Source organism: Muntiacus reevesi, chromosome 2 (assembly GCF_963930625.1).
Source record: "Muntiacus reevesi chromosome 2, mMunRee1.1, whole genome shotgun sequence".
Taxonomy (NCBI): domain Eukaryota; kingdom Metazoa; phylum Chordata; class Mammalia; order Artiodactyla; family Cervidae; genus Muntiacus; species Muntiacus reevesi.
In genome coordinates, this window is record NC_089250.1 from 241,552,244 (window position 1) to 241,624,332 (window position 72,089).

Sequence of the window (72,089 nt, forward strand, 5' to 3'; positions counted from 1 at the left end):
TTTTTGGTGCATTTGCTAAATGCACCAATATTTTAGAGTAATCCCTGAGGTGAAAAAGCTTTCACTTTTAGACACATTGTGAATTAATGCTGAATACTATAGAAGTGTTGATACCACTCAGAGAAGAGGCACAGATAAGAGGTTTAAGTGGCCATTAAAAACAATAAGCTGCCTGGAATGAACTTTAGAACATTTCTTACCTTTTCTGATGACCTAGCATATTTTTGCTTTTCCTTGTACCAGTGATGATAAATCTAGAGAAAATCTTGAAAATGTATCTCTAAATTTCTGTACATATCTCATTTTGTAGGAAATAACTGTTTGGTGTTATATAGATAGATGGTGCCTGATAGATAGTGACAGTGAAAGTTTCTCAGTCGTGTCCAACTCTTTGTGATTCCATGGACTAGTCCATGGAATTCTCCAGGTCACAGTACTGGAGTGGGTAGCCTTTCCATTCTCCAGGGGATCTTCCCAACCCAGGGATCTAACATAGGTCTCCTGCATTGCAGGCAGATTCTTTACCAGCTGAGCTACCAGGGAAGCCCAAGAATACTGGAGTGGATAGCCTGTCCCTTCTCCAGCAGATCTTCCCAACGCAGGAATTGAGCCAGAGTCTCCTGCATTGCAGGTGGATTCTTTACCAACTGAGTTATCAGGGAAGCTTGCCTAATAAGATAGAATGTTTCTCTGAGACGAAGTACCAGTCTTAACTTAGAAAGGGAGATTTTATTTGTGTGTGTGTGAGATGATAAGGTGATGGTAAAATATTTCAAATCAGTCTTCAATGAACCAAATTTAAAGGAACTCTCTTTTTTTTTTTTTGATAGAGTTGTCTTAGGATGGGTAACCTCCAGACAGGATAGTACAGATCATTACCCAGGATTCTACAGGTTCAAAACAGAATTCAGCATATCAAAAAAAACAATGACACACCAAAATAGGTAAAAATCCAGAAATAATGGATCAGAGGCTTAAAATATAGAGAGAGAGCCAAGACTGTAGGTTCAGAAATATTTTAGGAAGCACTGTTGTTAACAGCACTGATCCACTGTGGATTTCTTCCTTTTGATGACTTGAACTGCTTACTTATTATGGGTTGGGTCTCCACAGTGCTTGAACCTATGTAAAAAGTGTCACTACAGTAAGAACACATCCTGAAAACCAAATTATCAATATAAATAAATCAGTGAAACATAATGAGCAATTTTCATCATCACTTTTAAATAACATTGACACAGAACAACAGATAATGGATGTGGTAGAAATAGAGCATGCTAAGATAAACTAAAAGCAAAAAGGAAGCACTGGAATTGTAAAGCGGAAATCAAGAAGGAAACAAGGTTAGGATACTGAAAGCATTTACCTAAGGGGTGTAACCAACACCTTGAAACCAGAGCGAGGATAGCATGAGCCAGAAGATAGATATCAGGTGAAGTGGTTCTCAAACCAGAATGGGGAAATCACACTTATAACCCATAGACTTCATAAAATATACTCCATACAGTTTTTCCCCCCCATTTGAAGTCTTAGCATTGGCATCTATTATAGTGGGAACCTGATAAAGACCTAGATTCTTTGTCTGAAATATGTGACTTTTCCCACTTTAAAAAGAACAAATGAATCTGAAATGCAGTACTTGGATGCAATCTCAAAAATGACAGAATGATCTCTGTTCATTTACAAGGCAAACCATTCAATATCACAGTAATCCAAGTCTGTGCCTCGAACAGTAATGCTGAAGAAGCTGAAGTTGAATGGTTCTGTGAAGAACCACAAGACTTTCTAGAAATAACAGCCAAACAAGATGTCCTTTTCATTACAGGGGACTGAAATGAAAAAGTAGGAAGTCAAGAAATACCTAGAGTAACAGGCAAATTTGGCCTTGGAGTACAAGATGAAGCAGGGCAAAAGCCAATAGAGTTTTGCCAAGAGAACGCGCTGGACATAGCAAACACCCTCTTCCCACAACACGAGAGAAGATTCTACACATGGACATCACCAGATGGTCAATACCAAAATCAGATTGATTGCATTCTTTGTAGCCAAAGATGGAGAAGCTCTATACAGTCAGCAAAAACAAGACTGGGAGCTGACTGTGGCTCAGATCATGAACTCCTTATTGCCAAATTCAGACTTAAACTGAAGAAGGTAGGGATAACCACTAGAGTATTCAGACATGACCTAAATCAAATCCCTTATGATTATACAGTGGAAGTGACAAATAGATTCAAGGGATTGGATCTGATAGACAGAGTGCCTGAAGAACTATGGATGGAGGTTTATGACATTGTACAGTAGGCAGTGATCAAGACCATCCCCAAGGAAAAAAATGCAAAAGGCAAAATGGTGTAGGAGGAGGCCTTACAAATAGCTGTGAAAAGAAGAGAAGTGAAAGGCAAAGGAGAAAAGGAAAGATATATCCATTTGAATGCAGAGTTCCAAAGAATAGCAAGGAGAGATAAGAAAGCCTTCCTCAGTGATCAATGCAAAGAAATAGAGGAAAACAATAGAATGGGGAAGACTAGAGATCTCTTCAAGTAAATTAGAGATACCAAGGGAATATTTCATGTAGAGATAAGCTAAATAAAGGACAGAAATGGTATGGATCTAACAGAAGCAGGGGATATTAAGAAGAGGTGCAAGAATACACAGAACTATGCAAAAAAAATCTTCATGAACCAGATAACCACATTGGTGTGATCACTCACCTAGAGCCAAACATACTGGAGTCTGAAGTCAAGTGGGCCTTGGGAAGCATCAGTATGAACAAAGCTAGTAGAGGTGATGGAATTCCAGTTGAGATATTTCAAATCCTAAAAGATGATTCTATGAAAGTGCTGCATTCAATATGCCAGCAAATTTGGAAAACTCAGCAGTGGCCACAGGATGGGAAAAGGTCAGTTTTCATTCCAATCCCAAAGAAAAGCAATGCCAAAGAATGTTCAGACTAACACACAATTGGTCTCATCTCATACGCTAACAAAGTAATGCTCAAAATTCTTCAAGCCAGGCTTCAACAGGACATGAACCATGAACATCCAAATGTTCAAGCTGGATTTAGGAAAGGCAGAGGAACCAGAAATCAAATTGCCAACATCTGCTAGATCATTGAAAAAAGAGAGTTCCAGAAAAACATCTACTTCTGTTTTATTGACTATGCCAAAGTCTGTGACTGTGTAGTTCACAACAAACTGTGGAAAAGTCTTCAATAGATGGCAACACCAGACCACCTGACCTGCCTCCTGAGAAATCTGTATGCAAGTCAAGAAGCAGCAGTTAGAACTGGACATGGAACAGCAAACTTGTTTCAAATTGGGAAAGGAGTATGTGAAGGCTCTATATTGTCACCCTGCTGACTTAACTTCTATGCAGAGTACATTATATGAAATGCCAGGCTGGATGAAGCACAAGCTGGATTCAGGATTGCCAGGAGAAATTTCAATAACTTCAGATATGCAGATGGAACCACCCTTATGGCATAAAGCAAAGAAGAATTAAAGAGTCTCTTGATAAAAGTGAAAGAGGAGAGTGAAAAAGTTGGCTTAAAGCTCAACATTCAGAAAACTAGGATCATGGCATTTGGCCCCATCACTTCATGGCAAAGAAATGGGGAAACAGTGGAAACAGTGACAGACTTTATTTTGGGGGGTGCTCCAAAATCACTGCTGATGGTGACTGCAGCCATGAAATTAAAAGATACTTACTCCTTGGAAGAAAAGTTATGACCAGCCTAGACAGCATATTAAAAAGCAAAGACATTACTTTGCCAACAAAGGTCCATTCAGTCAAAACTATAGTTTTTCCAGTAGTCATGTATGGATGTGAGAGTTGGATCATAAAGAAAACTGAGTACCAAAGAATTGATGGTTTTGAACTGTGGTGTTGGAGAAGATTCTTGAGAGTCCCTTCAACAGGAAGGAGATCTAGCCAGTCCATCCTAAAGGACATCAGTCCTGAATATTCATTGGAAGGACTCATGCTGAAGCTGAAACTCTGATACTTTGACCACCTGATATGAAGAACTGACTTGTTGGAAAAGACCTTGATTTTGGAAAGACTGAAGGCGAGAGGAGAAGAGGACAACAGAGGATGAGATGGTTGGATGGCATTACCAACTCCATGGACATGAATTTGAGTTAACTCCAGAAGTTGGTGAAGGACAGGGAGACGTGGCGTGCTGCAATCTATGGGGTCACAAAGAGTAGGATATGACTGAGCAACTGAACTGAACTGAACTCAATGTGGTTTTCATACTAGTTGTTCATGAAACTACCTTCTCACACACTTTACAATAATTTATCATTGCGTGTCTTATTTGTATTGATTTCCCAACAAAGATATCAACACATTCTATTTAAGCGTTTTCATGATCTCACAGTCTTTCTGTGTACTACCCATTTTCCATTAGATTAGTTTAATGATCTGAACTTAAGTTCTCTCAGAAAGCCCACCTTATAGGCTTATTTTGAATGTTAAATCAAACAGTGTATATCACATTTAGCCTAGTTCCTTGCTTGGTTTGAGCATTCAATTACACTCAAAACATGCTTTGCTCTCTTTTCTATTTTTAGACCAAGAACGTGGCAATTTGACCATGTATTAAACAAATTATTGTATTATATGAAATTATATCTGTGAACCAAATTGTGGAATTTGGAAACAAATATTCTTTTCTTTATGGAACTTAGATTCCAATTGAAGGGATTGATATTTGACACATCACTTAAACAATGCCTAGAATATGAGTAAAATACATAACAGGGATAGTAAGGTGGTGGGGGTTCAAATTGAAATAATTAAAGAATATCTTCCAAATTCTTTTTCATTCTGTTATTACAAGATATTGAATATAGTTCCTTTTGCTATATAGCAAATGCTTGTTGTTTATCTTTTATATATTATGGTGTATATTTGTTCATCAGAAACTTCTAATTTATCCCTTCCTCTCACTTCCTCTTTGATAGCCATGCTTATTTTCTATGTCTGTGAATCTGTTTCTCTTTTGTAAATAAGTTCATTTGTATACTTTTTTAGATTCCTCATATAAGTGATATACTGAAATATTTTTGTCTGATTTATTTCCCTTTATGTGATAATTTCTCAGTCCATCCATGTTGCTACAAATGGCAATATTGCATTATTTTCATGGCTAAATAATAGTCCATTGTGTGTATATGTATGTGTGTGTGTGTGTATATATATATATATATATATATATATATATATATATATATATATGCCAATCTTCTTTATCCATACATCTATCAATGGAGATCCATCTATTGATGGAAGCAACCTACACTGCTTCCGTATCTTGGCCATTGTAAATTGTACTACTGTGAACACTGGAGTGCACATATTATTTTTTTTCAAATTAGCTTTCATCTTTTCTGAACATATACCCAGGAATGGGATATCTGGATCATATGATAACTCTATTTTTATTTATTTAAGAAACCTCTACATTGTTTTCTATAGTGGCTGCACAATATACATTCCAACCAAGAGTGTAAAAGGGTTTTCTTTACTCCACACTCTCTACAGTATTTGTTATTTGTAGACTTGTTTACAGTGGCCATTCTGACCAGTGTGAGGTTATAACTTCATTGTTAGATTTGATCCATATTTCTCTAGTATCAATAATTAGTGTATTTAAGCATCTCTTCAAGTGACTGTTGGTCACCTGTATAGCTTCTCTGGAGAAATGTCTGTTTAGGTCTTCTTCACATTGTTTGATTGGGTGTTTTTTTTTTTTTTATATTAAGCTGTATGAACTGTTTGTATATTTGGAAATTGAGACCTTGTCAGTTGTATCATTTGCAGATATTTTCTCCTAGTACATAGGTTGTCTTTCCATTTTGAGTAACTAATATTTAGAGCTCCAAGTGAATCTGCAATATTCTGCATTTTTACCTCTCTCTTCCTAACTTATGGTAGAATTCTCAAATTTTTATTTATTTTGTTGCCGAGATGATAAGAAGATGGAGACACTTAGATTAGACTGCATAGATCTTTTTCCTCAAGGTTCTTGTTTTAGAAATGGTATAGCCAATTTACAGATATATAATTTTCTAATTATATTTCCAAAACTTTGCTTTATTTAGTGAGAAGATGGGCTAGGATTTGATTGTTAGTCTCAGGTAATGACTGCTTTAAATTTTATGAGACCATATAATAGAAACTGTAAGCTCCATGATAATTGATATGTGTCAAACTACTACATAGAGAAGAGGTTGAAATTTCTTGGGTCAAATATCTGTATTGGTATCTCTCCTCCTGAACTCATTCTGTGGCTTTCAAGGAACAAATCACAAGATTTTTCTAAGCCTGATTTCCTCATCTTTAAATTAACTTTAATGTCTGCCATAAAGTAAGGGCTTAAACTATAGTAAGTAATAAGCAAATTTATTGTTTTTAACTTAATAAGAAATCCAGAGGAAAAATGACTTTAATTGTGTTGGCAGGTTTCTTATTTTATTTTTCGGAGATTCTCTTGGCATTGCCTATTTCGGGGATTGACTTTGTCCACTAGCTAATATCAAGTTGGATGCAGTTATTTTATGCATTACCAACAAAAACAAGAAAAAAATAGAGAAAGGCAAGAGAATTGATACTTTTGGACTCTATATGTGTGAGAAAACCATTAGAAACAAGACAAGAAAACCATTATAAACAAGACAAGAAAACCATTATAAACATCTTTCTCCAAGACGTTTTCCACTCATACTTCCTCAACAAGAAATAATTCACATATTCATTTCAAAGCCAAACTCTGTGCAAGAAGAATGGTTGTACCATTTTCTGTCTACCATATCTATGTAGTAGAATGGATATTGGTGGGTAACATTATTCCTGGGAAAAGTAATCAGTTCTGTGGAGGGCAAGATTTAAGACAACTTACCCCATTGACAAGACGTCAGTTTGACAAAGTTGTTATTTTTACCACCATAAGGAATTGGAGCTTGAGACAGAAACCAAGTATAGATAAAGAATAAACGTATATTTATGGAGTTTTTGAGTCTAGGTCATTGAGGAACTTAACCCACTCCATGTGTTTAATGTAAATGTACTTAAAACACTGGTAGCAATTGTTTGCTTTTAATTCCTTAATTTTGTGAGGGATATAAGAGAGAAACTTTAAATTGTGTAATAGGGTAGATCCTGCTATTAGTTTCACTATAGAAATTATTCAGAACACATTCAATTATTTGAGATGTTTGCTTTTCTATCAATAAAGTACAATTAAACACACAAACACACACAGTTTTGACAAGATGATATATATCAATTGTTAGAGAAGGAGAGAGAGATCCATTGTGTCATTTCCATGAAGTACAGCCTGTTGCTAGGAATAGCATTTTAAAAATGAAAAGATGTACCTTAAAAACATTTTTTATAAATGAAAGCAGATATTTGTCCTCTGTTCTAATCTTGAACACCAAGTTGAATATTGTGACTCGAATATTTTTGGTTCTTCCTTCTTTATAGGATGTCAATATTCTTTTAAACTGTAATAGATATCTCCAATATGTACAGTCTTTTTATACTGTGTGTGTGTATATATATACACACACAGATATATATCTCATATATAGTATATATGATATATATATTTCAAAAGGAGATCTCAAAGAATTCTTTTTAATACATTTCCACAATATAGTCTTTGTAGATAATAACTGTTCTGATGGCAACATGGTGTCTTTTTTCTTCAAGAATTTTCAAATGAAATAAAAATACTCTTATTCATTGAAAAATATTTTACACAATTTTAAGTTATTTTAGATTTTTGTACTTGAGAAAATATTTTTGCATGAACAAGTACAAAGACAAAAAGTATTTTGTACATACTGAAAGGGAAAATTAAACAATTATCTATAAAATTAAATAATTTTTAAAAGGAGAATTTAAAATACTGTTATTTATTACCTGAAATAATGCCATCTAAGAATTTTGTCACAATTTTATTCACATATAACCACTATATAGCAATTATTATGGTTTCATAAAGGCACAAATGAATTAGAAAATATTATAAAATACAAAATGAATTTACATTTAGTATTCCACAAGTGAAATATGTTTTTCTATTGCTCTGCTACTGTAGTGATTTTTTTAAATGTTTATAATTTCAGACCTCAGAACGCAGAAATCGAAGTTAAAGAAGATTAAACCCTAGTGTTTAGCAAGCACTAGTCAAAGCTCTACTATGTTCCTACAGGTTGTTTGGCTCTGGTTACAAAGTAGATAGCAAAGATCGTGTGTGTGTGTGTGTCTGTGTGTGTGTGTGTGTGTGTGTGTGTGTGTGGACTTCCCAGGTAGGACTAGTGGTAAAGAACCTGCCTTGCTGATGCAGGAAACATAAGACACGTAGATTTGATTTCCTGGTTGGGAAGATCCTCTGGAGGATGGCATGACAACTCACTCCAGCATTTTCGCCTGGAGAATCGCATTGGCAGGGGAACCTGATGGGCTGCAATCCACAGATGTATATATGTGTATATATGTTACATATAGGCAAGATAGTCACAGGACAGATTTTGATGATGATATGTGATACAGAGGAAAGAAAACAATGTGGTGTTATAATGACTGATACTGTATCATTAGGGCAGATTTCACTGAGAAAGTGACAGTTCAGCTAAGACCCTCATGACAAGAAGGCTACAGCCAAAGTAAGGTCTGAGACTGCGGCAAGGTAGAAGGTAGTAGTCCCAGCAGAAGAGAGTCTAATTCAGTCTAAATCAACCCTGTTTAGTCATTTCAACAAGATATCCAACTTTGTTCTTTGTGGAGAGACTTATCAAAACCCCACAACATTCAGGCAAGTATTTCACATGTGTGAACATCATCTATCATGTATATTGTGGGGGAAAAGTAAGTTGATGGAATTGTTAGTTAGGACATTTATTCATTCAATATAAATTCATTATGGTTCATTGTGTTTTACAGTGTTTTACAATATTTTAATATTAGTTCCATCCTGGCGCTGAGTATGTAATACTAAGGCAAAATGAGACACAGTTACGTTATGGGAGAAACCAAGAATTGCTCAAATGAATGTTATATTACAAAAATAATAAATATTACCAGTAGAAGTCAGTCATGCTATGGATGTGAATAAAAAGTGATTTTTCAGAAAAAAACAGGGTTACTTGGAAGAGGTAGTGAGGACTGAACATAGATCTGAAGGAAAATGAGTTAAGTAGGTAATGAGAAATAGAAGAATTTTCCAGAGAGGGGACATTTTAAGGACTCTGACCTTTATCCTAACATCAAAATATTGATATCTTTTAAATAGACAAGAGGGCATGATTTATATTCATTGTGTGAAGCTCAGTCCAGCCTAGCTGGAAGGGTCAGAATAATAAGACGAAGCTAATTTGGAAAGATCTCCAAAAATTTTTTCTTAAAAATTGTGCATTATCATAGATGTACCAGATTAGTGGTGATATTAGGGAAGGTAGGAGGAAACTGACAGATTAAATACATATTTACAAGACTTGGTGGCAGAGAAAAGGGGAACAGCACTGTGTTTGCTCCTTTAAATTCACTCTCCTGTCTACCACTCTCCTCTTGTCCCAGGGGAGGCTGACCTGTATAGACCACATCAGTGGCTCCCTAGTCTTTGGATTTTGTGTTGGTCTAGCTAATAGTGAGAATCAACAGGCAAACAATGGATGTAGGTCAGTTAAGTAAGGACATTTCTTCCCCTGACTACCTCCCTGGAGGGTTGCCTTGGATGGCTCCATTCTCAAACAAAATCGCTGCTTCTTTTAAGTCAGCAGATCTACCAGGACTCTTTCCTTCTGCATTCTAGTGACTCTTTGGGGCAGAGGTGGTAGAGTCCCAGGATACTGTACTACTCCTTATTGTCCACCCTTTATGAAGACTCCCATAGTTAAAACATTTTGGAGTTATTCTAATGAATGTGCCATCTGTTTCCTGCTGGTACCCTGACTGATAGAGTGGGTGAGAGAGGTTAAATATCAGGAATGACTCAGGGTTCTGACTGCAAAAGAAGGCTGGTGCCATTCACTGAAATTAGAAATCCTTGAAGAGGATTAGTGTTAGAGAGAGAGACATGGTTGAATCAAGGAATCTGGAACATGTTGAGTTATGGGTTCCTTTTACACATCCAAATGATCTATGTGAAATAGATCATTGGCTATGTAAGACCAGAGCTAGGAAAGGAAATAGCCCATGAGTTTCTTTTAACCATCGATCATGTAAAAAGGGAGTCTTGGATGGCAGTAGTGGCAGAGTGCTGGAGGACTTGGGGATACAGAGGCCAGAAACACAGTCTCTGCCTTCAGAGAGGTGGTTATTCTTTCTTCTCAACTAAAGTTTAAGTGCCTTATGACACAGAAATATATTTGTTTCATCTTTCTGCTTATCATTCAACAGTGTATATTTGTTTAATTTGTATTACTTATGGCATAGAAGTATTCCCCTAACATCATGTCTAGCATAAACTAGATGCTGTGTAAGTGTCGTCTGAGCAAATGAATTTTGTATTATATGTGGATTTTAATTAACCACAATACAAGTGATCATGGAAAACACAGAGAAAGCATTCCAAATAACACCCAACAGACTTAGCAACAACTTTAAAAGTGCCTTTCATGTTCTGCTAGAGAACATTAGCTTGCTTTTCTGCCTACACTGCCATTTCAGTCAGAGCTATCTCATAAAGTCGCGGAGTCCTAGTCCAGGTTTTCAGTCCTCAGATGAAAGTTGTACACCTTTCAGTTTTAAACTCGGTAATTTTACATTAAGAAATTAAATAGCGGAGCCTTGAAAGTAACTTGCTCACAGATATGCAACGAGTTACTAGAATAGGCACCATTATGAATGTGAATCTCTGGACACCTAATCTAGGGCATTATTTTCAATTTGGATTTCTTCTTATTTTTTTTTTTTTTTCTTTTTTAGTTATATAACTAAATAATTGTGTATTCTTTTCAGAAAATGAAAAGACAGAAAAACATACCAAAACCCCCCTTAAACTCACTAATAAGTTTAACACATTATGCAAGACAGAATAATGGATCCCCCAAAGATATTCATTCTCTAGTCACAGGAACCTTTGTTTGTGTTACTTATATGGTAAAAGTGACTTTCCAGATGTGGTCAGGGTTAAGGACTGTGAGATGAAGAGACTGTCCTGGATTATCAGGGTGGACTTAATATAATAAAGAGGGTCCATTAAAGTGAGTGAAGGATGCAGAAGAGGAAGTGAGTCAGAGAGGGATGTGAAGATTATAAACTTCTGAATTTGAAGATGGCCTCCCTCTTCCATTGACCAGAGAATGCCTATGGCCTTTAGAAACTGAAAAAGGGAAGGAAACATGCTTCTTGGACCTTCAGGAGGACAGCAGACATGCCAACACCTTGATTTTAGCCTATTTCAGACTTCTGCTCCCCAGAACTGTAAGGTAATAAATCTGCTTTATTTTAAGCCAGTAAATGTGTGGTCATTTGTTATGACAGTAATAGAAAATCCTTGCAATTATCCAATGTTTTAATCTAATTACAGCAGTCCTTAAAAGTGGAGAACATTTCCTGGCTGCAGAAAACAGAGATCTGTTTTGAGAAGGACAAAAATAGCTACTGTTTAGCATCTTGGCATATAATTCTTTTTTTTTTTTAACAACAAAGACATTTTCAGAATTACAAACATGTGTTAATTATTCTTTTGTAAGAATTATTCATCGCTTTGTCTTTTATATAACTATTATTCCTCTTATTTGCCATTTTAGTTGTATTTCATTCTATTTCTAGATGTATACATATTTTAATTATTTATGCAGACACATGAATAACATTAAAATAATTTATTGACTTTCCAGAAAGTTTATAACAAAATATCCTTGTTATTTTAGAAAATAATTTATATTCTGCTCCATTCATATAACTTTTCATAATTTAGACTTTATTATATTATTTGTGGGCTTTTCTGGTGGCTCAGACAATCAAGTCTGCCTTTAATGCAGGAGATCAGAGTTTGATCCCTGAGTCAGGAAGATCCCCTGGAGAAGGGAATGGCAACCCACTACAGTATTCTTGCATGGAGAATTCCATGGGCAGAGGAACCTGGTGGGCTGCAGTCCATGGGATCACAGAGTCAGACACGACTGAGCAAGTAACAATTTGTAATTTCAGTGATTTATCATTAGCATATATTTTGATATTTAGCAATGTAATGTTTAGCCTTCTCCACTTTCTATTCAGATTTTTCCTGTTCTCATATCTTAATAAATGTATATACACACACAAATATTATGCAATAGTTATAAAATCTCCAAAGGATTTTTTAGGAATGAAAAAAATAGTGTAACTTAATTTAGAGAATTGTCATCTTAACAACACGACTTTTTCTTATTCATTAACAGAATATTTCTTCACTTATTTGTCTTCTTTTATATCCCTCTGTAATGCTTTATACTTTTATTCAGAAAAGATTTGCACGTTCTTTATTGAATTTTTCCAGGATACATTTTATTTTTTGATCTATTATGAATGGTAAATTTTATCTTCCAGTTATTGTGCTATGGAAATATAGAAAATGTAATGACTGTTAGCAGCTGCCAAGCTGAAATTCTTTATTCCCCACATATTCAACTGAGCATTGTGAGTTTTAATCATTATTCCAAATTTTTAAGTAAATATGTTCTTATACTTTGCTTACCTACATACAACTAAACATTTTCGAAATTGTTATTTCAGTGACAGAAGGAACAATAAATACCCCTGTCTTATGGTACTTATCAGATATTTATTGTATATACCTAACAAAATTATAGTCAGTGAACAGTAAAGATCTATAATATGACTGAATGCTTTTACCAGTAATTACCAAGGTTGCTTTGTATGTTTTGGTACTAAATATCATTTCTAAATTAAAGCAAAAGTACTTTGTGAATGCTAGACTAAATGTAGAGTCAGATACTGTCTTAAATACTATAATTTTGATTTACATCAACATTTTTGTCTGTTGATTCATTTATCAGTACTATATAGCATGAGGATCAATCAAGCTTAATGCTTGCAGAAATCATAGAAACTAAAGTTAAGCAATTATCTTATGTCTAAATCTGAAGTAGCACTGAGATTACTGCCACACCAATAGTAGTATTTCATATTAAAATGATAGCAGTCTCCTCTAGCTGGCTTATGTAACAGAGCAATATGAAAAGATAGAATTTTTGTGAAATTTTTTTTCTTAGTCAGCACGAGATCTTACAATGTGCTACTAATCTAATTGTTATCTTGTTACAAGATATTATATGGAAATGTATAATTCACACCTGCCCACATGTACATACATTGTTTCTTTCATAAGATTTTCACAGTTTTACGTATATGAGTTACATATTTAATTTCTAGCCATCTTCCCTCACTACTTTCATGAAACTCAGGTTTTAAATACTATTGTATATTACAGTCCTACATTTAGTATTATAATATACTACTTATCTACTAGCTGTGATACTTTCTATTTATTTATGCAAACACATTTTTATTGACCAATGTTGGGTTTGGGAACAACATGATGAGCAAAAGAAACTCTTCCCTTAAGGTGTTAGCAACCAAGCATCTTAACTTAAAATTATGTGCGGCTTGGCACCTTTAGGAAAGACAGGAGGAGGAAGCATATGTTTCAGACTTTTGGGGAATTATTTTTTTGTTGTTGTTGTTCTTGTAACTATTTTTATTTTTTTTCCATTTATTTTTATTAGTTGGAGGCTAATTACTTTACAATATTGTAGTGGTTTTTGCCATACATTGACATGAATCAGTCATGGATTTACATGTATTCCCCATCCCGATCCCCCCTCCCACCTCCCTCTCCACCCGATGGGGAATTCTTTACATTTTAAATATAAAGAATTTGTTTTTTATAGGCCCCACATTATTTGATAGAAAAAATACATGTATATGAGTAAAAATACAAACTAAATATGATTTCACTTTTATAACTCTGTAAGAATCTGTTAAGAATTTTAATGGATCAAGAAGTATATTTTGTTTTGCTTTAAGTCACTGAAATTACCATGACAAGCAAAACTGAACAATGCACATTTAGATAATCTCATTGATTTCCATCTTTCAATGACCATGAAGAGAAAATTCTTATTAATTCTTAATACAGGCTAACACTTTTTTTTAAAAACCTGTTGAACTGGCAGGTTCACCTTATTGGTGACCTTAAGAAAGACAAAAAGGAATTTGATTATAGTAGCAGCTGGTCATGGTTGTTACTACCCCAGATACAATTCCAGATTGTAACTCCACTACTGGGTTCGTTTCTACAGATCAGCGACTGGTTGAATAAGGAGAAGGAAAAACAAAACAAACAAACAAAACATAAATGACCTCATAGTCCTTAAGAAACCAGAAGTTTTCTAACATATATTCTTAGATTTAAATATTCATTCCCACCCGCATCATCCTTATTTTTATTCACACTTGTGACTGTATCAGAGTTTCCAACCAGTAGTCCTAGCAGGCTTTAACAGCCTCCTGGATGGTCCCAGAGTGCTGCCTACATCTGCCTACATCTATGTCAAATAGAAGCTGGTATGTTATCATCTTGTGAAACCGTGTATACAGAATGTGTTGCTGTCCTGGAATGTTAGGTTGCTGAGAAAAAATTTCCTAGGTGGTAGTTTTAAAACAAGTTGGTTATCTTTTAAATGCATGCAAGCAATATTATGCTTCTGTGGGCAGTGTTTTGCCAAGAGCTGAACATTCACTCTCTGTTAGGATTTGTGGTCACTAGTTGGTATTGAAATAACCCTTGGTTCATTTTTTCTTCTCCCTTTCCACTCTTAATTATTATTGCATATGAGTGTGTGTGGGTGCCTGCTGGTGTGTGATGGCCTCCTTATATTCAGTTATGTTTGCCTATAAAAAGTATAGTTGCAATGATGCTTCTAAAGTATGGTGAATTCTCTTTTTACAATTCTCATTCATTATGCATTTCTTTAATCATTGACAAATATTTTAGATATAAAGAAGAATCTAGAGAGAATCATGGAGCATTTTGCTAGGTGTATTAGACATATATCTTGAACATCTTTTCAGATTTTTCTCATTAATCTGCTCTTTGTTTTATCTCTGTCTCTTTCCTTCTCAGTACTCTGCTCTCAAAACTGCACCTATGCTCCTTGGAAAAACCCTGAGTGCATGGGATTTAACCTCCTGAAAGACTGCTGAATGGTTAGAGGCTGTAACCTAAAAGAGTGCAAATTTTAGCTTCTATATAAACTCTCATGTAAAAAAAAGAGAGAGAGAGCTTCAAAGCTCCCTTTTGTAAGGGCAGTAATTCCATTCATGAGGACTTCACCCTTATGACCTAAATATCACCCAAAGGTCCCACCTCCTATTACCATTCCATTAGGAATTACCATTTCAGCATATATAATTTCAGTTCATTGTGTCAAGCTAAAATTCCATAGATCACGTGGCCCCCTTAAGCCTTACTCTAGCAGCAGGTATAGTGAGGCTCTGGGTCCTCAGAATGTTTGGTCACTTTTCTTTCACTGATGTATGGTTTTACTAGGAAAGGAACATAAGTCTCTTGGGCCAGACTAAGGAAACTGCTATTTATGTCTGCTCTAGTTTCTTTCTTTCTTTGTGTGTGTGTGTGTTATTTTTTTATTTTAAATTTATTTATTTTAATTGAAGGCTAATTACTTTACGATATTGTATTGGTTTTGCCATACATTGACATGACTCCGCCATGGGTGTACACATGTTCTTTTTGATAAAGGGATCAAGAGTTTTTATTGTGATTTATAGCTCTCAGCCTCCTTATCCCCAACTTGAATTCTTTTGATTTTATAGATTAAGCAGCACCCTTTTCGTATGCCTATCTGTTTTACCCCTATAAATGTGTTTTTTTAGTAAACATTTCTCTGACATGTGGATCTGGTCCTTCTGGTTGCCTTTCAGGTTTTCTTGCAGGTTCCAGTAATTTCACAACCTGGCTTCTGACAAGTGGTTGAGAGGAGATAACTAGCCTCCGTGTTCTTCAGTATTTTATCACTCTTGTTATCATAAGGCAAGAAAGTGCTATAAAAAGAAATATTATTCTCATCCTTGGTCTACAGAGAAATCTACTTTTGAGTTTCTCAATGATGCCAGCTACTCTACTAGTCTATTCCTTATCACATTGGTGAAGGGCCTTCTAGAGTCTTCATTCATTCATCTGATGGGATTCCTCACCTAATGTAACATACCTTTCTCTGACTTGAAAAAAAAAATCTGTCCCAGCATTTCTGGGCAATCACTTTCTGTAAGTGAACAAGAATCATTCTGGAAGCATTTTTAGTACCATCTTCAGGGCTCTTAGTCCTGTTTAATGAGGAAATCCTTCTATATTGATGACCCTCTTTTAACTGGAACATATAGGATCTAGTCCCATATGTAAATATTTTCTAGTCTCCAGGCTGCACATTTTGGATGGTCCTGAAGCATCAGCAGGTCCTGCAGAAACAGAACATCCCTGCCTGGGTTAGAATGAGACTCAAGTTTAGTCATTTGTCTTATGGTCAAAAAGGATGGCAGTTTATTCTAAGGGAGTGCACACCATCTTACAAAACAGAACGTGCTTTATCATCTTCAAACAACGGGAAAATGACAAAGGCTTCAGCAGGTAGGGTTAAATTACATCAATAGATCCACAAGGTCCTGGGAAACTGGATTTAAGATCCTTGAGTGCATTGATTGCATTGAATTGTGTATCTTTTTTGCAAGACTCAGAGCTTCAGTTATTCCTAATCAGGCCTCTTATTGTGGCAGAGTAGGCCTGCTAGAATTGAGAAGGCAACCTCCTTTGTACCTCTACTAATCTTGTAATTATTTTTATATCTGATTCTCAGCTTTTTTGAGACTCTAGATGCAGGAAAGAAGAGTTTATTTGTGTGAGCCAACAGGAACTTCTGGATTTCACACTTTGTCCTGTTGTTGATTTTTCATAATCAGCTTCTCATTGCATTTCTCCACTTTGTTGATTGCCCTCAGAAATTTTCATTCAAGTTTCTAGTCCTTATGATCACTTTTTTCCTTCTACCTCTAAAGGTACCGGTATACCTTACACTGTATTCCATTATACTGGTGTTCTATCTCATTTTGAACTTTGGTGACTTCTCTGACAACTGTACTGCATCCACTTTTCAGGGACTAACAGTATTCCTGCTACTCACCAGGAGTGATGGGGTGGGGGGGTGTTGGTCCTTATTGCCAGCTAGCCAGCCAGTGACCCATGTTCAGAGTATAATTTTAGACTTTGCTTCTTGGAACCATCTGCCAAAATGAAACAAAGCAAGCAAAAAACAAAAAACAGACTCTGAGATAAATATTTATATGTAGAAATTTTACTGGTGTTTGACCTTAGCATCAACATCTGTGGTGGAGTGAAGGACTATATAGAAGAAAAACTTTAATTGTGATGCCATTGCAAAAAGGACCTTATCTGAACTTATAGAGAGTTCTCAATCTGAAGTGACCCTTCAAAGCTACCCAAAATTGATGAAAGCTTTCCAGGCCTTTGGGACTTTCCTCATGGCTCAGATGGCAAAGAATCCACCTGCCAATGCAGAAGACACAGGAGACGCGGGTTCGATCCCTGGGTTGGGGCGATCCCCTGGAGAAGAGAATGGCAGCCCACTCCAGTTTTCTTGCCTGAGAATCCCATGGACAGAGGAGCTTGGCGGGCTACAGTCCATGGGGTCGCAAAGGAGTCGGTCACGAGTGAGCTACTTACAGTTCAGGCCTTTATATGCTTGTATTGATTAATCATTAGACACAAGTTGCCCTTAGCAAAGAGACATGGACTTGGGTGATTTGACTCTCTCTGACCAAGGGGAGTTTCTGGAGAGGAATTCAGACCTCATGTTTCAGTCATCAATAATCCTAGAGGACTGGGAGATTGAATCCTTTGGTATGCAAGGAGTAAATCTGAGCACTGCCTCACTTATCTAGTATAAGAAATGAAATACATTCATTAAAATGAGTTTTTAAATTAAAAACAATGTCATAAACCCACTTTGCTTGTTTTCAGTGGACCATTATTATTATTTTTTCTAAGATGTCTAACAGCTTGTGCAGACTGGTGCAGAAACTATAATGATCAATGAGAAGATTAACATTAGCCATAAGGATAAGCACAGACCAGTGGCCAGCTATCCTGGACATTAAGATCTGAGAGTGATTTCTTCTAAGTAGGATAATGTGCAATTAATAAGAAAATATCCTCCATAACACCTTTATCATAAACTGTGTTGAATTTCATATAAGTGTATTGATAGTATCTTACAATAAGAGCCATTGGCCCAAACTCAGTGCCAAATCCATTAAAAGACATTAATCAGAATATACTATAAAGAGATTATGACTCTCAAATGACCTGGCTTTATTTAGTGATAGATTTTTTACTACTTCAAACTGTGCAGGCATCTAGCAAACCTCTGTAAATATTGCTTTTCTTAGAGTAGCCTGCTTTTTAATACTCTACTACTGATAAAGTCAGTATTTAAGAACTGAATTTCTGGTGAGTTCTTCTGTCAGACCAAAGTAGGTGAATTTTATCTTTTAAACAATGCAAACTTAGCTATATCCATCACTATATAGATTGTAAAAGGAAATAAAAGTTTATGAGAACATAATTACCTATATTCACACACTCATAAATACAAATACATATAGAGTGAGTTTACTTTAAATTTCACAAGTGGTACATGCTTTCAGATTTATTGGGTTCAGAGAAAATAGTGCGAAGCTTCAACCTGTGTCAATAACATTTCTAATACTAGAATTATTTCAACTGCAATATTAAAAAACTTGCAAAGACTTGTTTCATGTATTGGAATACAAGGAAGATATTTAATTATTTGAGAATAAGAAGTCATACTTCACTTCACTGGTAAATTTAAGAATAATATCTATGTAAATAGATTGTCATATCTCCCTTTTGCCTTTCTAAACAGAAAAGCTGTTTCTAAACATGCTATTTAGGAGAGGTATCCACATTTTCTTTAATTATTGTAGAAATGATAATGTTTCTGATTTCTCTGATGCTAGTGCCAGATTAGGTTTTACCTAATTTTAAAAGAAGGTGAAAGAATGTCCACTTCTTATGAGAATAGAGTAGTTTGGATTTACTCTCCTATCTGAAAAGCAATGAACAAACAAAAAACATATGCACAATACTTGAAACAATCCTTCTCAAGAAACTGGATATTTGACTATGAGGAGAGTGATCCCAGTGATACAAGAGATGATCTTGGTGAGCTCTATGTCCCAAGTTATGGTCCTGGGAGAGTCGGTAGGCCATGGAAAAAGGAGGGGGACCCAGGCGGAGCTTAGTGGACTCCCTGAATTGAGAGGGCAGAACAGAGAGAGATCAGGGAAGCTAGAGTTGGCAGGACTGTGAAAAGGGGGCGAGCTACATAAAACAAGAGCTCTGGATCATATGGTAACTCTAGTTTTAGTTTTTTAAGTAACCTCTATTCCATTCTCCATAGTGACTACACCAATTTACATTCTCACCAACAGTGTGGGTGTTTTCCCTACACTGGGAAAAGGTTTTTACCCTTTTCCCCACATTCTCTGCAGCATTAAGTGATCTGTAGTCTTTTGACAATGGCCATTCTGGCCAGCGCAAGGGGACATATCTTGTTGTTTTGATTTGCATTTCTCTAATAATTAGCAATATTGAGCATTTTTTCATGCACCTATTGGCGATCTGTATATCTTTTTTAGAGAAATTTAGGCCTATTTAGGTCTTTTGCCTAAATGTGTATTTAGATCGTTTGCCCAAATTTTTTGATTGGGTTCTTTGATATTGAGTTACATGAGCTGTTTTTAAATTTTGAAGACTAAGCCTTTGTGGCAATATTATTTGCAAATATTTTCTCCCATTCTATGGGTTGTCCCTTTATTTTGTTTATTATTTTCTTTGCTTGCAAAAGTTTTTAAGTTTAATTAGTTAAATGAATTAGTTTAGTTTAAACTAAGTTTAAGTTTAATTAAGTTCCACTTGTTTATTTTTTTCTTTTGTTTCCATTGCTCTAGGAAACAGAGCCAAAAAAAAAAAAAAATACTGCTGCAATATATGTTAATAAACTGTGTTAAATAAAGAGTGTTCTGCCTGTGTTTTCCTTTAGGTATTTTAGAGTGTTAGGTCTCACATTTAGGCCTTTAATCCATTTTGAGTTTAATTTTGTATATGGTGTTAGAGAGTGTTCTAATTTCATTCTTTTACATGCAGCTGTCTAATTTTCCCAGCACCACTTATTGAAGAGACTGTCTTTTCTCTGCTATATGTTTTTGCTTCCTTTGTCTTAGAATGATTGACCATAAGAGAATGGATTTATTTCTGAATTTCCTATCCTGTTCCATTTATCCATGCTTGTTTTGTCCCAGTATCATGTTGTTTTGATCATTGTAGCTTTGTAGTACAGTCTGAAGCTGATTTCTTCAGCTTCATTCTTCCTTCTGAAGGTTATTTTGGCTATTTGGGAGTCTTTTGTGTCTTCATTTCATACAAATTTTAAACTTTTTTTGTCACAGTTATGTGAAAAATATCATCAATAATTTGATAGGGATCATTTTGTGATCTTTATGTTTACTTGATTGGGAGAAGCTTTTGCAAAACATATATCTGATAAAGGCCTTATTTCCAGAGCATCTAAAGGAATTTCAAAGTTCAGTAATAAGGAAAACAATCAGGTAATAGAATGGACAAATTATTTGAGCACTTTACCAAAGATATGTAGATAGCATATAAACACCTGAAAAGATGCCTAACATCATTCATCATTAGGAAAATAAAACTCAAAATAATAATGAGACATACTTATCAGAATGACTAAAATGGAAAAAAAAAAAGTAAACCTACCTGAGCTTGGTATTGGTGAGACTGTCAAAAATCTGGGGCTCTCATTCTAGGGAGAATGTAAAGTGGTGAGACCACTTAGAAAATATCTTGATATAGTTTCTTAAAAAGTAAAACATATCTATCATATGACCCAGCATTTCCACATCTATGTATTTACCTAAAAGAAATTTAAGTAGATGTCTCTACAAAGACTAGTACAAGAATAATTGTAGCAGCTTTATTTGTAATAGCCAAAAATTGAAAATGGTCCAAAATGTCTATTATCAGGTTAATAAACAGAATATACTTGGTATAATCTAGTCAATACTCAGCAGCAGAAAAGAATGGATTCCTGATGCATGCTTCAGCTATGGGTGGATCTTGAAAAAAGTATGCCACTTGAGGAATCTAGACCAACACGTACACATACAAAATGGCTCTATTTACGTACAATTTTAGAGAACTGAAAACCAGTCTACCATGACAGAAAACAAATGAGTGGGAGGGAAGACAGAGAAGTGAGTCAGCTGAGGTGACAGAGGGAATTACAAAGAGACATCAACAAACTTGTGGAGTGATCAAAGGTTCATTATCTGGATTTGGAGATGGTTTCACAAGTGTATGCATAAAGCAAAACTTACTGTTTTCCTTAAATGTATACTTCATATTACATATCAGTTACACCTCAAAAACATATTACAAATTAAAAAAACATGAAAATAAAATTGCACAAAACCAGTTTTCTAGAAAAAAAAAGTAATTGTAGTTTACAGTGAAAACAATTATAAATTAATCACATAGATATACACTTTTGTACAGATTTATAATAAGAAGTACTCATACTGTTAGATTAGTATTTTGTTTTTTCCAAGCTGTTTTGAGGTAAAATTGACAAAACTGTATTCATTTAAAGTGTGCTATATGATAATTTGGTACATGTGCATATTGTGAAATGATTACCACAGTTCTATTAAAAATTTTCTGTCTTGTTAGATCAAAGGAAATGGAAAGCAGAAGATTATTAGGGTGATACAACCAGAGAAATTAAAATAATAAATAAATAAAACAAGCTTAGTTTTAAGTGATTATTTTCCCTTTCTTCCTAGTCATATTGAGAGAGGAAATGGTCTTCTTCTCTTCATTATTTATTTTGGCATTTTATTATATGTCTTTGCTTTTGTTCAGGCTTTTAAAAATCACTCTTACTAAAACTTTTCCCAAGGAAATTGTAACAGAAAATATTAAGAACGACAATAACAACAGCATAAAAACCCTCTTTACTGTGATATTTACTTGGGGCCTTTCAGCTCTGATTCATCAACAAATGGGAGCACTTTCCTGAGGCATAAAATAGAATAACAGGAAAAATGTTTCTGAATAATTGGTATGAAGATGAGAGTAAATATGTATATCTAAAATTCAGCTTGAAAAAGTACAAGCTGGAGATACCAGATTTGTGTTTCTCTTATGCTAATTAACATCTCTGTATTGATGTCTCACAGATTAATATCTGTAAGTATCTACATCTGCAGCATCAGCTCTACAAACGATCTCATTCCTTTCCCAAAAACGTCTCCATTAATACCTTTATTCATTTAAGCAACTAATGAAGTATTATTTAGCTCATTGTTACTCTTCCTACTTCCTCGTCAATGTAAAAATTGATTCTATCCTTTAAACATCTTTAATGGATAAGGAAACTTAAAGAAAGTACTCAAATTATAACCTTATTTTTGTATCCTGCTCTTCCTTTAAAATGTATTCAGTACAGAAAATTAAATTTTCACTCTGTTATTACATGATAACTCCTGTAGACTCCATCACTTCTCTGTTCACTTTAGATAATAAAATGTCCTATGTTCAATTTTTGCTGTAAAAGTTTTGATTCAGAAGTCATCCAGCCCTATATTGATGAACATTTTAATCTTCTATTAAGTAAGGTAAAGACATTTCCCACCTCTCTAAGGAGGACTGGCTTTGAGGTGGCTATTCCCATTAGATGAAAGCATATAGCAAAGGAAACTTCTTTTTTCACATTTATTTTCTCTCTCACTAGCTCACTTGTATGATTGACCTCTCCAGTGATGATACATGTAGGAACAAAAAACACCACCAAGCTACCCCTCCTCCCCTCCCTCCCTCCCCCCACAGCCTGCACGCACGCACACACACACACACACACACACACACACACACACACACAAGGAAATTATCCCTGCTGACACAATGCTGTTTCGTATTAGATCATAACATTGTTATGCATAATACTTTTCAGAAACTTTCTGACCTGCAGAACAATATTTTTATACTAGTATATAACTTCATAGTCTGTTGTATTTCTGACATTGTTTCTATATGTATCTTGAAGTTGAGCTGCATTAAACTACCAACATGTGCTTTTGGAACACTTACCTAATGTTTCCTTGCCTTAATTTTCTCATTTGTGAAGGAGTATTGGGAAAATGTATTTGATGGATAGAGTTTTGAAGAGGAGTGAATAATTCCTACTACTACTAACATGATGATGATGATGATGATGATGATATCAAATATTCTGTAAATAATGACAGTGCCAGACACCATTCTAAACATTTTATGTCTTTACAAAGAGTTCCCCAATTATTCGATTGTCTCTCATATTTAGCTAGCTTTTACAGATTGTATACTCTGTGCAGTGGTTTTTCTTTTCTTATCTGCCTGGAGAATGCCAATACTCCTTCACAACACACTCAAGCACCTCTTATTCTGTGAAATTTTGCTTGATGCCTTGTGGGGCACAGTGAGAAACCACTTTTTTGGTTGCATCACATTTATTCTGTTTCTTCATCTTTTTTTTTTTTTCACATTGTGTTGAAGGCTACTTTGTTCAAGAAATATACTGTGTGCTTCTCAGTGACAGAGATGTTATTTTTCTCACTTCTGTCCTTTGTGCCTAGTTGAGTGCATAAACGCAGGATAAATAATCAATAATGTTGTATTCATAAATAAACTGCATTAAAAATAAATGATATAAAACCCATACCTTGTGAACATCTTATGAACATTTCTTGAATTTAGTTGTTTTTTGTTGAAATCAAAAGAAAGACAAAATAAAGGTCTATTTATTTAACTGCTCTAATGTTTGTTTGAGAAAAGTCCTTAGTTTCTCTATCTCTTTCATGTACATCTTCCATTCTACATAATAGTCAAATGCACACATAATATTTTTTATTCTTTTTTATATAAGATTAAACTTATATGGAGCAAAACTATATGGTGCATTTGGTAACAGGTTCATGGTTATATTGTTTCTGTTCTCTAAGACATATCTAGGTATTGACAACAAAATTTCAAGAGTGGCTCAAACACTGCACCAGTAGTATATGTTGGTAAAAAAAAATTAGAATTCATCTTGAAGATATTATATTTTAAAATGTGTTTACCCACTTCCTAGCCAATTTCATTTCTAGGAGTCATGCTACAGAAAGAGTTGCTCTAGCACATTACCACATAAAGAAATATTTATAAATATGCTCATGGTAGCATTTCTTGACAAAACTATCTGAGACAACCTATATGTATACTAGATCAGAAATTGTTTTGTCAGACTCCCTTTTTGTCGTTTCATTTATTTTTCTAACCCCTAAGAAATATAACCTGTAAAATCTCTTATTTCAGTGACAATACATGTTCAGGAAATAAATTCAAGGATAAACATGCCAAGAAAAGAAAATTTCTCAATGATATTCTGAGTAGGATTGTTGTAATTCTCATATTCTTAGGCAATTCCAGAGCAAGCTCTTTGATGAGCAGAAGGCATCCTCAGAAACATCACATTTTATTGCATAAAATAACATAAAGAGAGATGCAATCTGAAAATTCAGAGATACCACACTAAGAATTGCGTGGAAGTGTGAGGGAGGGGAAGAGAGAGAGAGAAAAAAAGACAGAAAAGGAGAAAAAGAGAGCAAAAGAAAGCGTCCTCCCATACCCCCACACATCAGAAACTCGATTCTCCATTTCCTTGTCTAATTAGTATTTAGGTATTCATGGTCCAAAGTTAGTGTCCTTCTTAAGGGAAGAACAAGGTAAAGGAGATGGTGAAGGCGATCTAAATTCCTGTCTGAATCACCCAAATATGTCATTTATTATCAGCTGAGTCTGTGAGGTTCAGACTCATTTCAAATCACTCTTGGTACTGAAAAAAATGTATGTATTTTTTTTAATGTAGCGAAGAAATTAACACACATGAGAGAGAAAATATTTAAAGTCTACTTAATATCTACTCCCACCATAAAATTCTCTTACCACTCACTTCAAGCATTCTTCCTTCTTAGAATGTTCTGTAAGTGTGGACTCTACTGGAGTTTAGAACTTGAGTTAAATCTCAACAAGCACTGGCTATTAAAATAAAATTAATTCCACAGTAATTAAGCATTCTTGTATCTATCTATCATCTTTACTTTGCTTATTTTAACAAGTATAAATGAGGGGCATAATTCACTAGCAAAAAAATATCTGGAAATAATTCACACATATGGAAGGCTGGATGTGAAAAAGTAAGGATGATTAAAGGAAACCTCTATTATATAAGCAATATAATTGATCTAGGAAGAAGAAATATCTTTTAAGCTATTATATTTTATCACAAAAATCTATATTGTAGGAATTATTGCGATCATTGCTAATTTTGCTTTTCCTCTGGAATACATTCAAGATTTATGTTATTCTCACTGATTAGAAAACATTAGATTAATTTATGCCCTTTACCTTAGTAAGCTCAACAAAAATCCTCATGAAAATAGGAAAGAAATATAAATTAAAAGTAGTTATTTTGGATTGTGATATATACAAATAAAAACACATTTTTCAGTTCAGTTCAGTTCAGTCACTTAGTCGTGTCCGACTCTTTGTGATCCCATGAACCACAGCACGCCAGGCCTCCCTGTCCATTACCACCAACTCCTGGGGTCCACCCAAACCCATGTCCATCGAGTTGGTGATGCCATCCACCCATCTCATCCTCTGTCGTCCCCTTCTCCTCCTACCCTCAATCTTTCCCAGCTTCAGGTCTTTTCAAATGAGTCAGCTCTTCACATCAGGTGGCCAAAGTATAGGAGTTTCAGCTTCAACATCAGTCCTTCCAATGAATATTCAGGATTGATTTCCTTTAGGATGAACTGGTTGGATCTCCTTGCAGTCCAAGGGACTCTCAAGAGTCTTCTCCAACACCACACTTCAAAAGCATCAATTCTTTTGTGCTCAGCTTTCTTGATAGTCCAACTCTCACGTCCTTGTTATCAATAACCTCAGATATGCAGATGACACCATCCTTATGGCAGAAAGTGAAGAAGAACTAAAGAGCCTCTTGATGAAAGTGAAAGAGGAGAGTGAAAAAGTTGGCTTAAAGCTCAACATTCAGAAGACTAAGATCATGGCATCTGGTCCCATCACTTCATGGCAAATAGATGGAGAAACAATGGAAACAGTGACACACTTTATTTGGGGGGGCTCTAAAATCACTGCAAATGGTGACTGCAGCCATGAACTTAAAAGACACTTGCTCCTTGGAAGAAAAGTTGTGACCAATTTAGACAGCATATTAAAAAGCAGAGACATTACCTTGCCAGCAAATGTCAGTCTTGTCAAAGCTATGGTTTTTCCAGTAGTCACTTGTGGATGTGAGAGTTGGACTATAAAGAAAGCTGAGCATTGAAAAACTGATGCTTTTGAAGTGTGGTGTTGGAGAAGACTCTTGAGAGTCCCTTGGACTGTAAGGAGATCTAGCCAGTCCATCCTAAAGGAAATCAATCCTGAATATTCACTGGAAGAACTGATGCTGAAGCTGAAACTCCAATACTTTGGCCACCTGATGTGAAGAACTGACTCATTTGAAAAGACCCTGATGCTGGGAAAGATTAAAGGAGGGAGGAGAAGGGTATGACAGAGGATGACATGGTTGGATCGCATCACCGACTCAATGGACCTGAGTTTGAGCAAGCTCTGGGAGTTGGTGATGAACAGGAAGCCTGGCGTGCTGCAGTCCATGGGATCGTAAAGAGTCAGAGATGACTGAGCAACTGAACTGAACTGAATTGAAATGTTCTAAGTTTCTTAAGAGCTTTTCTATTTGTGACATAATCTGATAAAGTCAGTTAAATTATGTCATTTTTGAAATTTTACTTACAGGTTTATGAACTTCATCAGAAAGAGAAACATGAAAAAAGTGAGTTAAGACCTTTCATGATATTAAAATATATACATCAATTGCATGAATAAAATTGTGGATGTATGCTATGTGACAAAATGTTCTATCTTCTGCTATTCTCTTTCTTGTGTGACCGCCAAGGGTAATTAATCTCTGATGAAATTAACATCCTTTGCAGATTTAAACCAAGTTAATATTCTGTCTATATCATGTTTAAAGTACAGTATTGTCCTTCCAATACAGTGAAGCTAATCTGGATGCTATATTTGGAGACAAGTAATAGAAAAGAGTAGACATTACTTTAGGAAAGTTAAGTTCAAAGTTCACGTCTATCATTTGCTTACTGTGGGATACTGATTATTCTCTGTATATAGTATTTAATTTATTTCTCATAATGAAAACAAGCAGATACCTGTTTCAGTGCCTGATAATGTGATAGGTGCTCCTTAAGTGGTGGATCTTCCTTTCAGTGGATGCATTCATCTCATGTAAATATTCTTAACTTGATGGTTTTGCTTTTACTCTTCTGAAAATATGGCAGTATTCAACAATGCAAGGCAGTAAGGTTTTCTTTAGCAGCATTTTTACACTTGTCATAATTTTAAGATTTCCATCCTCTTAAGAACTATTTAGTGGTAAGAACTTGCATAGTGAAGGGAACACTTATTTACTTTATTAGTACACTGTCCAGGACAGTATCTCTACATGAAATATATTACTTAGCAATTGCTTTTTAAATGTAATTCATCAAAGCTATATTATTAAACTTATCTGAACAACTTTAATAGACATTTCTACTGTTTAAAAAATTAAGAAGTTTCTATACTCTTTCCTCTGAAAATCCATATTTGAGTATATACCAGAAATAGTGAAAGAGGTTCTACTTTAAAGTATTGGATAGCAAATTGAGTTACTGCTTTAGGTATATCATATTTATACCAATTAGCATAAACTAAGTGGTCATTGATATTTGTGTCAGTGATCTGTAATTTTCATTCTAAAATCCCACCACACTTTCTTGAGAGCTTCACTGAAAGTGACATGTGAGTATTTGCTAGGTTATTAAAGATCTAAATCCAAAATAAACTTCTTAAAGCATTCTATTTGAATTTACATCCCATTCCTCATCATTCTTCATGCATTTCCAGAATATAACCTATGGTGAAATACATGAAATGTGAAACATATAGTGATACGTGATGTTATAAAACAGATTAAATAATTTCAAGATGTACTGTATTGGTTTGGGGGTTATTTGGAATGAATGTGTTTTCTCCTTAGTGGGGGAAACATATAAACTCTGGCGAGGGGCAGGGGGACAGGGATTAAAATTAACTGACCATCTCTGTCAAATTGACAAAAAACTATGGTGAAAGACTTTAAAAACCTATTTTACTTTTAGCAAACCCTGAAATCAAGGCACTTGCTTTTGATAATTCTGTTTTAAATTAAGTTTGCAGTCAGAAAGATTTAAAGCTCAAAAAAAAATTTTGCATTTTATGTGTTCTGTTTAGTATTCCTGATAGTTCTTGCTTGCTGTTGGATCAATAATAAGTCAGTTTTCTCTTGGACAATCTAGATTTAATTCTACAAATCAATTAGATTAAAATATTATTTTTAATTGTACAATCTAATTAATTAGTAAAAATGTTTAACAATGTCTTAGGCATTTATTTGCCTGAATATTTTGTTTTGTTTCAAGCTTTGATGTTATTCTAAATAATTTTATGATGAGATTTAATGTCATAGTCTCTGTCATATTAGAAGCATATTTAAATATCTAATAGATTCCCCCAAACAATATAAGTTTCATCTCCTTGACTACTTTGTTACATATTGAGAGATATGCATGCATGTGTGTGTGTCTGTGTAAATATAAATGTATCATTTGTACTGTGGATAAGATTGGAGCTGGAATAAGGATAATAATCCTAAGTTTCCACCTTATAATTGTCAATTTTTCAGAAAACTATACACATACACACACCAGTAAACCTATTAACTAGTATCTGCATAGTATCTGTAGCTATAAAATTTGACATTGCATAGCTTTAAAACATCTCATTTTAAAAGTATACCATATTAATCTTCTACATCTATAGCTACATATCTATGTTTAGCTTTTAAAGTATATTAGAAATATTTTGTAACCTGTGTCTAAGAAAGTATATTTTTTGAGTATCTTGATCAGTAGTTTCCCACCGGGTGACATGATAATGGTATCACTAATAGAAATAAATGCAGATATACTTTGTTGTATTAAACTTTGCTCTATTGCACTTTTTACTAGTTGAGAGTTTGTGGCAACCCTTTGTTGAACAAGTCTGTTGACGCCATTTTTCCAAAAGCATTTGCTCACTGTAAGTCTCGATGTCACATTTTGGTAATTCTCACAGTATTTCAAACTCTCTTATTATTATAATATTTGCTGTGGTGATCTGTGATCAGTGATCTTTGTAAATTGTTTTGGGATACCACAATCTGTGCCCATATAAAACGACAAACTTAATAAATATTATGTATGTTCTGACTGCTACCCCAACTGGTTGATCCCCTATGTCTCTTCCTCTCCTTGGGCCTCCCTGTTCCCTGAGACACAACAGTGTTGCAATTTAACCATTTAATAACTCTACAGTGGCCCCTAAGTGTCCAAGGAAAGGAAGAGTTACATGTCTGTCACTTTAAATTAAAAGCTAGGAAAAAAAATAAAAAGCTAGGAATCTTAACCTTAGTGAGAAGAGCATATCAAAAGCTGAGATGGGCTGAAAGCTAAGATTCTTGTGCCAGTTAGTCAAGTTGTGGATGCAAAGGAAAGTTCTCTAAGGAAATTAAAAGCACTATTCCAGTAAACACAGAAGTGACAAGAAAGTGAAACAGCCTTATTGTTGATATGGAGAAAGTTTTAGTCATCTATGTAGAAGATCAAATTAGCCACAACATTCTTTTCAGCGAAAGCCTAAACCAGAGCAAGGATCGACTATCTTCAATTCTTTGAAGGCTAAGAGAGGTGAGGAAGTTGAAGAAGAAAAGTTTGATGCTAGCAGAGGTTGGTTCATGGGGTTTAAGGAAAGAAGTCATCTCTGTAACATAAAAGTGTAAGATAAAGAAGCAAGCGCTGATATAGAAGCTCTAGCAAGTTATCCAAACTTAGCTGGAACTAAGTTTGGTGAAGCTAAGTTGGATGAAGATGTATACACTAACAGCTTTTCAATGTTTAGCCTTTTAAGTGGAAGAAGATTCCATTGAGGACTTCCATAGCTAGAGAGGAGAAGTCAGTGCCTGGCTTCAAAGCTTCAAACGACAGACTGATTCTCTTATTAGAAGCTGATGCAGTTGGTGACTTTAAGTTGAAACTAGTGTTCAGTTACTATTCTGAAAATTCTAGGGCTCTTAAGAATTAGTCTAAATCTACTCTGCTTGTGCACTGTGAATGGAAGCACAAAGCCTAGATTACAGTGTATCTGTTTGCAGTATGGTTTGCTGAATATCTTAAGGCAACTCTAGAGACCTACTGCTCAGAAGAGATTCCTTTTAAAATATTACTGCTCATTGACAATGCATGTAGTCACTCAAGAGCTCTGATGGAGACGTACAATGAGATTAATATGTTTTAATGCTACTAGCACAACATCCATTTGCAGCCCCATGGATCAAGGAGTTATTTCAAATTTCATGTCTTATTTTTTTCAGAAATAGAAATGCATTTTGTAAGGCTTTACCTGTCATAGATAGTAATTCCTCTAATGGATCTAGACAAAGTAAACGGAAAACCTTCTGGAAAGGATAAATGCCATTAAGAACATTAATGATTCATGAAAAGAGATCAGAAGTTTATTTCAGTGCTCATGGATGACTTTGAGGGGTTTAAGACTTAAATGGAATAAGTAACGGCAAATGTGGTGAAAACAGTGACAGAACTGGAATTAGAAGTAGAGCCCGAAGATGTGACTGAATTGTTGCAATCTACTGGTAAGACTTGAACAGAGTTGCCTCTTCTGCAGAAGCAAAGAAAGTAGTTTCTTGAGATGAAATCTGCTCCTGGTGAAGATGCTGTGAAGATTTTTGAAAAGATAACAAGATATTCAGAATATTGCATACCAACTTTGGTAAAGCAGAAGCAGAGTTTGAGCAGATTGACTCCAATTCCTTTAAAAAGTTCTACTGTGGGTAAAATGCTATCAAACAGTATGGCATGCTACAGAGAAATTGCTTTTGAAAGGAAGGGTCAATTGATGACACAAACTTTAATGTTGTCTTGTTAATAAATTGCTAATGGCCACATCAACTTTAGCAACCACCACCCTGATCACTCTCAGCAGCCATCAACACTGAGGAATGACTCTCCAAGAACAGAAAGCTGTGAGTCACTGAAGGTTTAGATAATGGTTAGCATTTTTGAACAATAAAGTTTTTTTTTTTTTTGTTAAGGTATGTACTTTTTTTTAGATGTGATGGTATTGCACTCCTAATAGACTATGCTCTCAGTATAACTTTTGTATACACTGGGAACTCAAAAAATTTATATGACTTGCTTTATTGTGATATTCTATTGTGGTGGTCTGAAACCTAACTCAAAATATTTCCAACATATGCCTGTAAAGAACAGGAGAAGAGAATTTGGAGATAAGGTAACTGGTTTTAGATATAGTAGAAATAGGTCTGATTTAAGAGGCTGGAAATTATTTTACACCTATTTATGCTGCAAACTAGTTGTTTGATCTTGGCAATGTCACTTCTTTGTTCTGCCTCAGTTTCCTTATATATAAAAGCAGAATATTAAAATATAAAATCTCTATAGAGCACCAAAATTTCCAAAGTCAGTGATTTATGATTGTCAGGACTTATATTTAATGGGCATCTGGGTACATTGTTTTCCATTTGTCTCCAGCCACTTAATACTTATGAGTCTGTTGAGTTGGCATGGCTAATTCTGAAAGATAATCAATAAGTAGAAATTGCTAATGAATCTCCCATACAACCCATTAGATATTTTGCTGAGGCAAAAATTGTAAAGTAATGTGATTTTAGATACTATTTTATTATTTTAGGTAGTATTTTAGAATATTATTTTAGAATCAGGAGGTCTGATGAAGTAAGCAGTACCCATCCTCAAAAACTCAAAACCGGATAGCTCTCACTATATATATATATGCTTTTATATATATATATTTTAATATATATATATATATGTAAATGGCAGGAATGAGTGACAACATCTCATTATCCCATTCTACTTTCTGAATTTTCATACAAATCCAGTATTTCATACAACATCACTGAGCTCATCATCGTCCTTTCTACTCTGGGCTTTGGCTCTGCACTGTCACTGTTAAGTACATATTTGCTTAGGGAATGATGATGCAAAAATTGCAGGCTGCCTACCTGGTAACTAGTCTTCCTTTCATGCATATCAACTGAACCCAGATTGCATTTAGGGGAGCACATTCGTAGCTGAAAATTTCCCCAGTTTTCTTTGCAGATAAAGATTGATCAGATAGCCTAATTATAGCCAGAGTGATGCACAGGAGAGTCATGTGGTAGTGTTACCAAAAGCAGGGTTTGTCCACTTGCTGCTCCAAAGCCAAAAAAGAAACGAGTTGGTGGAAAGTTTGCTTTATTTTAGATACCAGCAGCCAGTGGGGAGAGTGGATGCCTGTCCAAATGCAGCCTCTCCCCACTGATAGTCAGTGGGAAAAAAAACTTTTATAGACAGAGGGAGGCGGCTACAGGCAGTAACAGTACAGTCAGCTCTGACAGTCATTTTGAAATTGGTCATGGGTGGTTTGAACCGTGTCATCTTGATTGTTTTAGGTACAGTTAATCTTCAGTTCCATGTTAAGTTTGCTTCCATTTCTTTGAGGCCAGTATCAGAAGTGTGGAAGCTTATGTCATGACTACAATCTGGTCATAGTGTGTTCTTTGGTCTCCTTTGACCATTTTCCTTTCTATCTGCATGTCCTCAGTTCTCTGATCGCACTTATTCTTTGGCTAAAGTTTTTCCACAGACAAAAGACAGACTGAGGACATGGCAGTGGGGGCCAAGGACCATAGGGTCCTGCTCCGTTACAGATGTTGTTGTTGTTGCTATTCAGTCACTAAATTGTGTCCAACTCTTTGCCACCCCATGGGCTGCAGTACACCAGGTTCCTCTGTCCTCCACTATCTCCCAGAATTTCTTCAAGTTCATGTCCATTGAGTTGGTGAGGCTATCTAACCATCTCATCCTCGGCTGTTCCCTTCTCCTTTTGCCTTCAATCTTTCCCAGCATCAGAGTCTTTTCCAGTGAGTCAGCTCTTTGCATCAGATGGCCAAATTATCAACATCAGTCCTTCCAATGAATATTCAGGTTGATTTTCTTTAGGATGGACTGGTTTGACCTCCTTGCAGTCCAAGGGACTCTCAAAGGTCTTCTCCAGTGCCACAAGTTGAAAGCATTAATTCTTTGGTGTTCAGCCTTCTTTATGGTTCAACTCTCACATCTGTACATGACTACTGGAGAAACCATAGCTTTGACTAGATGGGCCTTTGTTGGCAAAGTGATGTCTCTGCTTTTTGATGTGCTGTCTAGGTTTGTCATAGCTTTTTCCTTCCAAGGAGCAAGCATCTTTCAATTTCATGCTTTCAGTCACCATCTGCAGTGATTTTGGAGCCCAAGAAAATAAAATCTGTCACTGCTTCCACTTTTTCTATCTATTTGCCATGAAGTGATGGGACCAGATGCCATGGTCTTAGTTTTCTTAATTTTTTTAATGTTGAGTTTTAAGGCAGATTTTTCACTCTCCTCTTTCACCCTCAAGATGCTCTGTAGTTACTCTTTACTTTTGCCATTAGAGTGGTATCATCTGCATATCTGAGATTGTTGATATTTTTCCCAGTAATCTTGATTCTAGTTTGTGATTCATCCAGCGTGGCATTCTGAGTGATGTACTCTGCATATAAGTTAAATAAGCAGGGTGACGATATACAGCCTTGTCATACTCCTTTCCCAATTTTGAACCAATTGTTCCATGTCCAATTCTGTTACTTCTTGACCCGAGTACAGGTTCTCGGGAGACAGGTTAAAGTAACCTGATACTCCCATCTCTTTAAGAATTTTCCACAGTTTGGGTTAAGTATAGCTCTTTAAAGGAGAACACTCAATTGACATGAAACTTTTTGCCTTGTATCCATGTCCTTCATTGCTGTAACTTGACTCCACCAGGGTCATATGGTGATGGCATCAGTATCTAGTCCTATGCTCTTGAGCCATTGAATCAACAACACAGCTGCTTAACTACAAAACTCCTATTACTTGAGCAGACATACTTCTACTTTATTAAGTTAGTGAAAATTTTTTTATATCATGGAAAATTCATTCTTTACTGATGGCTACATGGATGATTGATAGGTGTATCTGATGAAGGAATAGAAGAGATAATAACTAAATAACTTCAGTAACACAGGAAGTTGTGCCTCTGGTCCTAGACTTTGAGTATGTTAGAAATATTTTACAGACACAACAACATTCAAGTCCAGGAGAAGGAGTGAGGTAGAAAATTATCACAAGTCATTCTGTAGCATCAAATTGTATGTTTCAAAAGTTCCACGATCAAATGTAGGTGTTGAAAAAAATTACAATAGAAAGGAAACAAGGATAAATTATACTTTCTTATAATTCTGTTTCTTTAGCCATACTTGGAACCAACACACAAAGAACATGGTCAACAATGCTAAGTTCCACCAAATTAGAAGGTAAACTTCTAATGTAATAGTCCTTAATGAATCTGACAGACATTCAGAGCATTGCATTTAGAACTTTACAGAATGGGCAATAAAAGAAAAATAGTGTTAACATATCTATTCAATAGATTTTTTAAAAAATGGTTCTAATTGACTTGGTAAGATGCTTAAAATTTGAGTTAATTTTCTTTTCTCTTTCTTTTTCTACAAATCTCCTCACAGTCATATTATAGACTGTATATCACAGTAGTATAATCACAGAAGAATTTCTTTCCAAGATTTTGAAAGACCTTGTAGAATAGGTAACTGGATTCTAGTCTTGTCCAAGAATTAGATGACTACTTTGGGGCCAGTTGTTTACTTTTTCTGAACTTTATTTTCCTATGTTTAAAATGAAAATAATAATACCAAATTTACAAGATTGCGTTAAGATGAAATGGCTTCATAAATGTGTTTATCAGAATGAATTTCCAAGTGAATACACAGAACAGTGAAGTAGAGCAGAGAGTTAATTTCTACTAAGCACTAAAAATTCCAAATATATTATTATACCTCTTCCAAATACTTTACCTGGACCATCCTATCCTCCAAACATCTAGAACTCTTGTTTCTTATTATTATTATTTTTAGAACTCTTGTTTATTGATATTGAAAAAGTAAACTTCAGAGAATTTCTACTAGGAAAAGTATAAGAACAATTTCTTGTATATGTAGGATCACTGATTTGCCATCATTTCTGTTTTCTAACTTAGCTGGCTTTTATGATATCATCAGCTATATTCCAGGGCTTTCCTGGTAGCTCAGCTGGTAAAGAATCCACCTGCAATGCAGGAGGCCCCGGTTTGATTCCTGGGTTGGGATGATCTGCTGGAGAAGGAATAGGCTACCCACTCCAGTATTCTCGGGCTTCCCTGATGGCTCAGCTGGGAAGTAATTCGCCTGCAATGCAGGAGACCTGGGTCCCATCCCAGGTTTGGAAGACCCCTGGAGGAGGGAACAACTACCCACTCCAGTATTCTGGCCTGGAGAATCCCCCAGACTACATAGTCCAAGAGGTCATAAAGAGTCAGACTCGACTGAGCAGCTTATCCTTTCACAGCTATATTTTAGAAATACTTAACTAAATTTCTTGGTTATGGTGGATTTTGTGATTGCTGATATTTAGGCTATGAAGTTGTTTGTCTTCTCTTTTCCCTTTCCTTCTCTTCCTATTCCTCTTCCTTTCTGTCTTCTATTACAATATGATTTCAGATATGTAGTTATCAGTTAGTCTGGAAAATGAGAATTAGTGCTATGATGAACAAATGACCAAGTGAAAACATAGCAGTCTTATTCCAAATTAAGAGTCTGAAGAGATACAAGGACCAGAAGTAATTTGTGATACTTGGTAGGTTGTTGGATTAAAAGACAAAGTTAGATATTTTGGAAGCAGTTGTATAAAGTGCAACGTAACCTATTAACTAGACTATACTATGGAATTATTCATTTTTAGGAATGATAATGGCATTGTGGTTCTGTGTGAGAATGTTGTTATCTTAGGAGATGAATGTTGAAATACAAATGAATTTTCTTAAGTTCATGTATGATGACATCAACTTCATTTCACGTTGTTCAGAAAAAAATTGTTAGACACACGTAGAAATAAAGAAAATGTGGTGGGATATTAATATTTAGAGAATCTACATAGGTTTATATTGGTGTTCATTTTATCCTTCCTTCACATTTTTTGGCTGATTTTTAAAAATAAAGAGTTTGGAGGAAAATATATATGCTTCTCCCACCCTTATTTACATATATATACTTTGTCCCACCCTGTACAAAAAAAGAGTTTTTAGCCTCTGTTTTACTTCATGGATCTTCCAGGACAAACTATCACCACAGACTTGGTGGCATAAAACAACAGAAAGGTATTGTCTGACAGTTTTGGAGAGGAGAAATACAAAATCAGTATGTTTGCAGAGTCACAGACCCTGTGGACTCTGGAGGGAAAAATTTGTTTTTCCCTAGTCTCTGTCTAGTTTCTAGAGGCTCTTGGCAACCCTTGCTCTTCCTTGGCTTGTAGAGAGAGGCGTCACGTCAGTCCTTCTATGTGTTATATGTATCTGTGTATCTGTTCTCTTTTTTATCAATATAAGGAAACCAGTGACTAGATTTAGTGCCTGTCCTAATCTAGTCTGACTTCATCTTAACTAAATACATCTCTGAAGACCTTATTTCCAAGTAAAGTTAGAGTCCCAGGTTCTGAGTAGGCATGGATTTTGAGAGGGTACTAGTCAACTAGTACTAGGGTACTAGTACACCCTCTTATTTCTAATTTCCAAGTTAAAAGTCTTGCCAAAGTGAATAACAGGCGTTATCCTCCCTTCTTTATTTAGAACTGAACATAGTATTAACCTACTTCATCAACTGGATTTATCTTCTAGCAGGCATCATGGACATCAATGTCCAACCTCTGAAGTGCCCTGGCTGTGCCATCAGGAGCATACTAGGTGACCTCAGGCACCAAGCCCTAAATGCATTCATCTTCTATATTGACCCCAGTGACGATTTCATGTTCTCACTCAAAAGTATTTCATTTTTCCTCCTCCTCTAACTTATCTTATGTTCTTTCTCCTGCTTCTTCCTTTGTTTTTTTGTTTTTTATTTGTCTCTCATGCAACACAGGTCAACTAGGAGCTACTGGGCCACTTTGACTTTGTGCCTGAAGAATACAGTGAAAATAATTTTATATTCACATTCCTATGTCATAAAAATGTCTCAGTACTAGTAATAAGACTAACTTATCTTATTGAATCTGTATTCTGTGATAAGAATTATGGCCCAGGCAACATGAGTGCTTTACATGAGTGATGTTAAGGATATCTTCCTATAACTCTACAATATAGGTAGTTTTATTATCACCTGTTATAAAAATGGAGAAACTGAATTAAATACTTTGTTCAAGACTACATATCTAGTAAATTTGCCAGACTGATATAGGAACCCAAGTATAACTGCAGAAATGCTCTTAACCCACAAGACATTCTTCTGAAATTCAAATCAAATGGGGGCCACATTTTTACTAGGACTTGTTCTCCATCTGCTTGAATACAATATAGTAGCAGGTTCTGGTTGGAGTGAGGGGTAATCAGAAGTTCATATACCTAGGTATCACCCTCTTTCTTCCAGGATACCCGGAGAATGATGGCTGTAAAATCTCTGTAGGTCTTACTCATATATTTTTAATGTAAGACATCTATAAGTCAGATGCGTGCCTTCATAGTCTCTGGTCCAAGGTCAAAGCCTGAGTTGTAAGAAATCCACAGTATATATAATATCCAACTGTTATTCTTTGTCCCTGTTCTTAGTTTTATAAATAAACTTACTCATCCATGTCCCTACTATTGGCTAAAAGAGGAGTGGTTTCTGGTCATTGAGAAAATTTGCCATATTATTTCAGATCCCCATCCAGCGTTTCCTACAGCATTCATGTGGTGGTCTTAGTCCGTATCTTGGCTTGTGCACATTCTGCTGTTAAAGACAAAGCTCCCTACCATCTTTCCTTGCATTAGTGGTTATGCCATGACCCAAGGTTGAGCTGCCAGGATGACTTATCCACATCTCCTTTTATACACAATTTGACCTTCACCAGGACCTGCTCCTTCTGTTAGTGGATCACCCTTCCAGACAGCCACAATTAATTGAGAGAAACACACACAATTATCAAACCCTTCTTTTGAGATTGTTTCTTTATATTGCTTGTGAATTGTGGTTTCTCGCTGGACTAAGAAGCAAGATACAATCTCTTCTTCTAGTACTTTTTAATTAGTAGTTGTTAACTCTTTCTCTTTCTGGTGGGTCAAAAATACAAAGCATATAGGGTTATTGTTACCATCTTTCTAAATTCCATATATATGCATTAGTATACTGTATTGGTCTTTATCTTTCTGGCTTGCTTCACTTTGATTCATGTCAATGTATGGCAAAAATGACTACAATATTGTAATTATCCTCCAAAGAATAAAAATAAATGAAATAAATTTAAAAAAAAGAAAGACCATCATGGTTTTGGAGCATCCCATAACATGAAGGGGTTGCAACTACATTGTAGTTCCAATTTTTCTTCTACCCAATCCTGTTTTTGTTCTTAAGATCACTCTCCAATAAACTTACTGAATATAAAAATAAAAAAAAAATACAAAGCAGACTTGATCTTGATACATGCCCCAAGTATATTAGAATGACAGGTTTGTCCTTATGTCTCTTTTTCCTCATTGCTGGTTTTCTCTGTCCAGATTCCTTTCCCGTTTCTTTCTGATGATCTCCTTATTTCCTGAGGCTTCGTCTGTCATGCCTGTGTAGATACATTCCAAAGTTAACATCTCCATCCTTATCCCTTCTTCAGGGTTTCAGATTTGCATCTTTGTATTTGTCACTTCTAATCCATCCAAATGCAAAAGCCAATCCTCCCCTTGCAACCACTCTTTACTTTTAAGTTATATTTTTACATTAATTAGTTAATGATTTCTTCATCACCCTGTGCTTAGAATATTGAAACCCATAGTGGTTTCCAAAATGGTACCATTTTTAAATTCTTTCAAGCATCCATGAGAATCAGTCTGCAAAGTTAGGATTCTCAGTGGGATTAATCTGCTCACAACATGTATCAACTCAATAACATTTTCTCTCTATGCTTGTATCCATCTGCTCTATCACTGTTGCTCTTCCCAATAAATTGTCTGGCCCAAAGTCCTCATTTCAGGCTCTGCTTATGGAGGAAATCCCACAAAAATACCATGCATATTGATTTAGTGAAGATAGTCCCAATATATGCCTATTATAAATAGCTATAATTAGCACCCTCACTCACTGTTTAAATTTTCCTTGTTTGGGACCTAAATGGTACACTGATACTTATCTTACTTTGGGGGTATATTAATAATACATAGTTATAGGCTCTTTCCCAGACTTAATGAATGAAAATATCTATGGATGGGGTTTGGGAGTATGCATGTTTAGCAGGTAGATCAGTTGTTCCATTGCTCATTAAAATTAAAATTATCCTGAAGTGTATAAGGCTAAAAGTCCATCCTCAATAACTATAAATATTTGCTCTCACTTAATAAACAATATCTAGATCTCTGTATATAAATTTAGGCCTCTATGCAACTCTATACTGCTTGTCCATTCTGAAATCACTTTCCTGATGGTATGTTCATTGACATCAGAATAATTGCCATTAGCCAAGTCATAATCCTCCAACAGGAAGTAATCTTAAACCTCTCACACATTACCGTATGCTAAAATCCAACCCATCCATCTAATCCCAAATCACGTGTTATCTTTTTATCAAAAGTGTTCTTTATTTTCAGACCAACTTTTATTTATTTTCTTTTGTGTTATTTTGCATCAATCACAGGTTAGTTTTCCAAAATTCTTCTTCCTTTGTCATTATTTTATGATCCTTCAAAGACAGTGACTCCTTCTGATTTATCTGAACGGTACTCAAAATGCGTTTTAAACAGAACATCTGGAGAATGATGGACAAGAGAATATGCACAAGCCAAGATAAGGACAAAGGCCACTTCACGAATGCTGTAGGAAATGGTGGATGCATACCTTTCATACAGCACTTACTAAATACGTGTGGAATTAATTAAATTCAGTGGTATGGAATTACGCTTTTAGGTTTATATTACCTAATTAAAATAAAAGTTAAGTGATTATACATTCAGGCAACATTCAAGCATGACTTATCTAAATGTCTAAATGATGTTTTTGGGACATGTACTTCTCCATAATTCCCTTATTTCTGCTTTCTCCTATATTGGCATCTTTGTCAGTTTTCAAGAGTTAGTTCCAAAGAGCTCTAAGTTTATATATGGGCTTCATATAGTTTTAGCAAAAAACAGAGGCTTCATCTTTTTAATAGTTTTGTGCAAGTCCTTGATTTGAGATGTGTTATATGCCCATACCTGACCTAACTGCTGTGTCTAGGGAAATGTGGTGATCTGATTGGACAAAACTGAATTACTTTCTAATCCTTTGAATCTTGCCAGACATGATGAGAGTTCAGAATTGGAGAGGGAGATATACATTATTAGCAAATTCAAAATGAATGAAAACTTCTTAGGCTAAATCAGTACATGTCTACTAAAGCAGAATTCTGAATGTTTCACACAATGGGAATGCACATTCCTGAACAAGCTGTAACTGGTACAAATTCTGAGTTATGAAATAGCAGGTCAGACAAGTTTCAAATAGCCCATGATGGTAACAGCAAAGTGTACATTTTGAGGAATATCAGAGAAAATGGTGAGAGATGACTAAGAAGTCTGGTGGTTTAGTCACTAAGTCATGTCCAACTGTTGCGATCCCATGGACCGCAGCCCACAGGCTCCTTTGTCCATGGGATTTTCCAGGCACGGATACTGGAGTGGGTTGCCAATACTAAGAGGTTTGTTTCCACAAAAAGGCCTTTCTTCTTCATTTTTTCCCCAGAGGTGTACGCATTAAAGAGTTTAAGTAGTGTGCCTTAGTTATGTATGATTGTGTAACAAATTGCAAAAAAAGAGAAAAAGAAACAATAACTCAGTCTTACAATTAAATGCATTTATTATCGTTCAGTTTTCTTGGTTCATGAGTCTGGGTATGATTCAGAGGAGGCCTCCGTTCAAGGTCTCACAAGGTTGTAATTAAAGCATTGACCAGGATGTGTCCAACTTCGAACTGCAAGTCCTCTTTCAAGTTCATTTGGTTGTTGGCAGGAGCCTTTTCTTTCCTTGCAGCTGCAGCACAGAGGATGTCAATCAAGGGCTACTCTCTCCTCCTAGAGGTTTCTGTAGTTTTCTGCCATGTGACCTGCTATATGCCACTTACAACATATTTGCTCATATAGGAGGATCTGTCTTTAAGGTTTTCACTTAAGTCAGGCCCACTTAGAATAATCTACCAAATTTAATAATTCAAATAATTCATTTTAAATTCAGCTGATCTGTGACCTTAATTGCACTTGCAATATCTCTTCACCTTTGACATATTCTGTTAGTTAAAAGCAAGTCACAGGTTCGTCCTGCAATCAAGTGGAGACAACTACATAAATATGTGACTCATGGGGGTCATCCCTATTCTACTGTGCCCACCACACAGTGGAATATTATAGTCATGTTTTCTGAGTAGTCTATTCATTGCTATTTCCTATTAAACTTTTTTCCCCTTATAAATAGAATGGCAAATTTTTTTCAATATTCAGTTCAGTTCAGTTCTGTTGCTCAGTCGTGTTTGACTCTTTGAAACCCCATGGACTGTAGCACACCAGGCCTCCCTGTCCATCATCAACTCCCAGAGTTTACTCAAACTCATATCCATTGAGTCAGTGATGCCATCCAACCATCTCATCCTCTGTTGTCCCCTTCTCCCCCTGCCTTCAATCTTTCCCAACATCAGGGTCTATTCAAATGAGTCAGTTCATTGCATCTGGTGGCCGAAGTATTGGAGTTTGTTGTTTTTGCTTTGGCTCCATCTCTTCATTCTTTCTGGAGTTATTTCTCCACTGATCTCCAGTAGCATATTGAGCACCTACCAACCTGGCGAGTTCATCCTTCAGTGTCCTGCCATTTTGCCTTTTCATACTGTTCATGGGGTTCTCAAGGCAAGAATACTGAAGTGGCTTACCATTTCTTTCTTCAGTGAACCACATTTTTTCAGAACTCTCTACCAGGACCCGACCATCTTGGGTGGCCCTACATAGCATGACTCATAATTTCATTGAGTTAGACAAGGCTGTGGTCCATGTGATCAGATTGGTTGGTTTTCTGTTATTGTGGTTTTCAGTCTCTCTCTTCCACCATTGTCTCTCGTCCAAAACAATCTCATTAATCTGAATGCCTGCCAAAATGAGTATAAACAATGTAGACTCATTCTACACTGGAGTAATTTAGGGATATCATATAGAGTAGGTCCCCAATTGTGAACAGACATACTGTCTAAGACAATTATTGCTACATTCTCTGTCCTCCCTTCTAAAATTTTTCCTATTTAAAAAAGAAAAAACAGCAGAGTTTTTCTGATTGAATAAAAGTTGTTTTATGAAAAATCTACTTGTTTTTCTTTAGCTATCCCAATCAGTAGGTGATTTGTTGAATGTTTTACCATAAATTATAATAATCACCATCTCAAAAGACCAAAATGAAATTTGTGGTAATTGTTATGTCCTAACAGATTACATTTTAGATAACTTAAGAATTTCCCCCACTTTCATCCTGTCTCTGTAACTGAGCTTATTGCAATTAAGAGTATGGGTCAAACAATGAAAGCTGCTAATGAGAAAAAAAAAAGAAAGTCTTGTTCTATTTTGGACTATGTTGACTGTATTCTCTGGATAATTATAGTTTCTTAAAGCTTTCCTTGGGGCTTCCCTGGTGGTTCAGATGGTAAAGCGTCTGTCTGCAATGCTGGAGACCCGGGTTTGATCCCTGGGTCGGGAAGATCCCCTGGAGAAGGAAATGGCAACCCACTCCAGTGTTCTTGCCTGGAAAATCCCATGGACAGAGGAGCCTGGTGGGCTACAGTCCATGGGGTTGCAAAGAGTCAGACATGACTGAGTGACTTTACTTACTTACTTAAAGCTTTCCTTAAACATTTCCGCTAAAAATCTCCGTTGAACTCTACGACTGATTCTGTCAGCATTATTCTTCCCAAACCTAGTCTCTGGATTGTTGTAGTTCTCTGCAAGTGAAAACTTATGGGACTCCAATTTATTCTTTTTAAAATTAAAAAATAGATTTCAGAATTGTGAAAATCATGGATTTTATACTATAAATACACATTGTTTAATTAATTAACATAATTCTGTCTTTGATATTCATGATCTTGGTAAAGTAACTGAACCTCTTCGATCCTATGAGATAAAACTCTAAGGTGTTATTACTATTGCCTCTTCAGAAAGCATGTACAAGTAATTAAAATGTGTTAAATTTTGAATCCATCATTTTGAAAGTGTCCATACATATGGACACTGCATAAGTATCTTAAGTCTTAACAATTTAGCTAAAATGTAAATACTGACTAAATGATAACTGAGAACTATGAGCACTAAGTATATATTGTTTCAAAAAAACTAGGTGAAATAATTATTGACTACCTAAAAATAAGACTATTGCTATTCCATCCAAGACGTGAAATCAGCAGAAGAGGAAAATAAAATGTATTTCTTGATCTTATGTTGTACATCCCAAACTATTCAGAAGACTACATTACCTCAATATTGAAATGCATTTATATATTTACTTATTTAATAATTTGCTCCTCTTCCTACATGTTTTTTTTACCATATCATTTTCCACAAAACATTTATGGTAGCTTACCAAAATAATATGGTATTGTCTATTAAAAAATAGTATAAATTACTCCAAAAGGGAGGAAATATAGCAAAGACTGTCTCAAGAGTTTAATATTCTCATTTTAAATCACTCCTTTGCATCTACTACCTCCATAATCTGGGCAAATGTCATAATCACTCTAAACCTCAGTTTACAAGTTTATAAAATGTGAACTAGAGTATATACTGGATAGTGTTTGAAGATTAAATAAGTTACTGCATATAACATGATTAACACAGAGCATGACAAATTATTGTCAGTTTGATGAATGCTATTATTTTTATTATTATTAATGCTGAGTTATTCTTATTATTGGTAGTAACTTGTTATTTTTATTATTTTTAAGGGAGGTGCAAATGCAAACCTGTTGCCTAGTTTTAACAATTTGTTGAGCTACTAAAAGTAACCCAGAATTTGTTTCCAAGCTTCTTAATAATCAATATTACAGGAAAACGTTTTTTCCTTTTTCATTAGGAACCTATAATTTCTATCAGAAAAGAAACACTCTGCCATTTATCTATTTTTTCCTCAAGTAATGTTTCTTCAAGGAACAAATAAAGTGGTGCAAAGTTAACATGTTTGTTGACAACTTTCTAGTAAATTCCGTAGCAGATTTTCTAGCACTTGGTCATCGTTGCTGAAAGTGGGTTGTATGACACCATATCAGGTCACTATTTAATGAAAGCTGTTCAACAGAGAGTACATAGTTTATAAAAAGCCAGTGTACTCTGTAAGATTAAAAATATGCGTACACACACACACACACACACACACACACACACACACACACACACACACACACACGCTAGGCAGGGTACAGATTCTCAAATTTTAGACATATCAGAGTCACCTGCAATGCTTACTCTTCTGCAGATTTCCAGGACAAGTTTTCAGTGATTCCGATTCACTCTTTTTAGAAATGGGCCTAGGAATCTGCAGGTCAAATAAGAACCTAGTTGATTCTGATGCAGGTCATCCAAGAAACAGTTGCTCTTTTAAAAGTGCATATGTGTATTTCTGTTTTCTATATAAAATACTACACATGTTAGATAATCTGAACCAAAATTAATTCAAAATAGACTTAAGTTTTAAAATCCTATAAAGCATTTTATCCTCTCGAATTGCCATATCAAACCATACTATATTAAAGGCCTGAGGTGTTCTTCACTAGAGAGATACATTTAACTTAATATTTCCAAAATGTATTTGTCCACAAAGTCATTTTAGCAAGCAAAAATTGTAATGTCTGTTAAGACCACTGCATCTTTTAAGAACTAGGATAATTGGCACAATAGTTTTTCCGATAGTTCCGTCACTCCTATGTGCTTTTTCTTTTTGAATTGTGTTAGTTTCTGCTGTACAATTAAATGAACCAGCCAAAGGTATACATATACTCCTCCCTCTTGGATTTCCCTTCCACTCCACCCTACCCCACTCCACCCCTATTCTACCCCTTCCCCCACCTCCATCTCCCCCTCCCCACCTCCATCACACTGCTCTAGCTTATCACCAAGCATCAAGCTGAGCTTCCTGTGCTATGCGGCAGGTTCCCACTAGCTGTGTTACACATGATAATATATATGTCAATCACAAATTCCCAATTCATCACACCTCTGTGTCCTTCTTCCCCCGCCTCATCCTCCATGTCCACACTCCGGTTCTTTACATCTGTGTCTCTATTCTGGCCCTGCAAATAGTTCATCTGTACTATTTTTTCTAGATTCCACATACATGCCTTAACATGATAGTTGCTTTTCTTTTTCTAATTTACTTTTCAGCCTGTATGACAGTTTCTAGGTCCATCTACCTCTCTACAAATGACCCAATTTCGTTCCTTCTAATAGCTGAGTAATATTCAACTGTGTGTATGTACCACATCATCTTTATTCATTCACCTGTCGATGGACATTTAGGTTACTTTGGGAAAAATCTGAGAAATTAGAGAAACCAAATTCAGGAATCCAAAGTTGTTTATATTGTGTCATTAGTTTAGTGGCTGGACACAGACGGCTGATGGTAGACTCCAGATAAACCAGTTTGCCTTGTCCTCCGCCCTGTCCTGTTTTCTTCACTGTGCTTTATGGACCTAGTTGTCTTGAGATCATTGCCTCCATAATGCTTGCTCAGAATCCATACTCGTGATCTGCTTCTAGAGAACTGGCCCATGACAATCTCCTTTTGGAACTAGTGTTGCACACAGAAGACTCTAAGAAAACTAAAACAGAAGAATTGAGATTCTATGTCTATGACACAGCATTCTCCATGAATAAAACTTAAGTTCTATCACACCTCTGTTGATTTGAATAAAAACTGAGCAACATGTGTATCCTATTTGCCTGTGAATGTTGGCATTCTGCCTCATTCATTTTCTCTCTATCATTTAAAATCCTCATGAGATTGTGAATGCCCAAAATGTTTTCTCAAACTGTTTGATACTGCCTGGTAAGGGTATTCTATTAGGCAGTATAGCATATTATTTTAGATCTCATAAAACTTGTAAAACTTGAGTCTCGATTGTGTTTTATCACTTATTTCACTTGGGTCAAGCAAGTTTGCCTGTTTGCAAAAGATACATTAATATATACATAAAATTCCTTCAGATGTCTGTTTTGAGGATTCCTTTCCTTCCCTTTGCAAAATGGAGTAAATGCATTCAGCTCAAATTCTTTTATAAGTATTCAATGTGATAAATAGCATTTAACTTGGTAACTGTTACTGAGATCTTTAATATTTAGCAGGCATTACTATCTAGCACAATGTCTGGCACATTGTAGGCATTTTTAAAAAGTTTTCTTTGGAATAGATATTGTTGAATATTTAAGTATTAAGCTAACTTCAATATCTTTCACAGAGACAATAATTCACCTGAAATTGAATTACTTTCTTTTTGTAAAATAACCCAAGAAGCCCAAATAAGCCAAAGGCCACTTCAAATCCTCTGTGGAAAAAGGCAAAAGCATTGACTAACAATAAGTACATTTCTAAAGGCAATATTGTTGGTGATTTAGTTGGCCAAAGAAATAGTGAAAAGAATGCAGGCAGAATGCAAACATAGGAACTGATTCCTAAAAAAATGCTATTTCCATATGCAAAAGTTTCAAGTGGAAATTGTGATATTTACTGTATCTATCAGAAAATATAAATGTATATTTTCTGGTTCATGCCAAGATATGCCTATGGAAATGCTATGTGGGCAGTAAGAAATGGAAAGCCCCCTCCTCCACCGCCCCAACACACACACACAAATACACACAGACATATGCACCTTTCTTGTTATGTTCATGGAAGTTTTGAAATGTTTTAACTCAGGTTGATATGTCAAATTAAGTAGAGAGAAGGTATTTTTTCCAAAGATTGAGAAGCATGACAATTTGTCAGTCTGATCTGACAAATCCATCCCCAGAGGTATTTAGCAATGCTACCTGACATAGAGGTAGAAGCTGCTTTCTGTTACTGTTAAGCAGAGATTTTAAAGATTATTAATGAGAGATGGAGAAAAGTATAGAGGGAGGGAGTGGGGAGAGAGAGAGGCAGAGAGAAAAAATGTGAATTATCCTGCAGTGTTTTCATGTTTGAAGCTTCTTGCCAATGGAGAGCACACCACCAGAGGGGACCTGATTCTCATGGAGTGGTGTGTATATCACCACAGTTTCAAAGGGCACTGAAAGAGGAGCCAAACTCCCTCCTACCTCCCTTTTCTCCAACATATTCCTCCCATCTTTATAGTCAAACTCTCACATCTGTACATGACTACTGGAAAAACCGTAACATTGATCAGATGTACGTTTGTTGGCAAAGTCATGTCTCTGCTTTTTAATGTGCTGTCTAGATTGATCATAGCTTTTCTTCCAAGGAGCAAGCATCTTTTAATTTCATGGTTGCAGTCACCATCTGCAGTGATTTTGGAGATCAAGAAAATAAAAGTCTGTCACTGTTTCCATTGTTTTCCTATCTATTTGCCATGAAGTGATGGGACTGGATGCCATGATCTTAGTTTTTTGAATGTTGAGTTTTAAGCCAGCTTTTTAACTCTCCTCTTTCACTTTCATCAAGAGTCGTTAGTTCCTCTTCACTTTCTACCGAAAGCGTGGTGTCTTCTGCAAATCTGAGGTTATTGATATTTCTCCCGGCAATCTTGATTTTAGCTTGCACTTCATACACATGTCAAAACTGAAGCAGAGAGCTCCTTGGTAAACCACATTATTTTGCTTCTAAAAATTAAATATTGAGATCCAACTCAAGTCTGTCCATGTTGGACCAGTTATACTCAGTGTTTGTCAAATTATGACTTCTGAACTGCCTGGTGAGTCTCAAAAATGGCCATTAAAAATGACTTACAAAAAGATATTTACTACTCTTGAAGGGCAACAATATTAACCTCAACCAAGCTGAAACTGCTCAGTGGCATTTCAGGGGCTCTGAGGAACTCTCATTCTTTATGTCTCAGCACAGAAAGAATTCAGAAAGAGGCAAAGTGATATATATACACATATATATATGTATATATATGTGTGTGTGATTTATTAAAATAGGATGCTTGTGAGTCTTACAAGAAAGTGGGGAAGAGGGTGCTGTGTCCTGAGAACTTAATGGGCTATAGTTTTACAATCAAAAGGAAAGTGAGGAGTGGGGAGAAGACCATCTTCCTCACTTTTTTTCTTCTTCTTTTTCAGTCTTGAGTAGGCATCAAGCTTCCATCATCAGCTCCTCCTCCACATCAAGCTGGGGTTTTTTCTTGTCCCTAAACGATCAAAGCAGGGCTGTCGTGGCACAATGGAAATGAGCAAAAAGGTCATAACATATGCTAGAAAATGGTAAATCATCTCAGGTTTCAGTATAATGTCACCTTTTCTTTCCTTATATTTTTGTTTTTCATGTGCACAGAGATGCATGTCCTAGGAGCTGAGTTCACTGGGTAGCATGTAGGTCTCATGCCACCATTGTTTTATTCTTTGGGGTCATGTCTCATGCCTCTGATGCATGGTTTTATCGCTAAGCAAGTCTGCTTATCTCTGTGGTTAAGCAAACCTGCTTTTTTGAGTGATCATTAACTTATAGGGATCTCTCATACGTTTTTCTCTACTTACATTCTCCTGGTAGGATTAAATATTTAATTACCTACTTTGTACCTTTACTCTGTTCCTATCAAAGCTATTCACATTGTTTGTTATTTTCAGGCTATGGTCGTTCCCCGCCCCCCCCCCCCACCCACCCCCAAAGGCACTGCCTTTAACCTAGTGGAGATCTCATTAGGTCATAACTTTCATTGAGGAAAAGTAGAAGGTAGTAGAAGTGTGAGGATATTAATTATTCCACCTAACCCGTGCATGTCCTTTTTTTTTTTCTTTTTTAAAGCTTTCTTTTTAAAAGGAAACTTTTTAGTTTTCACTTTTTTAGATGTAGAAATACAATACAGAAAGTATAAGGTCATATGAAAAAGTAGAAGGCCTCTGACTTGATTCATGAGCTATTCTTATCTTGTGATGATATTTGCATTATAGGATGTTGCTCTCAATTATGCTGTAGTATTTTTCTTGGAAAAATAGTACTCAGTAATCATATCACCCTTATGGATTATATAGGTAGAGTTTATGTAGATTCTGCAAGCCTAATATGGTAAGAAAGTGCTCTCCTTTGGAGAAGAAATTACTGAGTCACTAATTTAAAATTTTATGATCTGGTACCAAAGCTATAATAACACTGAAATTTTCAGGCTAAAGAAAAATCATGAGGGCAATAATTGTGTCATTTTCAAGACAGTAGGCTATTTTAAAAGCCCCAAGCCACATGTACTTTACCTTTGATCATATAAACGTGAAAACAAGTTTTACCCTGTTAGGCACCATCAGACCCGTCTATCTCTCAAGCCTTCTTTCCTTCTTCAGTCTGAACCTCTCTTTTTATTTTAGAAGCTCAGCATTCAGTGCCATTTAGTACTTCTATATACAGCTGTCTGTGTTACTGTTTCATGTCTCCTTCTGCCAAAATCCACCTTCTCTACTCATTAAAATAGATATATTTGTTTTAGGTAGATTGTTTTTTAGACAGTAGCAATGTGACAAAAAGCCATCTCTAAATGTAGTAAATAATAAAGAAAAGTATTATTTTAGAATAAGAAGTCTAGAAGTAGTCAGGATCTAGAGTTGGTAAATATATCTAATGGATAGCGTCAAGGGCTCAGTTTCCTACCCCTTTCTTGGGGAGAATATAGTGAAGATAGCAGAGGTTTTTTTTTTAAGTTCCCTATTACAACTGCTGATATTACATTTAAGGAGTAAGGAAAACTTTTCCCAGAAGCTCCTTGGAAACTCAACTGGAACTCATTGTCCGGAATCATGTTACATGTCAGGACCTAAACATGCCATTGATAATGGGAATGGTCCCATGCTTGATTGGCTTCAGATGAATTCTGATAAACCACTCAAATCTGGGAATGTGGCTGAAACTGCCTCCCCTTGAAGAACTTGATTGTGGATAATTGAATCAACTGTAGTTCTTTAAACAAGAAAAAGGGTAGGATGGGATGAGGTGTACAGATCACTATTTCCATAGAGAGCCAAACTTCTTGGTCACTGAATTCTGTAAGATTAAGTTGTTAAATTTTCTGTGAAGTCTTCTCTAGTCAGACCAGACAAGGTTAATGATGTCTTTTTCTGCACTATATCTGAACCCTGTATATACCTTTACTGTTGTAATTGTCCTAGTGTACTGTACGGAATTAAATTAACTGGCAGTCTCTCCTACCAGTAGAGTACTCCTATGGCAAAAGAGGTATTTTATTCATAGCCACAGCACCCAACATTGACTGGCACATAATTGGCTGTCAATGAAATGTTTAATAAGTATAATTGGGAAGTAAATTCTGTTCATAAATTTAATAATTTCTAAATTCAATGTAGCTTTTATGATAACATTTTAAAAGAAAAATTCAGTTTGCTTATTTAAAAAAAGAGCCACTTCTATGCAAACGTTATAAATGATACTTAAGAAATTACAGCTACACAGAAAAGTACTAACTGCAAAATAAGAAAAGTAAGGATATAGATTTGAACCTATGATGGATAGATGAATAGATATAAAACAACTATAGCAAAATATTAATCATACACTCTAAGTGGTAGGTATACTTGTGTTTACTATACAATTCTTTCAGCTTTTCTATATGTTTGAAATTTTTCATAAAATATCTTGGAAAATAAAATATTTGAGGCTGTTCCTTGGTTATAATTGTATTAACTATTTTGGGACCATGTGCATATAAAGCAAGGAAATGTAGAAAAAATAAACAATTGATTAACCATAATAATGTGGTCATAGGGGGCTCTATTTTTTTCTTTTCCTTTTAATGACTGTTAACCATGTGGTTTGGGTGAGGCAATTTTATATTACAAAAAAGAAGTCACCTTGAGTGCTAGTATAGTGGAATCTGGAAACATCGAATATTTTTGGTTAAATACAAATTTATACAGAGATAATATATTTAGCAATAAATAGTTTAACACAATAACAAGAGAAACATCAAATTACACTTATGAACCAAGACCCAAAATCTGAATTTAATCATTTTTATAAAAAAAAGTCACAGATATGAGAAAATAAAGAAAGAAAATGGAAGTAGAAAGTGCTCATCATTTCCAATGTTTTCTTTTTCATAATTCAGTTTTTATTCTGTAAAAGGCTCAAACTATATTAGTTTAATAAACATTAATTGATCATGTAGTGTATTCTAGCTACTCTGCCCTTCAGACTTTGAATTGTGTTTAAAATCCTCCATCTGCAGGTAACCCTGGGGAGAATGGAATTATTCAATAAGGTTTAGCAGTGTAAAGTCACTTCTATCTATTATTACATTTTTTTTGTCTTTTCTAATATGAGACTGACAGCCAGCCAGTATCAATTCTGTTTAATTCTCTCCGGTCTATTTATTCACTGATGGAACGTACAACTTTGCACCTAAGAGCCAAGTATAGAATTTACCGACACCTGGAAAGCAGATGTGTCCAGCTAATGGAGTCTCCCTTCTGCTGACCATGACCTTTCCAGTGTGAAGGGCACATTTCTTCAGCTAAGCCTCACCTCCCAGGTGAAAAAAAAAGCCACTTCTGGTAGAAAAAATGAGATTGATAAGGGGGGCATGATTTTACCATAAAATTAGTGCCACAATTACAGATTAATGACAGTGATGTAGGATTTGGTTTACTGAGGGACATCACAGAGGGGAGATTCACTTTGAATCATGCCTGTACCTTAATCTGAAGAAACATTTTGTATTTTGTCTTACGATTTATGTGTTTTTCCTCTTACATGTATGTGGGCTTTTTCTTTGTGTTTGTGATTACAAATATGAATTTATAAAAAGACACATGTAAATACATATGAAGGAGAGAAAGGCTGCTGCTGATCATGGTAATGATTGTATTAGTTTCCTATTGCTGCTTTAACAAAATACCAAAAACTTAATGGTTTAAAACAGCACAAGTTAATATTTTGCAGTTCTGAGAGCAGAAGGATAAAAAGGGTCTCAGACTAAAATCATGTGTTGGAAGGGTGGTGTTCTTTCTGGAGGCTGTAGAAGAAAACCCTTTACCCCATTTTTTTCCAGCTTCTAGGGGCTGCCCACCTTCCTTGGCTTATGGACTCTTTCCATTGCCAAAGCAATGGTGTCTCACAAAGTCTCTCCCTCTATATTACTCTGATGCTTACTTTTTTGACCCCCTCTACCACATTTAAAAAACACTGTGATTATATTGAGACCACCAGATAATCCAGGATAAAGTCTTTATTTTAAAGTCAGTTGATAACTAACCTAACCCGCCTACCCCACCTTTGCTATATAAGATATCAGATTCATAGGTTCCAGAGATTAGGGACTTGGACACAGGAGGGGATACTTATTCTCCCTACCACAATGATTGACACAGACTATCTGTTTATGTCTTTCTTCCTCTCCAGGGAATTGGATTTGCTGAACACTGATTATGTATAAGGCATTTTAGACCTGTTGTCACTTGTTTTTCAGTATTTTTCTCATGATGAACAATTTTAAAATACTATTTCCCCTTTAAGAGAGAAGGAAGCAGATTCTGAGGACTAAACTATTGACAGTGAAGGATGGTGATTTTTATTTAAATCTCTCTGACTATAAAACTCTCCCCTATGCTTGAATCATTGCATTATAACCTATCACCCTAAAGAAAAAATTAATTTCTCAAACCACTTGAACTCTAAGATTTGAAGAGATTAAGGAAAACTATGCAAAAAAAAAAAATACAAAATAAAATTCTGAACATCCTTAACAGTCTTATGAGAAATAAAATTCATGGAAGACATTTATAGGAAAAAGGCAGTCTGATTAGTAGACAGCCAAGTTTTAAATGCCTTTTGTTTCATTAAATGCTAATGGTGGGAGAAGACTGCTGCAACTGAGCTAGTAGTAATCTCAATTATCAATTTACTAATTCATTCAACAATATTTGTTAAGCATAAACTGCATGTCAAACAGAGCATCCATTGTGTGCACAGAACTGTTCTGGTTTCTGTCTTTGTGGAGCCTGTGATTTCATTGAAATAAAAATCAAATAGCTAAATAAATATTTACTTGTGACCCTGGTAAAAGGGCGGTAAATAGGAGCACAATATGAGAGCATAATATGGTGAGGATTGATTGAGTTGTAGGGCCTGTGAAAGAAAACATGACTGAAATGAAATTAGAAGGCTAATTAGACTTACATGCAGAGCACATCATGTGAAATGACAGGCTGGATGAAGCACAAGCTGGAATCAAGATTGCCGGGAGAAATATCAATAACCGTAGATATGCAGATGACACCACCCTTATGGCAGAAAATGAAGAGGAACTAAAGAGCCTCTTGATGAAAGTGAAAGAGGAGAGTGAAAAAGCTGGCTTAAAATTCAACATTCAAAATGAACATCATGGCATCCGGTCGCATCATTTCATGGCAAATAGATGGGAAAACAATGGAAACAGTGACAGACTTTATTTTCTTGGGCTCCAAAATTGCTGCAGATGGTGAATGAAACCATGAAATTAAAAGACACTTGCTCCTTGTAAGAAAAGCTATGACTAACCAAGACAACATATTAAAAAGCAGAAATGTTACTTTGGTGACAAAAGTCAGTCTAGACAAAGCCATGGTTGTTTCAGTAACCGTGTATGGATGTGAGAGTTGGATCATAAAGAAAACTGAGCACTGAAGAACTGGTGGTTTTGAACTGTGGTGTTGGAGAAGACTCTTGAGAATCCCTTGGATAGCAAGGAGATCAAACCAGTCAATCCTAAGGGAATCCAGTCCTGAATATCCATTGGAAGGCCTGATACTGAAGCTGAAGCTCCAATACTTTGGCCACCTGATGCAAATAGCTGACTCATTGGAAAAGACCCTGATGCTGGGAAGTTTGAAAGCAGAATGAGAAGGGGACAACAGTGGATGAGATGGTATGATGGCATCCCCGACTTGATGGACATGAGTTTGAGCAAGCTCTGGGAGTTGGTGAACGACAGGGAAGCCTGGTGTGCTGCAGTCCATGGGATCGCAGAGAGTCAGACATGGCTGAGTGACTGAACTGAACTGAGGAGTTAACCAGGCTTAGATGGGTTAGTGGAGGTTTCCAGTTGAGAAATAAAGTGTGTAAAAGCCCTGAAATATAAGGGAATTTGAGATTCTCAATATGGAAGGCCCATGTGAATGGAAGATACAAGTCAGAGAAAACAGTAGTGCAGGGTGAGCTGGGAAAGAGAGTCCAAGGGACTCTGAAGAATCTTCTCCAACACCACAGTTTGAAAGCATCAATTCTTCAACACTCAACTTTCTTTATAGTCCAACTTTCACATCCATATGTGACTACTGGAAAAACCATAGCTTTGACTAGATGGGCCTTTGTTGTATTGTGTATTAGACCCATATTTTTCAAGATTACTATAAGAGCAAAGGAAATATGTCTAACTTACCTAGTATCAGTTATTATGCAAGATGTAGGCATTCACTGAACAATTCTCCCACTAATATAGTGTCCTAATTTTCTGGAAGAGTTAGCTGCAATAACACCAGACAGGCAGGTTTGCACTTAACCCAAAGGTATTTAAAGACAGGAGAGCAATGCGCATCACATCACACGACAAAACATTTGAGGAGGTCTAAGTTGTTCTCTGTGCCAGGTTAGACCCACCGTTTCATTGGGAACCATATGGCACACCAGGTTCAGAGCAAGCCTCTCCTCATTTCAGGTTATTTTACTAAGTTAGATCTTGAAAACAAGTGCTCAATCCGATGATGCTGAGTTCAGTGTTTGACATCATTGCTCCCCAGGGAGACCAGACCTCCAGGGGCATCAGAAGAGGCCATATTAATCACTTAGGTAATTTACAGCTGTTGTAACATAATGGAACCCTAGAGTCTTACAGAGTTAGCTTTCACCACATTTAAAGAGGGAAATGATGGTAATTAAAAATGGCATTTCTAATTAGTGAGAGGTTAATTAGTGAGAGGCTGGAAGGACTGAGGAGCCCAGGTCTCCCATTTCCCAATCCACTACTCCCTTGCAACTGACTACAGAGCTCTGTTTTTCTATTGCCTGCAGGGTTGCTATGGAAGTTGAGGCAAGTTTCTTCAGTATGTTAGGCTGCAAAGTAACTTTTGATAAGGAGTGTAGCTGAAATAGTCTTAGAATCTCTCTCAGCCTTTGGTATGAAAAAGATGTAAGAATATGCTTAAGCTGCATGGACAACTCTGGCTCAACACATTTGCAAGACCCAGCAAAGTTAGAGAAATAGGCTTCTTAGGATCCAGAATTGCCAGTGCACTTTAATCCTATGAGAATTTTTCAGCCTCTCTCAGAGCCTGTTTATTCTTATTTTACAGACAGTCAAAATAGCTGTGATTGTTTTGAGTAGCAACATAAAAGTAAGTAGACATTTGATTAGTAAGGGAAATAAATTACTAGTGGCGAATATTCTATCAGTATAGAAAAGTGAACATTGGAAGACAAAATAATTAAGAACAAACACACAAAAATCAAAACAGAGTAATATTTTTAAAAAAGAAAACCATAAAGAAATAAGAATTAAATTAGAATAAGAGCCTATCTCTATTCCAATAGACAGTAAAAAGCTGTGTGTATGGCACCTAGTAATAATAATCTATATCTACATTTTAGTTTTCAAAATGACTCAGGACTACTATTACACTTATTTTGATCAATTTAATCTGGCTGAAACATTTTTATATGATATTTCACACACTTAACTATCTTCTTAATTATCAGAAGTTTAACACAGTGAAAGATGTGGGTGTATGCGTTTGTGTGTTTTTTCCATGATCCTTCTTAAATTGAGTAAATTTTGGTAGTAAAAGTTGTTTTCTTCTATGTGAGATGTCTTTATATTCTGCAGAGGTTATACTTTTTAAATTCAACAAATCCTAACGTTAAAGTCTAATTAACATTTCTGTTATTTAGGGCAGAATCTTTTTTTTTTTTTTTTTAACATGACACAGAACTCTGTGGAAGAAATGCAAGAACCAATAGGGAAGTTTGGTTGGGGAGAGAGGAAGGTCCCGTTTACCTATGAACACAACAAAAAAATTTACCTCTTTATAGGATGGTTCTCCATTAAAGATCTAATTCAGGGGAAGAGTTCAGATAAGTCTTTTTAAAAGTATTTAAGCCATTATTTAAGAGAAGTAGAATTTGTCTGAGATTAAGGACCTGCTATGTGTCAGCTCCCTTATATCTGTTATGTAAATAATACCATAAGCCTTGTCAGTAAGGACAAACTTTTCACAGGTGAAAAAACTGCGGCATAGAGATGCAATATTTTGTTGCAAGTTAGATTGCTCTGTGAGGCAGATCCAGAATAAGAATCCATGATATACGTACTCTTGAACCATAAATTACTCTTCTTTGGTTTGTTTAAGCCAATGAATTTATTTATTACAGCAGCAATAGAAAACTAATACAGACTTTGAGATTATTTTCTCAGTTTTTTTCTATAAAGATTTATTTTTAGTTTTTTAATTGTAGAATAATTGCTTTATAATTTTGTGTTCATCTCTGCTTTACAACATCATGAATCAGTCATAATTATATATGTGTGTAAGTGTTTGTGTGTGTGTGTGTGTGTGTGTACCTCCTCCTTCTGGAGCTTCCCTCCCACCCCCCTTCCCCATCCTGCCTCTCCAAACCACTCTTAAGGATTAAGTCTATTAATGCCTTCACATATGTTTCAGTTCAGTTCAGTTCAGTGTTTAGTAAAGGTTAATTTATCTGTCATCATATTGTTGGTCTTACTTATTGTCATTTCTCATGTATTTTTTTTGCTGTGAATTTTTTTTTACACTGACATCCTTATAAGACTTTTATTTGAGAGTTAACATCTTTGCGTAACCTTTGTAAATTGTCATTGAAAGGGTATAAATATCCACTACAGATCCTTTATGCCCCAAGAAGAAGAGTGATGGTAATTTTTTCACCTCCAAAGACAACCATGTAGATTTATTAGCCCTCATCCTCTGAGTACCTCATTGTGACATGTATTCCCCTAGGCAAAACTATTAAGCATTAGCAATTATATTACTCTCCAATTTGCTGCCACAACAAATCACTATGTACTTGGTGAATTAAAACAACGCAAATATATTATCTTGCAGTTCTTTAGGTCAGAAGCCCCAAACCCAGTGAGTTTTATTAGGCTAAAACCAAAAGGGCAATGGTTCCGTGCTCCTGTCTGTATTCTCTACAACAGAATCTGTTTCGTTGCTTTTTCCTGCTTCGAAAAACTGTCTACACTGCTTGGCTCCTGGACCCCTTCCTCCATCTTCAAAGCCAGCAATACTGGCTTTGAATTAAATAATACTTCTTTTTTTTAATTTATTCATTTTTTATTTGCAGTGGTTTTATGTTGCTATCAAGGATGTGAGTCTATCTGTCATGCTGCTCAGTTGTGAATGCCATGCCTAGGCTCTTTCCATGGAAATCACAAGGATGCTGCCTCACCAACACGATGTCCTAAATAAATATGTTCAAACAGGAAGAAAGGAGAAGAGGTTTCATAAGTAATTTTTTCCTGTGCATGTGTTTTTTGGTCAAGATTAAAATTAAATCTGTTTCAAAAATTCCCATAGAAGATATTACCTTTCTTTTATTGACCTAAACTGTGTCATTAAACTAAGCCTATCTGTAAGAAAGGGTACAGGAATCTAAGATTACCATATTATACCAATCATAAGTCATGCCTTCTTTCTTAATTTGCTTTTCTAATTTCTTCCTGATTCACATTAATTTCTGTTGACAAGAAATAAGGAAGGAAATGACTGTTGAGTGGTGAGCCAACAGTATCTGCCATAATGGCATAGTATGTATTCAGTTCAGTTCAGCTCAGTCGCTCAGTCGTGTCCTACTCTGCAACTCCATGGACTGCAGCATGCCAGGCTTCCCTGTCCATCACCAGCTCCCGGAGCTTACTCAAACTCATGTCTGTTGAGTCAGTGATGCCATCCAACGATCTCATCCTCTGTTGCCCCCTTCTCCTCCCGCCTTCAATCTTTCCCAGGATCAGGGTCTTTTCAAATGTCAGTTCTTCCCATCAGGTGGCCAAAGTATTGGAGTTTCAGCTTCATCATGAGTTCTTCCAATGAATATTCAGGACTGATTTCCTTTAGGATGGACTGGTTGGATCTCCTTGCTGTCCAAGTGACTCTCAAGAATCTTCTCCAACACTACAGTTTGAAGGCATCAATTCTTCAGCACTAAACTTTCTTTATAGTCCAACTTTCACATCCATATATGACTACTGGAAAAACCATAGCTTTGACTAGACGGACCTTTGTTGTATTGTGTATTAGACCCATATTTTTCAAGATTACTATAAGAGCAAAGGAAATATGTCTAACTTACCTAGTATCAGTTACTATGCAAGATGTAGGCATTCACTGAACAATTCTCCCACTAATATAGTGTCCTATTTTTCTGGAAGAGTTAGCTGCAATAACATAAAACATTCTAGCATAATGTTTTTTCATATGATATAGGATAATATGCCATGTGCTGCAATAATAATTATTGTAAAACTTATTAAATCACTTAATCATGTATATGTGTGTGTGTGTGTGTGTGTGTGTGTGTGTATATATATATATATATATATATATATATATGTACAGAGAGATGATATATTGATATACACTTTTCACCTTGCCCTCAGTAGTCCAATAAAGATCTCCATGTTTTATATAACTTGCTGTCATATAATTGAACTAAAGCTTGAAATAAAAACTGATATATTCACTACATCTTAATAGATTCTTAAATTTTCTTAGGTATGGTAGAAGAGTTAGTTGTGTCTGCTGTCCTAAATTAGTGAAGTCTCAGCATTCTAGAGGGAGACAGTCAAGAAGAGTTCTGAGGGACTGTGCAATCACAATGCCAGACTCCCAGCCTTGGACCTATTTAACTCTTAGCATTAGCAAGCTGTGGCATCTCTATGAGCCTTAACTTTTCACCCATTATTTGGGAATAATAGTACTCAGTCTCATTTTATGCTGATTAAATGAAATAAGCCTAAATGCTCTTGTTGTTGTTGTTCAGTCACCTAGTCATGTCTGACTCTTTGCAACACAATGGACTGCAGCATGCCAGGCCTCCCAGTCCCTCACCATTTCCCAAAGTTTGCCCAAGTTCATATTCGTTGCATTGGTGATGCCATTCCATCATCTCATCATCTGATACCTTCCTCTCCTTCTGCCCTCAGTCTTTCCCAGCATTAGTGTCTTTTCCAATGAGTTGGCTTTTCACATCAGATAACCAAAATAATGGAGCTTCACCTTCAGCATCAGTCCTTCCAGTGAGTATTCAGGGTTGGTTTCCCTTAAGATTGACTGGTTTGATCTCCTTGCTGTTGAAGTTACTTTCAGGAGAGTTCTCCAACACTGTAATTTGAAGACATCAATTATTTGGCATCTGCCTTCTTTATGGTCCAGCTGTCACAACCATATATGACCAGTGGAAGACCATTACCTTAACTATATGGATCTTTGTTGGCAGAGTCATAATGTCTCTGCTTTTCAACACACTATCTTGGTTTGTCATAGTTTTTCAGCCAAGAAACAGTCGTCTTATGATTTCATGGCTGCAGTCACCATTTGCAGTGATTTTAGAGCCCAAGAGAAGGAAATCTGTCACTACTTCCACCTTTTCCCTTTATATTTGTCATGAAGTAATGGGGTCAGATGCCATGATCTTAGTTTTTGTTTTTAATATTTAGTTTTAAGCCTGCTCCTTCAATCTTCTTCTTCGCCCTCATCAAGAGGCTCTTTAGTTCCTCATCACTTTCAGCCATTAGAGTGGTATCATCTGCAAAGTTGAGGATGTCGATGTTTCTCCCGCCTATCTTGATTCCAGTTTGTAACTCATCCAGCCCAGCATTTCTCATGATGTGCTCAGCATATAGGTTAACAAAGAGGGTGGCAGCAGACAGCCCTGTTGTACTCCTTTCTCAATCCTGAACCAATCAGTTGTTCCATACAGGGTTCTAACTATTGTTCTTGCTTCTTGACCTCCATGCAGGTTTCTCAGGAGACAGGTAAGATGATCTGGTATTCCCATCTCTTTAAGAGCTTTCCACAGTAAGAGCATTTGGTAATAGTCTTACCAAAACATTTTTTAAAACTTGTATTTCCTAGAGTAATTGGTCTTTTCAATTGCAATTATAGGACGATCACTACTGAGCATTGGAAGGCAAGAAACAGTACAGGAAAGTGACAATGAGTAAAACCTTGAGGCTAAATAGATTCCACCACTCATTTAGCTACTTTATGTTTAGTCCTTTTTTAAAGTTATTATCTGTTTTTTTTAAATTTATTAAAGTATAGCTGACTTATAATGTTGCATTAATTTCAGGTGTACAGAAAGTGAATCAGTTTTACTTGTACATATATTCTTTTCCCATATAGGCCATTACAGAATATTGAGTAGAATTCCCTGTGCTATGCAGTAGGTCTTTATTACTTGTCTATCTTATATATATTACACTCAGCTACTTTATTAACTCAATAGCCATCATTAATTTTTTTAAGTTTCAGACTCCCAGTTTTCATATTTATGTAATGAATATAATGACCACCCACCCATTCCCCAATGCCTTAGTGGGTAAAGAATCTGCCTGCAATGCTGGAGATATAGGAGATGCAAATTCAACCCCTGGGTGGGGAAGATCCCCTGGAGAAGGAAATGGCAACCCACTCCAGTATTCTTGCCTGGAAAGTTCCTTGAATAGAAGAGCCTGATGGGCTACAGTCCATGGAGTTGCAAAGATCTGGACATGACTGAGGCACTAAACACCACATAATAACCACATCTAGCTCATGAGACTATTCTTAATATTAAATTGAGTCGTTTTATGTGGTATGCTTAATTTAAGCAATACCTAATATAGAATAATTATTCAGTAAGTATTAGATGCATTTTTTTTTTAGTTGTGGTATTCTTGCTTTTACAGTGTAGTACAACAAAATGAATTAAGTATATGTAAACATATATTAGGTATATGTAAACAGTACTTTGGCCACCTGATGTGAAGAACTGACTCATTGGAATAGACCCTGATGCTGGAAAAGATTGAAGGCAGGAGGAGAAGAAAACGACAGAGGATCAAGTGGTTGGATGGCATCACTGACTCAATGGACATGAGTTTGAGCAAGCTCCGGGAGTGAGTGAAGGACAGGGAAGTCTGGCGTGCTGCAGTCCATGGGGTCGCAAAGAGTCAAACACAACTGAGTGACTGAACTGAACTGAGCTGAGACATGTATCCCCTATTTTGTGGCTCTCCCTCTCACTACCGCCCCCGTCTCGCCCATCTAGGTCACCAGAGAGCACCGGGCCGAGCTCCTTGCACTGTTTAATGAGGCCCCATTGACTCTCTGTTTTACACATGGAGCTGCACATAGGTCAATCCCCATCTAACTATGCATGCCCCCTCCTCTGGGCCCACGTATCCCTTCTCTATGTCTGTGTCTCTATTTCTGCCTGCAAATAGGTTCATCTGTACCATTTTTCTGGATGCTGTTTTTTATGTTAATGAAAGATAGAGATTAGGGAAACTATTTCATTGAGGATAATTATCAGCATGTTCTCCTCCAGGTCAAATGATATAGAACAAGGTCAAATGCTGAGAACAACCTAGAGAACTGGAATTTGGGAGGCAAGTTATGCCATCTCAAATATCTGTGAGAATATACTAAAGGAGGTAAGATAAAACAACAAGGCATAGTAGTAGTAGCAGTAGTAAAAAGATAGAGGTCCATTGTGAGGCATTCTGCTACAAACCTTGCTTCACAGTATGGGTTTTGCATATGCCAGAGTGTCTCACCTTGAAATGAACTCAGTACAAGGTGATAATAAGCAAGATGACCAAGCATGAGGGTCTGTGTGTGGGGTTAATAAGGAGCCATATGAGAAACTGCAGTTGAAATTTGCATATGAGCTAGGGAGATACTAAGAAACTCCCCCAAATAATTTACCTTAAAGTGAACCAGAGTTTGGATGTTTGCCAAATTAAGAAATTTCCAGTATCAATTATATCTGGTCATTCAGGGATGTTTTTAACATGTTCCACATATCTCAGCACTAGCCTAAAAGTATCCAGCTGCAGAAAGTAGAAATAGAAGGGAATTGAAGAGTGAAAAAAAGGTGAGAAAACAGTTTAACAACAACAACAACAAAAAGATGGAAAGAAAAAGAAAAAAAAACAGAAAAAATATATTGTGCTCCTCCTAGCCTCCACTCCAGTTGAAAGGAAGACTTTAGATTTGGGGCTAGATTTGAAAAAGTAGAAAGAAATAAGTTAGCAATTAAAATTCATATTATGAAATCTCGATTTTTAGGAAAAAAAAAACTTGTGGTAAAAAATTCATTTTTAAAGTATTGAATATGTCAACACTAAGTAGATGAACAAAGTGTCAATAAAGCACATCTTTGAGCACCTTGGGTCTGCCAAGTTGTAGAGTCTAAATTAATATTTTAGATTCTGGTTGACTTTCAGTGCTGAGGTACACAGACTTTCTTTGTTTAAAAGTTCTTTGTTGAAACAGTGACTTTCTGACTGTGGAAGACTCTAATGCTGGTAAATAGAATAGAAGGGCACCAGGGTTATGCTCCCCTCTCTTTTATATTATCTTAGATATTCTGAATTATCCTCCAATTTGAAAACCAGTCCTAAAATTTAATAGGTAGTAGAACTATTTGTGTGATTTATCTTTTTAAAATTGCAGTGGCATTTTTACTTTTTTTACAGAATCATTTTACTTTGCCCTTGGGTGCCAACACAATGTGTCCTTTAGATATATAAATTTGACAAACTGGTTAAATAGAACATTTCTTTCTCCATAAAATAATGGCTTCTATATTAACCACTTAAGCCTCTAGGCAAGTAACTGATCTTCATTTCTTTAAAAATGTGGGACTTCCCTGGCAGATAGATGTCAAATATCAAACATTCTTTGTGAATAAACCTCCCACTGATGGCGAAGTCAGATATCCAGAGATGGTATCATTTCTCTTTGGACTAGTTTGAAATGAGGGTGATTTCACTTTACAAGGGAAGAAACAAGTAAGAACATTTGCAATAATAATAAACTTTCCCTGATGTTATCACAACACCAGTAGGAAAGTTACAAGAGTGCTGGCTTAGGAGTCAATTAATTTTGAATTTGAATACTACTTTTGGTATTGAAAAGCTGTGTCACTTTGGGCAAGTCACCTATCTCATATTGGTTTGAAGCTATGCATTTATATGAAGATAATTACAAAAAAAAAGGTTTCAGGTTTATTCACTGGCACATGTTAGGTTAAAATGAATTTATGCTTTCTTCTTCCTTTATATTTAACTTTTCATTGTATCAAAATAGAGGCAACAGATACAAACAGTTTAAAAAATAAATTAAAAAAGACAATAAGCTGTAATTTAAAAATACTCTTTTCAAAGATGAGGTTTCTCATTGCTGCTTTTCCATTGCCACAGGCACTTCATTCTTAAAAAGCTCAAACAATATTTACTGATCACCTGGGAGGCATCGCAGCACATGAGGAGACAACATGTGCTTTGTGTTTGTATTCAGCTATGCAAGCTAGAACACATAAGTTTTGTGTTTGAATTCGCGGTATCTTTTTTTTTGTTTTGTTTTAGAGTAAATATTCCAAATACTGGTTTTATGAAGATGAAATAAAATAAAAAGAGCAAGATGATCACAGAGGAAGCACTTAGTGATAATAATAACTTCCATTCATTAAATGCAAAGTAATGTGATAAACATTGTCAACATTATTAGTGAGGATTCATTTTGATATCTGACAATTGGGAGTTTAAGGTAAAGTAAGACAATTAAAGTAAATAGTTACAGTATAAAGAAGTTTGGCATCACAGTGATGCCACTGTCCATTTGATCGCTGACTTATCTGAGTCACTATTCCCTTATCTAGCAAAGAGGATGATAGAAATCCACTAGTTGGCAGTCAAAAACATTGAATTGGATTTAATAACATACTTTCAACATATGCAGTTTATTTAAATGGTTGCTAACAATATGTATTGATCATTCCATATATTCATGGCATAAAATAACAACTCTTACTTTCCCATTAAGTTGAACCTCTAATGCCTTTTAAGAAGAAAATTCAGTTTTCTTCTCTTGAGAGTCCTCCCCTTTAAACTGTCCCCAAATATTCTAGATTTGTTCTGTTAAAAGTTGGATTCCATTCTCTTCCAACAGCAGGTTATAGAGAAAACCCAAGTCTGTTCAGTTAATTACTGTCAACATTGTTTGCTATTACACAGGGTCGCAATTGAATGATGGTCCTGCACACTCTGATAGATGATGCTTGTCTGTTTGCTGGCCCAGATCCCTGTGCAGACCATGATGAATTCCCAAGAGAAGATGATAACATGCCCTCACTACTGGGTCATGCCAAATGTTTCCCAAGACACTTGGCATGCCAAGGTTATAGTTCTTGGCAACCCATTTTTTGTTATCATTTATATAGATAGCAGCCTTCTAGAACCAATGGGTCAAGGCAAGAGCTTCTTTCTCATCTTATTCTTTCCAGTGACTTTCTCTTTCCAAGGAATAAGAGAGATACTCAAAACACAACAGAATTTACTATACTCTTCGCCTAAAGAAAGGCACCCTACTTGCTTTAATTTTCCTTAGATAGGAAAGAAAAGAAAGCAGTATAAACAAACATTTTAGTTGACATGTTGATGTATTCTGTCTACTGCTATGTGAACTATTATTTGAAACAACCCACAGACTAGCACCTGGCTTATAATTTGCTTTGTCAGATAGTCTATGAAATGGGAAAGTATTACAATGCACACATCAGATAAAAAAACAGTGCTAATTTACTACCTCAAAAAATGGAGGCCAATGCAAGAGGACTGTGAATTTTTTTCTGAAGACCATATTGCTTAGTAATAAGGAATATGTGCTTTCTGGCACATTTGTTGCTGAAGCCAGTTCTATTCAGTCAGTTACTGGGTGAATCAGATGGAGAAAACCCCTGTCTTCAGTGAAGAACCAATGAAAAGTTCTAAGTCAGAAAGACTATGGCTGGATTTGTCCTTTAGAAAGCTCATTCTGGAAGTTGAATAGAAAACAGTAGTTCAGTTAACAAGCTTTTTCAGGTAGACATCAGAAAAGCAAAGCTATGGCTAAATAGAGAACTCTCTTGTTTCTATGTAGAAGCTACAGAAACCTGAAATAATTTGGGGAAAAAAGCAAATTGTCTATAACCTTAAATAATACAACCAAAATTTTAAATAGGATTTGGGATATTCTAAAATCAGTGTAGAAGTAACAACAACTCATTGTGCAATTCATTAGGAGTTTGCACCAGCATTTGAAACATAAAACACGGTTATCATTGGTTAAGTGGAGTTTACCTCTGGTTAGCAGAGGGAGAAATAAACTTTTGGAAAACAGCAGAGCATGCAGCATGATAAAGATGATATTTCAGCATTTTGAATCTTTGAATAAGAGGTCAATAAATGGCTTCAGGAAATTTACTAATTTTTTGAAAAGAGTAGAGAGTTTTGTTTCACACAGTATTCAAAGAGTGCCAGTATGGATTAAATAATGTAAAATAAAAATGAAGCCTAACAGTATTGGAAATAATAAGTAAATATTTATATAATCATAGTATACAAGGTGTCTGACCAAGACACCAAAATCAGAAAGCAAATGGAAAAAAATTGATAATTATTTAAAATACTTATATAGATGTGTCCAGTTATGTATATATAATGAGAAAATTATAATAATGAACTTCATGTGTAAAAAAAAGTTCTTTTTAAGTCAATAAAAATAATACAAACATCCAATAGCAAAATAAAACCAAGTAAATTAAAAAAGAAATATAGTTTAAAAAACAAACAAACAAAACATGTAAAGTCCAGAATTTCTCCAGTACATGTAGTCTAAGATATTTAGAGGAAGGTAGAGATTATTAAATAGCCCTTCAAAAATTTTTAAATAATATTGTCCATTATTTAATAGGTGAAGGGAATTAATTTTACAAAATTTCAGAAGTTTTATAAATGGCAGTTTTCTACCAAGGTTAATTTGGTGTTACCTATAAGATTATATATAGAAATACACATTGCATTGTAGTTTAAATTTGAAGGGAGAGACCAGGGGGAGCCAGTTATTCAGGCAAGTGATAAAAAGTAGTTGAACTAAGCAGAGGAGAGAGATTTGCAACCTAATATCAGTTACAGGTATAATAGGACATTGCTGGATACTCATGGGAGGCATGGAGAAAGACTCCACTTCTCATCCACCAAAGTAAATACAACTCTACAACACTGATGAAGAATTATGAGTTTACTGCTCATTTCATGAAGAACTGAGGGACAGGTTTTATAATGTAGTCACTTAATAAAAATCCTCCAGTTGGATATTTCATTTGCCTTCTATCCCAAAGAAGTTAAATTTATCCCCTTAATTTGTTCCCAAACCTTCTAGGAGCAAGGCCTTTGTACCAGTTTTTCCATACTTCTTTCCTAGATCTTATATGACCTCTGGCAATGTGGCAGTGACTCAAATCCTATATGCAAATGGAAACACACCAAAGTGACTATCCTTTTCATGTTTGTATCCAGGAGCATTTAAACCCCTGATAGCTTACTAAACTTTTCACTTAAAAAGAAGGCTGCACTCTCCATTGAAGATGGTGAAGGGATTTTATTCTCAAAGAACATAATATTTTTGATCCATTTTGTTGCTTAGAAATTTATTTTAAGAAACTACTCTGGAAGTACATTAGTATTTCTCTGTAAGACATTTTTCCTTTATTTTTTTTTTTTTGGTGAAGAGTAGCAGGGAATTAAAAGTGTTGTACAAGGCCATAATAAGATAGTATATATATATATATATATATAAATTATAGGTAATAGGTATAACATATAATATGTTGTGCGATCATTACAAATAATATTTTAGAATATATTTTACACATATAAAAGAGAGAGTAAGGGGTTATTCTGAAGATTTTTATTTTCTATTATTGTTTTTGATGTTATCTGTGATTGATAATTTTAAGATCAGTTTTCTTCAGCCTTGTTTCATGATGTTGAGGGTGGTGATTTATTCCCAAATTCCAATCAGAAAAAAATCAATTGCTTTTGAATTCTTCTTGACTTGAAGAACGCTGGGTTCCTGAATGCACACATACATATTGTGACAATCTTGCTGCTGCCACTGGCACTTTTCCTTCTATAGCCAATTGTAAAAATGCCCAGAGAGATTAATAATGCATTATAATTTTGGTAATTTAGATTTTTTTCAGTATAAATTACACTGTTACTTTCTTACCAGTGATACTTGAATGGTTCTTTGGTTTTTAGAAGGAGGAAAAAAATATAACATATATACAGATTACTGTTTATTTCCTGCTTTGATTTTGTAGAAACTTTGAGGTACAATTCAGAGGTATTTATCCTATAATTTTATGTCTAAATATTAATTTCATTCTATCTGACTTATAATGCAATCCAGGGTTGAAGGAGGCAAATTACATCATTCCAGAGGATTGCAAACAGATGTGAGAATGCAGTTACAGGTAGAAATGTTGAGGCCAGAAAGACAAACTACGTGGCCGTGGCAGGAGAAAATTCAGAGCCATCGGATTCCAGTCCAGTGCCCAGTGCAGTGTTCCTTCTCCAGACTTTTTCAAAATTTTTGAAATTTGCTATAGCGAACAGAAAAGATCCATAGCACAGGTAACCACTTCCTTATCCATAAACTAGGTTTACACAGATCAACTTGACCTCTTTTGTCTCTTAGTCTCTGCATTAGCTTTTCTGTACAAGTGCCACCTTACCAAGCATTCAATTTATAAGATAAATTCAAAATTTCTGGAATATATACTCATATATGAAAATATAAATAAAACAAAATAATGAATGAGATTTCACTTTAATAACCAAACTTGGCCTGCAGACTTCATGTGGCTGTGGTGATTCAGTAAAAAATTTCTAATTTCGAAGGACCCAATATGTAAAAGTTAAAAAAAAAAAAAAAAGACATAAGGCAGGTAATCTTAGTAGTCATATTTTTAAAAATTGATTACCTATGTCCAGTTTAATTTTCAGGTGAACTTTTCCAATCACTTTGAAAAGACTCAGAAAAAAATTCGTAATATCATTTACTGGAGAAATGTATTAGTTTTTTTCAGTTAACCTGGGGAGAATTGACACTTTTATAATACATTGTTCATATTTAGAATCATATAATATCTCTACAACTAATAAAATTGACCTTCACATTGCTTCGTAAAGTCTCATTTTTTAGAACCAGATTATTAATTTTAGTTAAGCTTATTACTAAGCATGTATTTTGAAGTTTTTATATTTTATATGTCTGAGTGAATCTCATTATTATATAATCTAATTACTTATTTCAATGTGTAAAATATTATATTTTAAGCAAACTTTCTTATTAATTTAATATTCTTTTCCCAGTAGAATGTCTGTGTTTCTGTTTGTCTGACAGACAACTATATCATTAGCAAGCCATGTAAATATTGTTTCTGTCTTTCTAAATTCTACTTTAGTTCTTTTCTAGTCACTCTTGCAACAGAGATAGTAAGCCCTGATTCTCAAGGAAGCCATTCTATTTAATGGTTACAAAGCAATAACCTGAAAAAATTAAAAATAAGAGTTTTGGGGTTTTTTTGGTCTATCGAAAGCCTTCTCAGTCAATTGAATATTGCTAAGGGTTTTACTACGTCAAGCTTTCATGCATGTGTGCTAAGTCACTACAGTCATGTCCAACTCTTTGTGACCCCATGAACTGTAGTCTGCCAGGCTCCTCTGTCCATGGGATTCTCCAGGCAAGACCCACTGGAGTGGGTTGCCATGCCCTTCTCCAGGATATCTTCCCAAGCCAGGGATGGAACCCACATCTCTTAAGTTTCCTCTTTTGGCAGGCAGATTCTTTACCACTAGTGCCACCTGGGAAGCCCACATTACACTTATCATCTATTGAAGATCTTACCCGAGAGCAAGACTTTTTCCACCTTCTAAGGCGTGATTATAAGATAAATTGTTTCCAAGGAAGGATGAATGTCCAAAGTAATTTCCATTAAATCAAGAACACATGCATATGTAGCCATTCATTTGTTAAACATAGCATTTGTAAACCAGGTACTGTGTATGCATTGTAGCAGATATATGTTATTCAAAGACAAACACAAAATGCCTTCCATAGCTTCAAGTTTGGCCCACTTGTAACCTGCTAATACTATCCTGGAAGGATGATTGACAGTAGGGTTTCTCAGTGTTGCTGCACAGAAGAATAACCCACCTAGCTTTAAAAAATTCTTACAAAATTTTACTGATTCTTGGTTGCTCTGATTTGGAGTCTGGATGTCCTAAGATTCATTATTCCTTGAAAAGATCAAGATTTTATTTATTTTTTGAGTAGTTTTGGGGACTTATAGAAAAATTGAATGGAAAGTACAGATACCCATGTACCCCTCACCCAACACCTAAATTCATTATCTTTTAAGGAAGAGTGATCAGGATTAAATGTAAGTTTCTTAGTTTAAAACTGAACATCTAAGTTCCTCCCTTAGAAAATGTAAACATATAGAAAAAAGTTATGATTTTTCAGTACCATTTTCATGTTCTTACACATAAAACATCTTGGTAAGTCTAAAGGAGAGCAATGAAACTGTAATTGTCTTATTTCCCCCTGCCACCGCATGACTGCATGTGAGGAAGAAAATATGCCAAGATACTAGCAAGTACTGGAATGTAGAGCATATGAATGTGGTTGTTGATTTCTTTCCTCTTTACTTTTCTAATTCTAAGGATCCTTATGCTGTTGAAAATACTTGCGGCACTTGGCACTTGTTAAAAGAAGGCACTTAATGTTAAAGTAGACAATAGCTGGGGTTTAACAGGAATATAGTGTTTAATCCTCTACTTTAAATTATTAACCAAATTCTCCATCTTAGAAAGAATATTTTTTGCTTTGGATCCAATAAAAATCATAAGCAGACAGTGCAAATGGTAACTGTTGTATGTGGATTATAGAATTAGTATAAAGATGAAAAAAGAAGACCAGAGGTAACAAAAAATAATGGTTAACATTATCCCTGCTGATTTTGTGGCCAAATGATTTTTTTAAATTTATTTATTTTAATTGGAGGCTAATTACTTTACAATATTGTGGTGGTTTTTGCTATACATTCACATGAATCAGCCATGGGTGTACATGTGTTCCCCATCCTGAACCCCCTTCCACTTCCCTCCCCATCCCATCCCTCAGTTTTATATTTTTACTATAGACCATGCTGTCTCACACTAAATTTAGGGGCAGGAGTAAGAGTTATACTTACTTTCTTTTTTATTAGTTGGAGGCTAATTACTTCAGAACATTTCAGTAGGTTTTGTCATACATTGACATAGGATCATGTCTCTATAAGTATCCTAGGGCGGCTGTAACAGATAACCAAAAAATGGATGACTTAAAATCAAGATAATCCACCAGCCCAGGTGGGATGCATGAGTCAGGTGCTCGGGCCTGGTGCACTGGGAGGACCCTGAAGGAGTCGGGTGGGGAGGGAGGTGGGAGGGGGGATCGGGATGGGGAATACGTGTAACTATATGGCTGATTCATGTCAATGTATGACAAAACCCACTGAAATGTTGTAAAGTGATTGGCCTCCAACTAATAAAATAATATTAAAAAAAAAAAAAAATCAAGATAATTCATTTTTTTTCTTAATCCTGGAGGTTGGAAGTCTGAAATCAAGGTGTAATCAGAGCTATACTTTCTCTGAACACTCTAGGGAAGAATCTGTTCTGTGACTTTCTCTTAGATGTTAGTGTTTGCCAGCAGTCCTATAGAAGCATGACTCTAATATTTGCCTCCCTTGCATTATGCCATTCTCTGTGTGGTTCTCTGTATTTTTGTTTTTTCTCTTATAAGGAAGCAAATTAAATTGGATTAAAGGCTCATTGTATTCCAGTAGGACCCCATTTTAACAAATGGTATCTTTATGTGCTTATTTCCAAGCAAGGTCATATTCTGAGGTTCCAGCATTGCAACAAAAAGAATAAAATATTTAGGAGTATATCTACCTAAAGAAACAAAAGACCTATACACAGAAAACTATAAAACATTGATGAAAGAAACCAAAGAGGACACAAACAGATGGAGAAACATATCGTGTTCATGGATTGGAAGAATCAATATTGTCAAAATGGCTATTCTACTCAAAGCAATCTATAGATTCAATGCAATCCCTATCAAGCTACCAACGGTATTTTTCACAGAACTAGAACAAATAATTTCACAATTTGTATGGAAAAACAAAAAACCTCGAATAGCCAAAGTAATCTTGAGAAAGAAGAATGGAACTG

General features: G+C 35.6%; 1 pseudogene; it reads left to right on the forward strand.

Moving 5' to 3' along the window:
* Positions 1–16,571: 16,571 nt before the first annotated feature.
* LOC136159174 (tigger transposable element-derived protein 1-like) lies at positions 16,572–31,339 on the forward strand (annotated as a pseudogene).
* The last annotated feature ends 40,750 nt before the right edge of the window (positions 31,340–72,089 follow it).